The sequence below is a fragment of the Sycon ciliatum genome, chromosome 13 (assembly GCF_964019385.1).
Source record: "Sycon ciliatum chromosome 13, ocSycCili1.1, whole genome shotgun sequence".
NCBI classification, from domain to species: Eukaryota; Metazoa; Porifera; class Calcarea; order Leucosolenida; family Sycettidae; genus Sycon; species Sycon ciliatum.
In genome coordinates, this window is record NC_088655.1 from 25,318,213 (window position 1) to 25,390,301 (window position 72,089).

A 72,089-nucleotide genomic window follows, 5' to 3' on the forward strand; every position below is an offset into this window, starting at 1 on the left:
TTGCACTAAATTCCCATGCACAGAAAAGAGCAAGTGCACATAAACACGTACAGACAGATTTGAGCGAGAAGGAGGCAGATATGTGGATAAAGCATTGGGTGTGTAGGCACGCATATGTATAACAATTACATTATCCTAGTTCCGTTGTGCGAGCGTGGATTTATTTAAAAAAAACAGTGAAGAGAACCGCTCAGGCCCACACGTGCACGCAAACACATACACGCACATGCCTATGCACACATACCCGCGCATTTTTTTTTTTTTTTTTTTTTTTTTTTTTTTTTTTTTACTAAGGCCACAGCTTCCAATCATGACATGCAAAGCAGCGGTGCAGCATCGCAGGCATGAATCGTGGACGTGGTGACGGGGTCTGATGTGCTCCACCGACCTAGGGTCTCGGCTTCACTGCACAGCAAACGCGTCGAAAGAAAACGGGGGCTAATAATTATCGGGAGATGGGGGGGGGGGAGAAGAAGAGAAGAAAGAGAAGAGAGAGAGAGAGAGAGAGAGAGAGAGAGAGAGAGAGAGAGAGAGAGAGAGAGAGAGAGAGAGAGACGAGAGAGAGCGAGAGAGCGCGAGAGAGAGAGCGCGCGCGCGCGCGCGAGAGAGAGAGAGAGAGAGAGAGAGAGAGAGAGAGAGAGAGAGAGAGAGAGAGAGAGAGAGAGAGAGAGAGAGAGAGAGAGAGAGAGAGAGAGAGAAGAGAGAGAGCGAGAGAGAGTGAGAGAGAGCGAGAGAGAGCGAGAGAGAGCGAGAGCGAGAGCGAGAGAGAGAGAGAGAGAGAGAGAGAGAGAGAGAGAGAGAGAGAGAGAGAGAGAGAGAGAGAGAGAGAGAGAGAGAGAGAGAGAGAGAGAGAGAGAGAGAGAGAGAGAGAGAGAGAGAAGAGAGAGAGAGAGAGAGAGAGAGAGAGAGAGAGAGAGAGAGAGAGAGAGAGAGAGAGAGAGAGAGAGAGAGAGAGAGAGAGAGAGAGAGAGAGAGAGAGAGAGAGAGAGAGAGAGAGAGAGAGAGAGAGAGAGAGAGAGAGAGAGAGAGAGAGAGAGAGAGAGAGAGAGAGAGAGAGAGAGAGAGAGAGAGAGAGAGAGAGAGAGAGAGAGAGAGAGAGAGAGAGAGAGAGAGAGAGAGAGAGAGAGAGAGAGAGAGAGAGAGAGAGAGAGAGAGAGAGAGAGAGAGAGAGAGAGAGAGAGAGAGAGAGAGAGAGAGAGAGAGATAGAGAGAGCTGGGAGATAGAAGAGCACAGTGCTCTTGGTGATGGGGGCTGCGAAGGATAGCAGGTTCTGGGATATGTGCATGAGAATCAGAATATTGGTGATGATGGCAGCAGGGTTATAAGGTAAGCAGCTGAACACTCATAAGAACAGGGAAAGCGTTGGCGAGCAGATTCAAAGTGCATCAGTAGCAGAGAGCCAGTCCTGAGCAAGAAGGTGACGGTACACCTTTTTCTTAAAGCTTTGCATGTGGGGCTGGGCGGGTGGGTGGTGGAACAGGTCTGGTGGCAGGGCATTCCATGTTGCAACGGTGCAAGCAGGGAATCCTTGGAGACAGCTATTCCGGGTGTTGGCAGGCAGGCCAGTTGTCATCTGGTATGGATGGGAATCCTGCAGCTGGAGAGACTGACGGGTAGGTCTTGTCTCGGGGGCACGGTGAGTGGCTGGTTTAGGCAGCATCTGCTTCAGAGGGCTGGACGCATCTAGATAGCAGAGCTTGTAGGTATAGGCAAGTGCAGCTACCAGGCGACGGAGTGCCAGGCTAGGGAGCCAGGTACCTGCTCCGATGATGTGGAGGGCCCTTCGCTGGATCTGGTCCAGCTTCTTAAGATGGGACGAGGGTGAGCCCATCCACACTAAGGGGCAATACTCGAGTGTGGGTCGCACAAAGCCGTTGTAGACGCGTTGGCGGCTCTCGGCGTCCAGAATGGGAGACGCTCGCTTCAGGAAGCCAATCCGCTGGTTAGCACGGGAAGCTAGGGAGCGGAGGTGGAAGGAGTAGCTCAGGGTGTCGTCAAAGGTGACTCCCAGGAGTTTCAGCCGACTCTCTTCACTGACCGGTGTGCCGTCAAATGTTGCTCGAGGGAGCTCCCAGGGCTGGCGATGGTGGCCTATAGACATAGCCTGCGTCTTGGAGGGCTCAAATTTGATCCTCCACTTATGTCCCCAACGGGAAAACGCATCAATGCCCTGCTGGAGGAGCTCGGAGCCACAGTCAATGTCAGCTCTTGATGTGAGGCAGTGGAAGAGAGTGGTGTCGTCAGCGTAGGCTGCTAGCTCCATACCTGGTGGGAGGTGGTCCTCGCCATCATTGGTGTAGAGGATGAACAGGGTGGGACCAAGGATACTGCCCTGCGGCACGCCAGCTTTGGTCGGGTACGGACTGGAAAGTTCACCTCCAACTGCAACCCTCAAGTGACGATCAGTCAGGTAATCCCTCAGCCAAGCGAGAAGTGGACCAGTTACACCATAGCATTGTGCCTTGTGCAAAACGCCTACATGAGAGACGCGGTCGAATGCGCCAGCCACATCAACTGCAATGACTCGAACCACACCACCTCTGGCTGCAACGCGACTCCATTGGTAGTTGAGTAGCGTGAGTATGTCCTGGGTGCCGAGTTGGCTGCGGAAGCCATACTGACTTTTCGATAGGATGTTGTGTGCCTCCAGGAACTGTCGGATTGAGTGGTTAATAATGGCCTCCATGACTTTCGACAGAATAGAGAGGAGGGAGATCGGGCGGTAGTTCTTAACATCAGACTTGGATTTTTTCTTGTGCACCGGCACAACCATTGCCGTCTTCCACATTGTAGGTTGCCGACCTTGGTGGAAGGCCTGCGAAAAGAGCCGCGACACGGGTGCAGCCAGCTCTTTGCTGCATTGCCGGAGTACACGCCCGGGGATGCCGTCTGGACCCGTGGCTTTGGCGGGGTGGAGTTGCCTCAGCTTCCGCTCAACCGTGTTTGGCCGAAAGTGGACATTGCGGAGTTGAGCTTGAGATCGGGGGCGGACTGGAGGGAGGCTGTTGGCTTGCAAGTCGTTGTCACCAAGACTGCACTTTGCGGAGAAATACTGCCCGAATGCTTCGGCCTTTTCGCTGCAGGTGGTGTGCTCAGTTCCGTTCGACGCACGCAGAACAGGTATGTCTGCAGAGCGGTGTCCTTGCCCACCTGCTCGCTTGACGGTTGTCCACCATTGTCGGCTGGAAAGGGCACCTTCTCTTATCTTTCGGCGGATACTGGTAGTGTGCGCTTGCTTGGCTCTGTGCAGACAGTTTGTTGCTTCACCTGTTGCCATAGAGTAGGCCAGCCGCAGGTGTGCATTGTTGGGCGAAGATCGGTGACGTCGCCAGGCCCGTTGCTTCCTGTCAACAGCTTCCTGGCACTCAGGTGACCACCAGGCTGGGTCTCCCTGGCGTAGCTTCAGGGTTTTGGATGGAATGAACATCTGCATGCCCTCTTTGATCTTCTGTGTGAGTTTCACACAAGATACGTCAATGCTGTTGTCATCAGTCAACACCCAGTTTGTGGACCGAAAGAAAGCCCGTAGCCGAGGCCAGTCAGCATGCTGGTAGCGCCACACGGTTCGCTTACTGGGACGGTCACAGGAGGGGGCAACTTCAAAGTCAGTTATCACAATTGCGTGGTCAGATTTCCCTAGAGGTGGATGGAGAGTTGAGATGACGCTTCCAGGGATATCTGACATTATGAGGTCGAGGATATTATTGCCACGTGTTGGCTCATGGACATGCTGATCGAGGCAATGGTGGTAACACAGATCTTCAGCAGCTTCACCAGCAGGGGAAGTTCTACTGCTGCCTAGCCATTCCCGGTTGTGAACATTTAGGTCACCTGCAACGATGATATTCTGGCAGCATTGCCTAGCATCATCTATGCCAGAGCTGATGCTGTTTAGGGCAGAGATGTCCCCATCAGCGGATGAACCTGAGCGATACACAGCACATACTCCAATGGATGGGCCAGCTGCTGTCTTGAGGCGAACCCACAGGATTTCATTTCCACCAGTATCAATACATTCTAGTTCTGTGAAAGCCAGGTCGGCCCGAATCCAGATAGCAACACCGCCCCCCTGGGCCGTACGGTCCCTTCGAACTGGTGGGAAGTATCCAGGGAATGTGAGGTCAGCAGGCGTGGCCTTGTCCTCCGTGACTTTTGTCTCCGTGACGATGACAATGTCAGGGTGGTGGGCATTGAGAGAAGCTTGGAACTCCCCAAGTTTTGACAAGATACCGAAAGCATTTGTCAGCATGAGGCGGAGCATTCTAGGTGGTTGCCGTGCACGTGTTGGAGCCATCATTGTGAGGATTGGTTATCCTGCCGGGGTGGCTGCGCACCAGGCTGGGCAGAACGCTTCGCATCGTGCGACAGCGAATCAGGTGACCGCTCGGCAGAAGAACGTTTGTGGCTGCAGAAGAACGTTTGTGGCATGCATGCTCGCGCGCACACACACACACACACACACACACACACACACGCACACAGACATCAGAATAAACAATAACAAAACAGCAAGGAGAGTAGGGGGTGCAAAGCAAGCCTGTGCTGGTGAGGCAAGCGAACAACACTGACCTATGGTTAAAGTAGCTTACCCGATTCAAGTTCACACACAACCTTGTGCTTGGGTGCTGGGTCAGATGTTAGATCATAAAGTTTTTCGTCACTCGCATACTGTAAATGGCCGTGTTGGCTGGCCAACCAGGCAAAGCTGCCCCTGGGACGCAGGAAGTCCTGCACGCACGAGGTCTTAGATGCGATCTTTGCATTGAACGTCTTGCAATGTAAGGTTGCTTTGGCAAATGTCATATCCACGGGGAAATACTTGATGATAGTCGATGGGTGGTAGGGACATCTGATTCCGGCTGTCCAGTTTGAAAAAGAGCACGCACACGCACACGCACGCACGCACACCTGCCCTGTCCTGTCCTGTAGAGCCACTGCCACAGGGGTCACGTGGGCCCCGGAGGGGCATCAGAGAGGAAGATGGAGCACGCAGCCTGATGACGCCGTAGATGGTGGGGCAAACGGAACCGGCGAGAACACACGCATACATGGCTGAACGAATTACGCTGCTGGGCAGTCGGGCGCGGGCCAGTCCTCGAGCACCGGTGACGACCGCGGCCTTGCACAGACCGAAAGCAGCGGGCACACACGCACACACACACACACACACACACACACACACACACACACACACACACACACACACACACACAAGCATGCCTCAGACCTTAGACATGCCCATCGCGGAAGCAATGATAGCGAACAGCTATGACACACACACAAGCACACACACACACATACACACACACACGCACATCCATGTTGAATACCTACGGTAGAATATTTTTCGGAAATCAGCTTTATTGTTTTACCAACAAACAAGTCGAGGTCAATATCCTATTTATCACGATTCGGTCCTTCGGCCCTTTCTATTTTCTATAAATTTTCATGATTGCCATATCCCCTAAATTTGATTCTTGGGAGCTATTATAGCCATTTTAGTATAGCTTTGTACCATAGTGTACACAGGATGTTGCATAATTTAGGTTCAAGACTGTAAGAACAACATAGTTCAGCATCTGCGGCACAGTGGCTGGGTGGTATATGCGGTTGCTTAAGATAGATACTTTTGTGGGTTCGAATTCTGCTTGTTCTCTTCCTTTGTCTTCTTTCTTTCAAATTTTCTTGCTGAAGTGGAGAGAAATTTTTTAAGTCCCTACAAAGTCGAAGGATTTCAATGCCTGAGTGGTCGATATAAACAGTCGATACAAGCGGTCGATATTACGGCAATATGGGTAATATAGGACCAGCCAAGGATCACACGAATTAAGGTCGATTCATACGTCATTTCGAGTACCGGAAAAGCGTTGCAAATAAAGTTGATCTGAGCTCAACTATTTCCTGTACGCGAAATGAAGTATGAATCGGCCTTAAAGGGGAAGTTAAGGCAAAAATTAAAATTTCACCAGTTGTAGTCTTCGGGGTGCTGAGTCGAATGGTCTTGGTCCGAGAAAGCTGAGACCTTCCGTTCCTACTTGAATCCCAATCGAACTCGCGCACTTCCACCGAAACTGGGTGACTGCGCCCTACTAGATGGGGATTTGTATGCAAAATGTCACTAAAAGCGCCATTTCGTTCTTATAAAAGCACGCATGACCACGATTGGCCCATATGTTGTAGTCTTTTGGACGCTGAGTCGACTGGTTTTGGTCCGAAAAGGCTGCGATGCAGCGTTCCTCCTTTATTCCCAATTGAACATGGTTGAACAAGCGGTCACGTGCTCCTGGGTGCCCAAATCACCTGGTCACCACGCTAGCGGGCGACAACTTTCACACCAAGATTCAACTCGAGTTCAACTCGAGTGACAGGACTGCAGTCAAAAAAGGTCAAACAGGCTAGTAAGTTGTACCCTGCAGGCACGGTGACCAGGTGACTGGTGTACGCAGGAGCACGTGACCACTTGTTCGACCATGTTCGATTGGGAATAAAGGAGGAACGCTGCATCGCAGCCTTTTCGGACCAAAACCAGTCGACTCAGCATCCAAAAGACTACAACATATGGGCCAATCGCGGTCATCCGTGCTTTTATAAGAACGAAAGGGCGCTTTTAGTGACATTTTGCATACAAATCCCCATCTAGCAGGGCGCAGTCACCCAGTTTCGGTGGAAGTGCGCGAGTTCGATTGGGATTCAAGTAGGAAGGGAGCGTCTCAGCTTCCTCGGACCAAGACCATTCGACTCAGCACCCCGAAGACTACAACTGGTGAAATTTTAATTTTTGCCTTAACTTCCCCTTTAAGGCTTTGTTTACATAAGGTGTTTCAATCAGGGTTGAGTTCGGGCCAAGTTTCAACCCGGGTTGAGTCGGGCCAAGTTACAACCTGCCATGAACACCGATTGACTGCCATGTTTACATGACGCCCTGCGCTTGACCCGAGTTGAATATTTGCCCCGGGCTGATTCCAACCCTCCCCCAAGGAGAGGACTGAAATCAACCCGGGCAAGAAATCGTACTAAGGGGAGGGTTGAAATCAACCCCGAGTCAGAAATCGCACTAACGTACTTCTTTGTGTGTCTCGTGCCAGGTTTGAATCACTGCACATGCAAATTTCGCGCGAAAGGATTCAAGTGACCATACAGGACTCTAGAAGTGGACTTTTGGCAGCAAATCAGTAATTTACCTGGGTCAACTGTCTTCATGCAAACACACACCTATTTTTCCATCATAAAGACTTTCAACCCGCGCTGAACTCGACCCGGGTTCAAAATTCTCATGTAAATGCAGCCTTAGTGGATGGCAATATAGAAGAGTGATGAACCCGATGCGCTAAGGTTTATATTTCACGTAAAAGCGTACTAGTGGAATGTATTCTACTTATGCTGACCGTCTTACAAACTGACAGTCAACTCCTCTTAGGCCAGCTTTAACCCCGGGGCAACGGTATATATGGGGTTTATACGAGGTTTATATTGAGCTGGGGTTTATATGCCCAATATAAATCAGGAGCATGATGGAGAAGTTGCCTGGACGTTTGTATGAAAGGTCAATAAAACGACTCCCACAAGCAGCATACCGTCTAACACATCTAGAGAAGAATACAATCTACAGCTCTGGGTGGAATGAATAGAACGTATCAACCAAAAGAGGAAGTTTCTACCAAGATCTGATAGGTCAAAAGCAGACGTCACCCTGCTTTTCCCTGTGAAACAACTGGCCAAAACTCGGCACCGGGAAAAAAACAATACCAAACCCAAAGCCCACGTAAAAGTGGAAAAAAACTGTGGCAATAGGGGTGGGGTGGAATTCTATCGTTGTCATACTATTGTCATACTTACGTATAGTTGGCGAGGCATCAAAGAACGAGGCTGTACATACAGGAGAGCAGAAAATGAGCTTTACTATTATTATTGTAGAAAGGAAAAGGACATATGGATACGAGTTAAGAGTAACTCTCCATCACTGTATCTCTCCATCACTGTGCCTAGTTATTGTACTTTCTGACTGTATATAGTATCATGTTACAGTGATGGAGAGTTACTCTTAACTCGTATCCATAATGTCCTTTTCCTTTCCACATTTATTTATGGCTCAACATCCGAGTTTCAAATTGCACACTATTATTATTATTATTATTATTATTATTATATCTCCACCAAGCTCTCGCAGCCTTATCCCCTCGTGATGGGAAAGCTGCGGACGGACCTGGCTTTCAGCCTTGTCCGCGACTCCGTCCTGATGGTTCGTGGGAGTCGCCGTGCATTCCGTGCACCTGGTCTGGCGGCGGATGTGGATGCTGTTTCTGTGGAGGCCCGCATTCCCGCCACTACGTGACGCTAAGTCCTCCTGGGGTTTGCCGCTCTCCGGTCCTCTTTCATCCCGTTCTCCCCTCTTTTTTGGGGATTCTTTGTACTTCGTCTTTCTTGTTTTCCTTGTTCCTTTGTTTTTTGTAGGACAGATTTTTGGTGTACTGATTTCGGTCGTTGTTGTGTCTGACTCTATTCCCAATATCTAATTCTGTGGTTGGTTTTCCAACTCATTGGGTTGTAGTTTCCATCATGAGTTTGATTCCATCGTGAGTTTGATTCCATCGTGAGTTTTGATTCTATTTGCTATTTTTCGTTCCATTTTTGAGCTCATATTTTATTTTCCTGATTTCTTCTCCAGTGTATGTTGTATTGCATTTTAATACATTGTGTTAATTTTTGCCCGTAAAAGAGGCTTGCACCATTATTATTATTATTATTATTATTATACTCATAAAAAGGACACACTTCAGGCTCATTACAAACATCTTGAAAGTTTTTGTCTTCACAAGTATACTTTCAAGCCTTCTCATCAGGTGAAATACAGGCAAGGGAAAAGGAACAGGAACAGTGGATTAAATACAGTCAGAAGGTGGTAAAACAGCGCAAAAAGAAAGAAAGAAAGAAAGAAGATAGCTAAAGTAAACAGCGAAAATTGCAATAATGACACAAAGGTGCAAATGCGAGAAAACTCAATAAGCGCGACATGTAGTGCGACAACAAGAGACAACCACTGGACCGTTAGTTACATGTATGTCCAGTGGTTGTCTCTTGTTGTCGCACTACATGTCGCGCTTATTGAGTTTTCTCGCATTTGCACCTTTGTGTCATTATTGCAATTTTCGCTGTTTACTTTAGCTATCTTCTTTCTTTCTTTCTTTCTTTCTTTTTGCGCTGTTTTACCACCTTCTTACTGTATTTAATCCACTGTTCCTGTTCCTTTTCCCTTGCCTGTATTTCACCTGATGAGAAGGCTTGAAAGTATACTTGTGAAGACAAAAACTTTCAAGATGTTTGTAATGAGCCTGAAGTGTGTCCTTTTTATGAGTATTATCGCATTTTTGTCTCAGAGGAAACTGTATTATTATTATTATTATTATTATTATTTTACAAGAAGTCGGAGGCGGATAATACTTTAGTAACGAACGTACGTGTTGGGTCGTAAGTATCCACGCAAACACACATCCAGTCAAAATAAGGCACTTGTCAAAGTATCCGAACGTTTTCGGTCCCTTCTCATCAAGGATTATACAGGGAATGGCTCAAGTTGGAAAGACTAAAACTTATATAGCGTAAAGATATGAGATAACAACACTCGTGACAAGGTGGAAAAAGTATCAAGTTCAGTACGACACAAAAACTCGAAGGAAATAATAATAGCGACAAGAACATAGTGAGCAAATTAAGTTACATTGTTAACACCTCGACGAGGAGTAACACCAAACAATTGTAGCGACAACACATTTTCTTTCTGTACGCAAAGTTCAGGATCTAACTTACGGATATACAAAGCTTCTAACACAGCCAGATGCAACGCACATCTACCACGTGACAATATTGAGAACACATTATCACTGTACAACTCACGACAATTGGTACGGGCTGACAGATGTTGCTTAATGGACGAAGTGCGATTCTTAGCTCCGTTGGGTGTAGTCTCCTCCAATGTCCCGTCATCTCGCCTCTTCGCGGCATCACCACTATCCGCCTCTTTGCTTTTCCGCGGCCTTCCACGTTTTCTGACACCAGCCGTTGTGTGCGCTATGCCCAGTGTCCTTTCAGCTACGTCTCCTCCATTGCGGATTTCTATTGATCTTCTTACTCCAACTTGTCCGGTGCTCGATATTGAGGTTCGTTTTCGCGGTCTACCACGTTTTCGAATATTGACTGTTGTTGTCACTTCCGTTGTCGTTGTACGTGCGCCCTCACCAGTCCGTATTTTTACTTGGCTTCGCGTAACCCTTCCCGACGCAGACAGATCCTTTGTCAATTTCGGTGGTTTACGTGTCGGTCTTTCACCATCTTTCACGCTGTTCTCAGCTGGACCCTGCGCTATACACGCGGAGGAGGACGGGCATGCAGTGATATCTTCACAGGAAGAGGAAGATCCACCGATGGACTGGACAGCACATTTTGGAGGACGACCACGGCGAGGACGACACTCACGCGCATCAAGCGGAACAAAACTTAACGGCACATGTTGACGAATGCGCGCGCCCAGGGGCTGAAGGGTTCTACCTACATACCGATCTTCACATTGTCGGCATTGAAAGAAATAGATAAGGTTACTTTTACTAAGGGTAGGTAGAACATCCTTCTTCACACTGAACGCACGCACTGTCCCAAATATGACGTACAGCTTGACGCACGGATAAGATGGACATACGATACCACGAACATCCTTCTCCACGCGCGCAGAACCGGCGCCAACCCAGGGTAAACGGAGCACCACTGGGCAAAGGTCAGGTCCAAATTGGATCGGCTTGTCTGTCGCCGGTTTTTCGTTGATAAGCTTGGCCAGAAATTCCTTTGGATAGCCGTTGTTCGTAAATATTGACGTCAGTCTGTCTAATTCGTCCTGCAATAGATGAGGGGAACATATTCTATGCGCACGATAAACTAGCGCTTTCACAAGATGTTTCTTCGATTTCGTTGGAGTATAGCGAAGGATGTTCTACCTACCCTTAGTAAAAGTAACCTTATCTATTTCTTTCAATGCCGACAATGTGAAGATCGGTATGTAGGTAGAACCCTTCAGCACCTGGGCGCGCGCATTCGTCAACATGTGCCGTTAAGTTTTGTTCCGCTTTTGCGCGTGAGTGTCGTCCTCGCCGTGGTCGTCCTCCAAAATGTGCTGTCCAGTCCATCGGTGGATCTTCCTCTTCCTGTGAAGATATCACTGCATGCCCGTCCTCCTCCGCGTGTATAGCGCAGGGTCCAGCTGAGAACAGCGTGAAAGATGGTGAAAGACCGACACGTAAACCACCGAAATTGACAAAGGATCTGTCTGCGTCGGGAAGGGTTACGCGAAGCCAAGTAAAAATACGGACTGGTGAGGACGCACGTACAACGACAACGGAAGTGACAACAACAGTCAATATTCGAAAACGTGGTAGACCGCGAAAACGAACCTCAATATCGAGCACCGGACAAGTTGGAGTAAGAAGATCAATAGAAATCCGCAATGGAGGAGACGTAGCTGAAAGGACACTGGGCATAGCGCACACAACGGCTGGTGTCAGAAAACGTGGAAGGCCGCGGAAAAGCAAAGAGGCGGATAGTGGTGATGCCGCGAAGAGGCGAGATGACGGGACATTGGAGGAGACTACACCCAACGGAGCTAAGAATCGCACTTCGTCCATTAAGCAACATCTGTCAGCCCGTACCAATTGTCGTGAGTTGTACAGTGATAATGTGTTCTCAATATTGTCACGTGGTAGATGTGCGTTGCATCTGGCTGTGTTAGAAGCTTTGTATATCCGTAAGTTAGATCCTGAACTTTGCGTACAGAAAGAAAATGTGTTGTCGCTACAATTGTTTGGTGTTACTCCTCGTCGAGGTGTTAACAATGTAACTTAATTTGCTCACTATGTTCTTGTCGCTATTATTATTTCCTTCGAGTTTTTGTGTCGTGCTGAACTTGATACTTTTTCCACCTTGTCACGAGTGTTGTTATCTCATATCTTTACGCTATATAAGTTTTAGTCTTTCCAACTTGAGCCATTCCCTGTATAATCCTTGATGAGAAGGGACCGAAAACGTTCGGATACTTTGACAAGTGCCTTATTTTGACTGGATGTGTGTTTGCGTGGATACTTACGACCCAACACGTACCTTCGTTACTAAATTATTATTATTATTATTATTCAAAGGATCAGTCGGGGAAGTGAACTGCCTGAAAAGAGAAAAGAACGCCAGACCCACCAGGACTCGAACCTGGGACCCTGCTTGTCATGAGCAATGCTCTAACCACTGAGCTATGGGACCAGGCTGAACCTAGAAGGCGCTGACAAGTTTTTCACTCCAAAGGCAGCTCACAACACGTGCCACACATACTGATGGCACTTGGGTCTTTTTCCCTCCCCCAGGGGACCAACCACGGTCAGTTTCTGGAAACTACCAGAGGTGAAAGAAAGTGATTAAATTTGGAAAGGATGGGAGAACTTCAAATTCAAAGGATCAGTCGGGGAAGTGAACTGCCTGAAAAGAGAAAAAAACGCCAGACCCACCAGGACTCGAACCTGGGACCCTGCTTGTCATGAGCAATGCTCTAACCACTGAGCTATGGGACCAGGCTGAACCTAGAAGGCGCTGACAAGTTTTTCACTCCAAAGGCAGCTCACAACACGTGCCACACATACTGATGGCACTTGGGTCTTTTTCCCTCCCCCAGGGGACCAACTACGGTCAGTTTCTGGAAACTACCAGAGGTGAAAGAAAGTGATTAAATTTGGAAAGGATGGGAGAACTTCAAATTCAAAGGATCAGTCGGGGAAGTGAACTGCCTGAAAAGAGAAAAAAACGCCAGACCCACCAGGACTCGAACCTGGGACCCTGCTTGTCATGAGCAATGCTCTAACCACTGAGCTATGGGACCAGGCTGAACCTAGAAGGCGCTGACAAGTTTTTCACTCCAAAGGCAGCTCACAACACGTGCCACACATACTGATGGCACTTGGGTCTTTTTCCCTCCCCCAGGGGACCAACCACGGTCAGTTTCTGGAAACTACCAGAGGTGAAAGAAAGTGATTAAATTTGGAAAGGATGGGAGAACTTCAAATTCAAAGGATCAGTCGGGGAAGTGAACTGCCTGAAAAGAGAAAAAAACGCCAGACCCACCAGGACTCGAACCTGGGACCCTGCTTGTCATGAGCAATGCTCTAACCACTGAGCTATGGGACCAGGCTGAACCTAGAAGGCGCTGACAAGTTTTTCACTCCAAAGGCAGCTCACAACACGTGCCACACATACTGATGGCACTTGGGTCTTTTTCCCTCCCCCAGGGGACCAACCACGGTCAGTTTCTGGAAACTACCAGAGGTGAAAGAAAGTGATTAAATTTGGAAAGGATGGGAGAACTTCAAATTCAAAGGATCAGTCGGGGAAGTGAACTGCCTGAAAAGAGAAAAAAACGCCAGACCCACCAGGACTCGAACCTGGGACCCTGCTTGTCATGAGCAATGCTCTAACCACTGAGCTATGGGACCAGGCTGAACCTAGAAGGCGCTGACAAGTTTTCTACTTGTCAGCGCCTTCTAGGTTCAGTTGGGTCCCATAGCTCAGTGGTTAGAGCATTGCTCATGACAAGCAGGGTCCCAGGTTCGAGTCTTGGTGGGTCTGGCGTTTTTTTCTCTTTTCAGGCAGTTCACTTCCCCGACTGATCCTTTGAATTTGAAGTTCTCCCATCCTTTCCAAATTATTATTATTATTATTTGAAACTTTGACAAGTGCCTTATTTTGACTGGATGTGTGTTTGCGTGGATACTTACGACCCAACACGTACCTTCGTTATTAAATTATTATTATTATTATTATTAGCATCGCTGGCTTCAAGCGAAGGTCCCTGGTTCGAGTCCTGGTGGTGACAGTCAATTTTTTCTTCAGACTTTTCCCGTTTGTCTCTTCCCCTCAAACCAGTTAATATTTTTTGACTTGGGGCTCCCCGCGTGCTAGTTTGTACGTGAAGTGTGGGGGGTTACAGTGAGGGCTGCGTCCCATCCGCCTGTGTGGATTCACAGGAAGTGTGAGTTACAAAGTCTGAAGAAAATGTTGAACGGCACGAAGGTTCTCACATCGTACAAACTTAGTAGCATTCTGCCATACGATTTTCTTTCCTTGGCTGTAAATCAAGGTGGGGCGCTCTCGCGAGACGGGGCGCTCTGGCGGTACTTTACGGTAGTTCCAACAAATCTACGAAGCATTAACCTACACCCCTCCAACTTGAAAGACTCAGGTGCGGAAAGTTCCAATGAGGGGAATGGATGTGCCACGAAAATGTGCACGGGCTACGTGCCTCGGCGACAAAGAATTTCGAACGTTACGGGATGATGATGGCGAGACTAGTAACACCATTGGACAAACTGATCTAACGAGAACTCGAAAACGCAAGGCAACTTGGGAGGCACAAAGGTATGTACAAATACGTCAACAGGGGAAGGTAAGCGAAGACAAACTGTCACAAACCGAAAGTACGTCGTGCGAAACCACTTGCTCATGTACAAAACTTGTCCATCATCGTTACATCAACATGGAGCTTAGTGATTAATTCGGGGTGTCCATACCAACTTTAGCATTACTGCACTGTGTAGGATAAAGTCATCCAAAATCACCAAAAAATGGGAGCTAACCAGAGCCATACATGATCGTTTTTGTATGAATGGAATGCTGTACTCGATCTGATGTGCTGTCATTGTGCAGAACACCCTTGTCAGGGAGACGTGAAACTCTATTACCTGGCTAATTCTCCCTCGTCAGAAGGTCGCACTATGAAGGAGGCTCAGGATGCATGTCAGGAGAGGGCAACTGACGTGCCAGGACCACTACTTAAGCCCTGCATGCAAGAGTTCCTCCAACTCATCGTTGTTGATAAAGCTCAGTGCGAACAGCCCGATTCTTCCCCTTACGAATACGCCACGTGCGTGATCAAGGCGTTCAGAAGTGGAATTGCCTGGTTTGGATTCACCCGTTCCGGATACGACCAGACGGCCCTTGCCACAGATGGGGTATCATACCCTACTGACACGCTGCTTCCAAAAACCATCTGTACATCGGGCTGAGTGGAAACCGCGATTGTTTGCATGGAGTTCCGCATGTAGTTCACGGAACTCAGTCCACCACATCCGCATGTTTTCCTTTGTGCACTAATGTTAAGTCAATATGCTGCTTACTAGTACATAAATTCTCTTTGCTAATTATACGTACAGCTGTTGTCGGTTGCTAATGAAGCTGATGTTGTATTGCAATCTTACCTGATCATACCTGATCAACTCACATTGAACAGGCGATGAGATCGCTCACTGACCTACATTGTATGTATCTATTATTGCAATAATAATGAACGAATAAAAGACCTCGGCGAAGCCGAGGTCTTTTATGAGGTCTGGTACTCCGCTTAGTTGATTATTGTTATTGCCGCTCCGGTGTCTATCTCAAACACAACAGGATTGCCAGCAAGACTCACACTCCACCTATAAGGATCCACGTTGGAACGCACATGACCCGAGCAACTGGTGTGGTGCAGCTCAACGCTGTATTCCGCCGTCTGGTCAGGTGATGCGAACTCAGAGGCTCTCTGCTCAGAAAACTGACGCACAGCCTTCGTCCGGCATACCTTTGCGAAATGATTCGACCTGCTGCAGGACTTGCACGTCTTGCCCCATGCTGGGCAATCCGAGCGGTTGTCGTGCCATTTCCCCCCGCATCCGCTACATTTGCGAACGGTCTTACTGGAAGGACTGGGCTGGTCACGACTTGATGGGTGTCGCCTCTCCACCTTATTGACTTGGGGATGTTCAGGCTTGCTGAAGCTGCTGGCCCCGGCCATGGCTGCCACAGACGACATTGTGACTTCCACTGACTGTGCATAAGTAAGGAGGTCTGCCAATGACATGCTGCTCTCCCTGAAAGCCTTTTCACGTACCTTCGACGACACACAGTGCTGTACGACCTGAGACTTTAGCTCTGTGTCCATATCTGCAAACTGACAGTGCTTGCCCAAACGCCTAAGACGAGTTACGTAGCTATCAAGGGTCTCCGACTGAGATTGTTTCTCACGGCGGAACAAGGAGATCTCGTATTCCCTATTGCGCTTCGGACTGAAGTGAGCCGTCAGAGCATCCTTCAAGTCGTCGTAACTTGTAATACTACTGCTGTCAAAGGTGAGGTAGACATCAAACACCTCCTCACCGCCACCGTGCAAGAGCTGGGCTCTCTGCCGCTGGTCTTCCGTGATGTTTGCAGCAATCAAATAATTATCGAAACGAGCCAGCCATTTCTCCCAACGAGGGCCAACTGACTCAGGCGGTTCCAAATCAAACGGGTTCAATGATTTTACTGTGCTCATCATGGCAGCTGAATCAAGAACTTCGTCGCCAAATATTATGATCACACCAGAGCAGTTCAGGACAAGGCAAAAGGGAACTGTTGACTTTAACATCAAAGCTAGAACGCCGAACTAGAACGACAGGGAAGCTCAGCAGCACAACGGAAATGCATGCGCGGCTGATACAAACTTAGAGTAGAGGAGTAGAAAGATAATGATCTATCACTTGAGGTAGCTCACTAGTAAGGATATCACACAATGTATGTGATGACATGCGCTAGCCAAACGTGCCTGCCGGTGAGCTGTGTACCTTGTAAAAATACCCCAAAAAACAGCTTTGTGAAGAAGCATTGAACAGAATGCTTTTGAAAAAGGCGCAACTTTCCTCAAGAGCCCTATACTTGCTCAAGTGGAGTCGGTTAACGTATGCACACAAATGGTGTTGCTATATATGGCCTCAGTGTAGCGACTTGTCTTTACGATCTTCCTATAACCTACGTTTTAAAAGTCGATATCCAGGAGGACTGAGGAGCTGGGGAGCTCAAAATCCCATTTTAGAGTAAAATTCTGAGATGGTTTCCCTTCATAGGGGCACTAAAACAAGAAATTGTTCTTTGCTGCCATACTGTACAAGTACAAATTTGCGTTCACGAAATCGTTCGTTATATCACTCCACCAGGAGATTTATTACGTACTAAATTCCGTTTTTGGTCGAGGTCTGTCACCCCGAACGTTCAGAAAAAAACTTCAGTTTGGCACAAACTTTAGTGAGTTCATGCCTCCTAATGAATATAGCGAAAGATAATTCCAAACGAAATTTTGTACTTATCCAGTAGTCAATAGGTCAGTTAAATCATGGTAGTACACTCAGATGTCTCTTATCCGGGCACCTTGGGACCGGGCACTGCCCGTATCTCAGATTTGCCCGTATCTCAGATTTGCCCGTATCTCAGATTTGCCCGTATCTCAGATTTGCCCGTATCTCAGATTTGCCCGTATCTCAGATTTGCCCGTATCTCAGATTTGCCCGTATCTCAGATTTGCCCGTATCTCAGATTTGCCTGTATCTCAGATTTGCCCGTATCTCAGGATAACTCATCTACCATGTACTTTATCATAATAATAATTATTATGTGGAAGAGAAAAAGACATATGGATACGAGTTAAGAGTAACTCTCCATCACTGTAACATGATACTATATACAGTCAGAAAGTGCAATAACTAGGCACAAAACTGACAGAGTACTGAAACATTCGACGTCCTGACACCTAGCTTCAACACATCTCCGTAGCGCTAACCGACAGCCTTCCAACTTGGAAGGTTCAAGGTTATGGAAAAGACCAAAGAGGGGAAGGCAAGCGCAACGAAAACGAGCAAAAGCTACAGTCCCAACGGAACAAAGAATGTCGATTGTTACTGGACGATGACGAGACCAGTACGATATTTGACAAAGCGGTCTAACTACAATTCGAAGCAGCAAAGCAGCACACCACCCAACTTGGGTGTCGGTTAGCGCTACGGAGATGTGTTGAAGCTAGGTGTCAGGACGTCGAATGTTTCAGTACTCTGTCAGTTTTGTGCCTAGTTATTGCACTTTCTGACTGTATATAGTATCATGTTACAGTGATGGAGAGTTACTCTTAACTCGTATCCATATGTCTTTTTCTCTTCCACATTTATTTATGGCTCAACATCCGAGTTTCAAATAATTATTATTATTATCATTTTTTAAAGAAATTTATTTGGCAGGCATTGCACATGTTCAGGTTACAGGAAGAATCCATTGATAAAAATGGGTGGATTTCACAGGTTGGTAGTGACAAAAAAAGCACTTGCGCATACGAAAAAAGTTCAAATCCCCCAAATTCCAAGCTTTTTTGCCATAGGAACTCGAGCTGAAGGTGCCCGGTAGAGAGACGTGCCCGTATCTGAGGCGTCCGGATAAGAGACATTCGGGTGTACTAGGTTCTTCATTTGACCAGGCGAGAGTCTTTTCAGGAGTACTGTGAAAGCCATTATTCTAACCAGGCGCATATATAACGATTTCCCAAAATCGACTAGTTCACGTGTACCAAAGGTAACGATTTTCACTCATTCTCAACGCTCAATAGGACAGTATATGTATCGATTTCTGTATAACGATGTCTATTTACACGACAGATTTCTCCTCGTTAACTCGTTAGAGTTAGCACTTCGTCATATATATGGCTTTTACAGTAACATTTCCTGCTATCGTGGAGTGTGGCAGGTGAACTGTTCATGCAGTCGTCGGCAAGCGTCATGTGGTCCCGTCTCGTCAAATACAAACAAATCTACAACTGCTAAAACGAGAAATTCTGATGAACACATGTGGTTGACTTACTCAGATTGAAAGCACATGCCACAGTGTGCATTTGTCGTGCGACATGCCACTTCGCTCTCTCCTTGCTGTCAACTGCTAAAACGAGAAATTCTGATGAACACATGTGGTTGACTTACTCAGATTGAAAGCACATGCCACAGTGTGCATTTGTCGTGCGACATGCCACTTCGCTCTCTCCTTGCTGTCATGCAAAGTGTAGCTGGGTGATGCCACATTGAGTGGTTGTTCATCATATTTCTCTACCCATGGCTTGTTTCCCTTGGCTGGAGAACCTCCCCTCATTGTAGTCAAAGCGTGATTTAGGCAGTCGACCTCATCACCTCCAGCGGGTAACCGTCCGCCTAGGCGCCTGCACTGCTCCTTCGCCTGTGACAAAGTTGCCGTATTGGCATACACAGCAATGTGAGCTCTGCTTTTCTCACACATGTAGCTACTCTCTATGCACAGAAAACAGCCCGTACACATATACACATACAGACAGATTTGAGCGAGAAGGAGGGAGATATGTACTTCCTCCAGAAACAAAAACTTTGTTACTTTCTTGCACTAAATTCCCATGCACAGAAAAGAGCAAGTGCACATAAACACGTACAGACAGATTTGAGCGAGAAGGAGACAGATATGTGGATAAAGCATTGGGTGTGTAGGCACGCATATGTATAACAATTACATTATCCTAGTTCCGTTGTGCGAGCGTGGATTTATTTAACCCTTTATGTACCAGCCATCTAATGTATGTAAGGGGCTATCGCAGCCAAAGAAGCAACCATGGTATGAAATCTAGACGACTTTTGTATATGCAAGTTGTGTTTTCCTGACTCCATATGTATCACTGCACCCAGGTAAGCATGGATATTGGTACAGTATGCAGTAGTATATGAAGGTCATAGGTGGAATACCAAAGATACACGCCAATTGTGCATATTTCTGACCAACCAGGGTATCACAAAAAAATAGACTGAGAATTAGCTTGTGCTCATGTACTGGGAACATAGGGACAAAACAACCTCAAAAGCGTTGTCTCAGTGCATGAAGAGCAACAACATACCAGGGATATGGTCATATTGTCACACATTTGAGGTAAAACAATTGGTTCAAAATTGCAAATTTTGAATTCTTGTGTCAGATACGAAATCTATGTTTTTCTTCATCTACTTACATCCAGCGTAAGGTAAGTGAAAGAGAAGACAAGAAGCAGTCGCTGGCTGGTGAATTACGCCTGCCTTGACGATTTTAGGCCATCGCTGCCCTCCCTCTCGCTCCTGTTTTGAGAGCGAATACTGCGATGAGATCAGCGATACAAATTTTCAATTTTGAGTTGCATTCCGCGATGATATCGCCACAGCCGATCTCTCCAATCGTCCACCACATGTAGAAGACGTCGACATGACCTAGAACAAGCTACATCTTTGCTACAAGCAGAGAAACTGAGCGAGAACACGATCGAAACAGCGACAATTGTTTGCGCTGAAAAGCATATTTTTGAACGCGTTCGTTCTCCATACTTTCAAATGGCAACCTGCCAATATCATACATCAAAATTTTCAGTGGGATCCCAGCTGTCGAGCGCAAAAAACCGCGGCTCGATAGGAGCTACGGCGGCGGGGAACGGCGCGCTTGATTGGAGTGCAGCGAACCGTACCATATGGTACGGTTCGAGATGGGGCTGGTACACAAAGGGTTAAAAAAAACAGTGAAGAGAACCGCTCAGGCCCACACGTGCACGCAAACACATACACGCACATGCCTATGCACACATACGCGCGCATGCATGCATGCTCGCGCGCACACACACACACACACACACACACACACACACGCACACAGACATCAGAATAAACAATAACAAAACAGCAAGGAGAGTAGGGGGTGCAAAGCAAGCCTGTGCTGGTGAGGCAAGCGAACAACACTGACCTATGGTTAAAGTAGCTTACCCGATTCAAGTTCACACACAACCTTGTGCTTGGGTGCTGGGTCAGATGTTAGATCATAAAGTTTTTCGTCACTCGCATACTGTAAATGGCCGTGTTGGGTGGCCAACCAGGCAAAGCTGCCCCTGGGACGCAGGAAGTCCTGCACGCACGAGGTCTTAGATGCGATCTTTGCATTGAACGTCTTGCAATGTAAGGTTGCTTTGGCAAATGTCATATCCACGGGGAAGTACTTGATGATAGTCGATGGGTGGTAGGGACATCTGATTCCGGCTGTCCAGTTTGAAAAAGAGCACGCACACGCACACGCACGCACGCACGCACGCATGCACGCACACCTGCCCTGTCCTGTCCTGTAGAGCCACTGCCACAGGGGTCACGTGGGCCCCGGAGGGGCATCAGAGAGGAAGATGGAGCACGCAGCCTGATGACGCCGTAGATGGTGGGGCAAACGGAACCGGCGAGAACACACGCATACATGGCTGAACGAATTACGCTGCTGGGCAGTCGGGCGCGGGCCAGTCCTCGAGCACCGGTGACGACCGCGGCCTTGCACAGACCGAAAGCAGCGGGCACACACGCACACACACACACACACACACACACACACACACACACACACACACAAGCATGCCTCAGACCTTAGACATGCCCATCGCGGAAGCAATGATAGCGAACAGCTATGACACACACACAAGCACACACACACACATACACACACACACGCACATCCATGTTGAATACCTACGGTAGAATATTTGTCGGAAATCAGCTTTATTGTTTTACCAACAAACAAGTCGAGGTCAATATCCTATTTATCACGATTCGGTCCTTCGGCCCTTTCTATTTTCTATAAATTTTCATGATTGCCATATCCCCTAAATTTGATTCTTGGGAGCTATTATAGCCATTTTAGTATAGCTTTGTACCATAGTGTACACAGGATGTTGCATAATTTAGGTTCAAGACTGTAAGAACAACATAGTTCAGCATCTGCGGCACAGTGGCTGGGTGGTATATGCGGTTGCTTGAGATAGATACTTTTGTGGGTTCGAATTCTGCTTGTTCTCTTCCTTTGTCTTCTTTCTTTCAAATTTTCTTGCTGAAGTGGAGAGAAAAATTTTAAGTCCCTACAAAGTCGAAGGATTTCAATGCCTGAGTGGTCGATATAAACAGTCGATACAAGCGGTCGATATTACGGCAATATGGGTAATATAGGACCAGCCAAGGATCACACGAATTAAGGTCGATTCATACGTCATTTCGAGTACCGGAAAAGCGTTGCAAAAAAAGTTGATCTGAACTCAACTATTTCCTGTACGCGAAATGAAGTATGAATCGGCCTTAAAGGGGAAGTTAAGGCAAAAATTAAAATTTCACCAGTTGTAGTCTTCGGGGTGCTGAGTCGAATGGTCTTGGTCCGAGAAAGCTGAGACCTTCCGTTCCTACTTGAATCCTAATCGAACTCGCGCACTTCCACCGAAACTGGGTGACTGCGCCCTACTAGATGGGGATTTGTATGCAAAATGTCACTAAAAGCGCCATTTCGTTCTTATAAAAGCACGGATGACCACGATTGGCCCATATGTTGTAGTCTTTTGGACGCTGAGTCGACTGGTTTTGGTCCGAAAAGGCTGCGATGCAGCGTTCCTCCTTTATTCCCAATTGAACATGGTTGAACAAGCGGTCACGTGCTCCTGGGTGCCCAAATCACCTGGTCACCACGCCAGCAGGCGACAACTTTCACACCAAGGTTCAACTCGAGTTCAACTCGAGTGACAGGACTGCACCCAAAAAAGGTCAAACAGGCTAGTAAGTTGTACCCTGCAGGCACGGTGACCAGGTGACTGGTGTACGCAGGAGCACGTGACCACTTGTTCGACCATGTTCGATTGGGAATAAAGGAGGAACGCTGCATCGCAGCCTTTTCGGACCAAAACCAGTCGACTCAGCATCCAAAAGACTACAACATATGGGCCAATCGCGGTCATCCGTGCTTTTATAAGAACGAAAGGGCGCTTTTAGTGACATTTTGCATACAAATCCCCATCTAGCAGGGCGCAGTCACCCAGTTTCGGTGGAAGTGCGCGAGTTCGATTGGGATTCAAGTAGGAAGGGAGCGTCTCAGCTTCCTCGGACCAAGACCATTCGACTCAGCACCCCGAAGATTACAACTGGTGAAATTTTAATTTTTGCCTTAACTTCCCCTTTAAGGCTTTGTTTACATAAGGCGTTTCAATCAGGGTTGAGTTCGGGCCAAGTTTCAACCCGGGTTGAGTCGGGCCAAGTTACAACCTGCCATGAACACCGATTGACTGCCATGTTTACATGACGCACTGCGCTTGACCCGGGTTGAAATTTTGCCCCGGGCTGATTCCAACCCTCCCCCAAGGAGAGGACTGAAATCAACCCGGGCAAGAAATCGTACTAAGGGGAGGGTTGAAATCAACCCCGAGTCAGAAATCGCACTAACGTACTTCTTTGTGTGTCTCGTTCCAGGTTTGAATCACTGCACATGCAAATTTCGCGCGAAAGGATTCAAGTGACCATACAGGACTCTAGAAGTGGACTTTTGGCAGCAAATCAGTAATTTACCTGGGTCAACTATCCTCATGCAAACACACACCTATTTTTCCATCATAAAGACTTTCAACCCGGGCTGAACTCGACCCGGGTTCAAAATTCTCATGTAAATGCAGCCTTAGTGGATGGCAATATAGAAGAGTGATGAAACCGATGCGCTAAGGTTTATATTTCACGTAAAAGCGTACTAGTGGAATGTATTCTACTTATGCTGACCGTCTTACAAACTGACAGTCAACTCCTCTTAGGCCAGCTTTAACCCCGGGGCAACGGTATATATGGGGTTTATACGAGGTTTATATTGAGCTGGGGTTTATATGCCCAATATAAATCAGGAGCACGATGGAGAAGTTGCCTGGACGTTTGTATGAAAGGTCAATAAAACGACTCCCACAAGCAGCATACCGTCTAACACATCTAGAGAAGAATACAATCTACAGCTCTGGGTGGAATGAATAGAACGTATCAACCAAAAGAGGAAGTTTCTACCAAGATCTGATAGGTCAAAAGCAGACGTCACCCTGCTTTTCCCTGTGAAACAACTGGCCAAAACTCGGCACCGGGAAAAAAACAATACCAAACCCAAAGCCCACGTAAAAGTGGAAAAAAACTGTGGCAATAGGGGTGGGGTGGAATTCTATCGTTGTCATACTATTGTCATACTTACGTATAGTTGGCGAGGCATCAAAGAACGAGGCTGTACATACAGGAGAGCAGAAAATGAGCTTTACTATTATTATTGTAGAAAGGAAAAGGACATATGGATACGAGTTAAGAGTAACTCTCCATCACTGTATCTCTCCATCACTGTGCCTAGTTATTGTACTTTCTGACTGTATATAGTATCATGTTACAGTGATGGAGAGTTACTCTTAACTCGTATCCATAATGTCCTTTTCCTTTCCACATTTATTTATGGCTCAACATCCGAGTTTCAAATTGCACACTATTAATATTTCTCCTTTATTCACTTCTTTCGAAGGCGATAAGCCAGACCCACCGGGAAATATTTCCATGGGTGGGACAGCAAAAAGAAAGTGAAAAAACAAAAACAAAAATAAATAAATAAATAAAACCTAAAAACCAAAGGGACAAGAACTAGTTGAAGGAAGAGGAAGAAAGGAAAGAAACTCAATCCGAACTCCAACATCAAAACAACAATAAAGTATTTGCAGCGACAGGCAAAATACATCAACCAATGAAGGGAGTAGTAACAAAGGAAATATCAGTCTTTATCAGTCGTTATTCAAGTCTCTTAGCTATTGAACATGCAAACGCAGCAGAGGTGCATCTACATGTTAAGGATAGTTCTCAGTATTTTAATCGAACCTTGTATAGCCTCCTGTTGCACAATAGCCAGGTCTCCTCCCTGCACAGTCCGAAGGCATTGAGGAGTCTCGCCCACCAAGCCTCCCAGGGCACCGACAACCACAGGGACCACGTCAACCTGGTTGAGGGACCAAATCCTCGAAATCTCCCGCTTCAAATCATAATATTTCGAGCGCTTTTCAGCCATTTTCTTATTGATGTTGTTCTCACCAGGAACGCTGATGTCTATAATGTAGGCGATGCGCTCCTTGTCATCAACAAGGAGCAGATCGGGCCTGTTTGCTGATAGTTTCAGGTCAGTTGGGACCGAATACTCCCAATAGAGGCGATACTGATTACTCTTGACCAATGCCTTGAGCTGGTGGTCGAATCGTGAAGCACCAGTAGGTAGATCTCGTGCTTTACACATTTCGAAGTGCACATACTTTACTATCCGGTTATGTCGTTCAATGTAACTGGTCCGAGCCAGAACTGGGCAGGCACTGACAATGTGGTCAATTGTTTCTAAGCTGCCCTTGCAAAGCCTGCAATTGGCATCAGTTCGAGGAATTGACTTCATTATGGCGTATTGGTAATTTTTCGTTTTGAGGGATTGGTCTTGTGCTGCCATAATCATGCCTTCAGTTGAAGGTTTCAGTGCCCTTGATTTCAACCACATGAAGGTAAGCTCCTTATCTAGGCGATTCTCCTCCAATCGGCTCCAATACCTCCCATGCAGCGGCATAGTGGAAAGTGTTTTGGATTTTCGCTCAGCGCACGCTTGTTTAATGGTATGCTTATTGGGTAAAGCTGGTCCAGCTGCTGGCAGATCCAAACTCGACAGGAACTTAGCGGCCTTTGCAGTTATTGAGTGGCTTTTTGTTGTAGGTTTTTGTTGATGATACTGATAAAGCAGGCTTATTCTGTCTATTGGGCTGGTACTCATGTAGCGGGCCAGGCCACACATGCTCCGGCCGTGCATATCCTCACAAGAGACCAAGCCCCGGCCTCCATCTCCCCTCTTCATGTAGAGCCTGTTGACTGAGGCTTTGGGGTGGTGAAATCCAGACGCAGTCAAGGCTGATCTTGTCACTCGATCTGTGGTCTTGATTTCAGCCTCGGTCCAATTTACGATTCCATAACTATATGTCATAACCGGCAGAGCATACGTATTGATGGCCTTGATCATGTTTCGCGCATTCAATCCACTGTTAAGAAGCAAATACAATCTCTTTTTGTATTCTGCAGTGAGTTGCGTCTTGAGCTTCGGGTGAGGTATCATGGCTGCTTGCACTACTCCAAGGTACTTGTATGTTTCATTGAGTCGTAGCGACTCTGCAATGGTCTCATCGCCAACCTGGATAGAGCATCCTTCATCTGGTTTTCCTCTCCTGACGTGCAGCACGGCACACTTGGCCGGGTTGAGATTCATGCCGATGTCATCACCAACGCCACACACGGTAGACACGAGGGTAGTCACATCCTTTGTAGTTTTCCCATAGAGTTTAATGTCGTCCATGTACCAAGAGTGATTGATAGACAACTCGGCGTCTCTGCAGCTGACTCTGTATCCCAAAGGCAATCGGTTGAGCTCAAAACTGATTGGGTTTAGCGCCAGGATTTTATTATTATTATTATTATTATTATTATTACTAGTGAAGATTTTATGACTTGGGGCTCCCCGCGTGCTAGAGTGTACGTGAAGTGTGTGGGTACAGTGAGGGCTGCGTCCCACCCGCCTGTGTGGATTCAAAGGAAGTGTGAGTTATGAAGTCTGAAGAAAATGTTGAACAGTCTCTGCTGGGATGACGACTACACCATAGCTCAGTGGTTAGAGCATCGCTGGCTACAAGCGAGGGTCCCTGGTTCGAGTCCTGGTGGTGACAGTCAATTTTTTTCTTCAGACTTTTCCCGTTTGTCTCTTTCCCTCAAACTAGTGAAGATTTTATGACTTGGGGCTCCCCGCGTGCTAGAGTGTACGTGAAGTGTGTGGGTACAGTGAGGGCTGCGTCCCACCCGCCTGTGTGGATTCAAAGGAAGTGTGAGTTATGAAGTCTGAAGAAAATGTTGAACAGTCTCTGCTGGGATGACGACTACACCATAGCTCAGTGGTTAGAGCATCGCTGGCTACAAGCGAGGGTCCCTGGTTCGAGTCCTGGTGGTGACAGTCAATTTTTTTCTTCAGACTTTTCCCGTTTGTCTCTTTCCCTCAAACTAGTGAAGATTTTATGACTTGGGGCTCCCCGCGTGCTAGAGTGTACGTGAAGTGTGTGGGTACAGTGAGGGCTGCGTCCCACCCGCCTGTGTGGATTCAAAGGAAGTGTGAGTTATGAAGTCTGAAGAAAATGTTGAACAGTCTCTGCTGGGATGACGACTACACCATAGCTCAGTGGTTAGAGCATTGCTGGCAACAAGCGAGGGTCCCTGGTTCGAGTCCTGGTGGTGACAGTCAATTTTTTTCTTCAGACTTTTCCCGTTTGTCTCTTTCCCTCAAACTAGTGAAGATTATTATTATTATTATTATTATTATTTGAAACTTTGACAAGTGCCTTATTTTGACTGGATGTGTGTTTGCGTGGATACTTACGACCCAACACGTACCTTCGTTATTAAATTATTATTATTATTATTATTAGCATCGCTGGCTTCAAGCGAAGGTCCCTGGTTCGAGTCCTGGTGGTGACAGTCAATTTTTTCTTCAGACTTTTCCCGTTTGTCTCTTCCCCTCAAACCAGTTAATATTTTATGACTTGGGGCTCCCCGCGTGCTAGTTTGTACGTGAAGTGTGGGGGTTACAGTGAGGGCTGCGTCCCACCCGCCTGTGTGGATTCACAGGAAGTGTGAGTTACAAAGTCTGAAGAAAATGTTGAACGGCCTCTGCTGGGGTGACGACTACACCATAGCTCAGTGGTTAGAGCATCGCTGGCTTCAAGCGAAGGTCCCTGGTTCGAGTCCTGGTGGTGACAGTCAATTTTTTCTTCAGACTTTTCCCGTTTGTCTCTTCCCCTCAAACCAGTTAATATTATTATTATTATTATTATTCAAATGATCAGTCGGGGAAGTGAACTGCCTGAAAAGAGAAAAAAACGCCAGACCCACCAGGACACGAACCTGGGACACTGCTTGTCATGAGCAATGCTCTAACCACTGAGCTATGGGACCAGGCTGAACCTAGAAGGCGCTGACAAGTTTTTCACTCCAAAGGCAGCTCACAACACGTGCCACACATACTGATGGCACTTGGGTCTTTTTCCCTCCCCCAGGGGACCAACCACGGTCAGTTTCTGGAAACTACCAGAGGTGAAAGAAAGTGATTAAATTTGGAAAGGATTGGGAGAACTTCAAATTCAAATGATCAGTCGGGGAAGTGAACTGCCTGAAAAGAGAAAAAAAACGCCAGACCCACCATGTTTTTTTTCTCTTTTCAGGCAGTTCACTTCCCCGACTGATCATTTGAATTTGAAGTTCTCCCAATCCTTTCCAAATTATTATTATTATTATTATTATACAGTGTAATAATAATAATAACTAGTGAAAATTCTTCGTCTCCGTCTCGTCTCCGTCTCCGTCGCCATCGGGACGTGGAGAGTCGACGCCAGGAGGGTCGCTGCCCTCCTCGGGACGTGGAGAGTCGACGCCAGAGGGGTCTCTGCCCTCCTCGGGGGTGTCCTCCCCGTCGGCGCTGGCTGCGGCGACACGAGCACGATAATAATAATATTATAGCTATGCCGCCATGCTGCACGTGCGGAAAGGCCTCGACCTGTTCAGGCTGTAAATGCGCCAAAGCTGGACGTCAATGTACTAACTGCTCCGCCAATCGCCATGGAACGTGTCGTAACTCCTGTTGCTTAGCGTCGTCACAGACAGCCGGCAGCGCTGCTGCCGCCTCTCATCTGGCTTTCTCTTCATCGTGCCCAGTACCCTCCGCCGTTAATACTCGAAATTCAAGAACTCGAAATTCGAATGTTCAAGGAGTATCTCAAATATCGGCCTCCTCTTCCTGCCACGATGGTCGCGGAAACCCTTCTACCACGTCCTCACAACCCAGCGGTGCTGCCGCGGAGACGTCTGTTTCATCCTCATGCCCCGCTGCGGCTTCTGGCTCAGGCACTCAAACTCCCCAGGTTCGAAACTCCCAAGAGAATTCTCAGCCGCCTTCCGGTACGCACAGCACTGGGGATGCGCACGCCCTGGACTACTCTGCCATTTCATCCCAGGACATTGACCTGCTTGCGAACTTGGACGCCTCTCAGCCACCTGAGCGACTCCCCGACGCTGCACCAGCCCTAAACTGCCAGCCGTTCACCTGGGCTTCCGTCCCATCATCGCAGTTTGAGCAAGCCCTGGAGCACGCGAGAGAAGTTGTCGTCAACTGGCGCCGCAACATTTTTGCAATACCATCTGGAAAAGCAGGCTGTGCGTTCGTGGAGGAGCAGGCTCGTCTCCTGCAACTCCTGTCCCTGACACACCTCAGGAACGCATTGCTCTGAAAGCTGCTATGGTGTTTCCGCCGCTTCTCCTGCAGAAACCTTTCCGGACATCAAAGGCTGCTGATCATGTCCGCTGCTTGCAGCGTCGACTCCAACTATGGAAAGATGGTGATATCACTTCCCTGCTCCACGAGGGTCGGCAGATCCAAGACCAACTACCATCTGGTCCTCTCCAGCGGTCTGATGACGCAGCGGTGAAAGGCTTTACCCGTCTCATGCTCACGGGCAAAGTGAAAGCAGCAATTCGTTGCCTGCACACCTCAGGCAAGGGGGGCGTCCTTCCCTTGCAGGCTGACTGCGGTGGTGGCCAGTCCACCATAGATATTCTGAAAGCCAAACACCCATCACCGGACTTGGATGGCCCTCATCCGATGTACTGCTACAGGGTCCGTGCCGCCCAACGCATCCCGTGCTGTTCGAACCGGTGAATGCTGCATTTGTCCGGGCTACCTCTCTTTCCCTGTCTGGTGCGGCAGGGGAGTCTGGGCTGGATGCAGATGCCTGGCGGAGGATGTGTTGTTCATTTGGAAGATCTTCCACGGGCATATGCAACGCTGTAGCAATGCTGACGAAGCGCCTCGCCACCTCTCCTGTCGACTCGGGTGCTTTGGCGCCGCTGCTGGCTGGAAGGCTTGTGCCCCTGGATAAGAATCCTGGTGTGCGCCCGATCGGCATTGGGGAGACCCTCCGTCACCTCATTGCCAAGGTGGTCCTCCGCATCACGCGTCAGGACATTGTTGAGGCCGCGGGGGCACTTCAAACCTGTGCTGGGCAGGAGGGTGGGGCGGAGGCCGCTGCACATGCCCTGTGTCGCCACTTTGACAGCAGCAACACAGAGGGAGCACTCCTGGTCGATGCTACCAACGCGTTCAACTCCCTGAACCGTGCAGCTATGCTCCACAACATCCACCTACTATGTCCATCAATAGCAACAATTTCGAAAAACTTTTACCGCAGCACAGTACCTCTCCACGTCAGCGGTACGGTCATCTGGTCTGCTGAAGGCACCACGCAAGGCTGCCCACTAGCCATGCCCCTCTACGCTATTGCCATTACGCCACTTGTCACTAATCTCGCCACCGCTGCCAAGACTTGGCTGGTTGTCAAGCCCGAGCATCTCGATGCTGCCAACGCTGCATTCGCCGACACCGATGTCCACATCACCACTGAGGGCCGCCCCTACCTGGGTGCTCCTCTGGGCTCGGAAGCCTTCAAGACAACATTTTGCAATGCTCGAGTGGAGGCTTGGGCATCTGAGATGCGTGAGCTGGCGAACGTGGCCGAGGCCGAGCCCCAAGCCGTGTATGCCGCACTGGTCTTTGGGTACCGTCACCGCTGGACATTCCTGATGCGCGTGTCGAGCTGTGCACCAGACGTCTTCGAGCCTCTCGAGTCCTCTCTTCGCTCCGTCTTGTTTCCAGCTCTATTGGGTGTGCCAGTCGTCCCTGCCAATCTACGCAACCTTCTTGCTCTGCCTGTGCGTCATTGTGGCCTTGCAGTGCTCAATCCAGTTGAGGCTACCCCGCAACAGCGGACAGCATCACGATCAGTCTCCAGCAACTTATCGCGGACCAGTCCTCCCTCTACAGCGTAGACCCAGCAGCCATTTGCGCCGCCAAGGCTGCTGCCAAGCAAGCCCAGTCTGTGACTACCAAGACCGTCCTGCAGACAGCTGGCCCAGAGGCCCTACCACCAATGGTTCTGGAGCACCTCGAGGCCAAGGGAACAGGTGCATGGCTGACCTGTCTTCCTGTTCGCGAGCATGGATACTCCCTCGACCGGCGGTCCTTCGTTGATGCCCTATGCATTCGGTATGGCCTCACCATCCACGGTTCACCTACCGAGTGTCCATGCGGCCGGCCGTTCACCATCGACCACGCAATGATCTGCAAGTTGGGCGGCTATCCCATCCACCGGCACAACCATGTCCGTAACTACCTGAGCCAACTTCTTTCTCAAGTGTCTGAGGATGTGCAGCTGGAGCCACCGCTGCAACCTCTACCGACGGTCCGCACGTTTGACCATGGTCCTGCCCTGCTCACTGCGGACGACGCCGGACCGGACATCAAGGCCAGGGGTTTTTGGTCGGTACAGACTGATGCATTTTTTGATGTAAGGGTGTTCTATCCCAACGCACAGTCGTACCGATCTCGCCCGCTGGCTGAGGTGTTCCAATGGCACGAGCGTCAGAAGCAGTCGGCATACGGTGCCCGGATCCGGGAAGTTGATCACGCGTCGTTCACCCCGATCGTCCTGTCTTCTGCTGGTGCCCTGGCGAAGGAGGCCACCCGGTTCCTGAAGCTGCTCGGAACGAAGCTCTCCACCAAGCTCTCGCAGCCTTATCCCCTCGTGATGGGAAAGCTGCGGACGGACCTGGCTTTCAGCCTTGTCCGCGACTCCGTCCTGATGGTTCGTGGGAGTCGCCGTGCATTCCGTGCACCTGGTCTGGCGGCGGATGTGGATGCTGTTTCTGTGGAGGCCCGCATTCCCGCCACTACGTGACGCTAAGTCCTCCTGGGGTTTGCCGCTCTCCAGTCCTCTTTCATCCCGTTCTCCCCTCTTTTTTGGGGATTCTTTGTACTTCGTCTTTCTTGTTTTTCTTGTTCCTTTGTTTTTTGTAGGACAGATTTTTGGTGACATGATTTCGGTCGTTGTTGTGTCTGACTCTATTCCCAATATCTAATTCTGTGGTTGGTTTTCCAACTCATTGGGTTGTAGTTTCCATCATGAGTTTGATTCCATCGTGAGTTTGATTCCATCGTGAGTTTTGATTCTATTTGCTATTTTTCGTTCCATTTTTGAGCTCATATTTTATTTTCCTGATTTCTTCAGTGTACACGGCTGTTATGCATGCATAATCCAGCGACATTATGTACGGTACGACATTTTCCCGTCGCCCCAGTGATCCATGATGCTGTCGTACGCGACCTTGCTGCCTTTTTCAAATCTCTGGAAATATTCGGCAAGGTTTCGCCTATGTTTCTGTCGATTCCAGCCGTTTTCTACGCTGGATTCGCGAAGTCTAAGCGAATTCACCTTCCTGCTTTCAAGCTGCGCATGCAGATATTTTGATCGTCAAAATGCGCAATGGGAAAGTGAAGTTACGATCTTTTTCGTTTCGTTCTTCCTCGTCGTGCCGGCCATTGGTGTTTATCAGAATTGGCTCGCATTCGAGGCTTCCTCCTAAGGGGTGCAGAATTTTTGGCAGCCTTCACGCCAATTTTCATTGAAAGGTTTGTCCTTTTCCTACGTCGTAGTTATATTTTCATTGCCGCCCAGATTATCGTTTTCGTGCCCAAGTCGATTTGCGTGGCGTACTTGGACGTCAATTGCAAGTGTTTGCTGATATATGCAGGACGAGTGGAGGTGTGTTCTCCTGCCTCAATGTCTAACGAAGACCCCGGTTTCGTCCGCCATAGGAGGGATCCGTGCATGCTTCGTTCTGGATGTTAGCAAGTACAAATCAGACATGCATCCAATGAACATTTTTTGAAATTCATGCTTTCGAAATGTATGTAGAAACAGGACATTGTGTGGAGATTTTAAATGTCAGAGATGCAAGATTCCCCATCTGTCTGAGGCCTTACGTGTAGACACATAGGCATGGGCGTTTTGTATTACTAGTGTTACTGCAGATTTAGGCCACGCACACTGATGTAGTCTTTCGACGATCCTGCTGAAAAGCACACACTTGCATGCGTAAAGACCATACTGAAATACTTCAAGTAATTGAACAACAACAAACGACAACCATGATGCAGCTTATATATCTTGCACTACATCAGCACCAAGCACAGCATGGCACCCAGGACAGGGCCGCAGCCGCTGGTGATGGCCGTACCCGGTTTTACCACTCTCGGCGTTCATGATAATTACATGTAACATGTTCAATATGCAAATGATTATGTAGAACACTAATAGGCTATCCTCGTACACTCCTCACTAGAGTCCCTCCTAAACTGCTTTCTTCTTTAGTGAGGACTACTGTACAAGCTGCATTATGCAGAGTATCTGTTGCTACCGGAGTGTGTAGCCGAAACAACCAGGTTATTATTCTGATGCGAATAAGATACACAGCATCACGCATCTTCATGACCGTGCCATTCCTATGGAGCTGACTCAGGGCTTGATGGCAATGCAGTTCACCTGCTGAATTGACAGATGTCCATGAATTCATTTTAAAATAACAAGTCGGTCAAGTGAGAATTCAAGTCGGCAGGAATAGCGCAAGCTTCGACGTAGGGAGCAACACACAATTCCCCAAGTATCGCCGAAGTCGCATCAACCTCTTCTTCACATTAATTACAATACGGCGAATTAAATCAAAGCTGTAAGAAGCTAAATAATTCTGTGACTTGAAACAAGCATTGATAGAAGAATAACACCTATAGCAGGTCCATGTGCTTTAAAAGTTGGAGACTAGAAGATATCCTCTATTTGTACACTAACGACACCAACATGGAAGCGTTGCGGGCAACCAACTCCGCCATGCTATGACTTTTGATGATGTATTGTGGTACTTTGCTTATCACTGCAAGCCCACTGGTTGACTTGATCATCATCCATTGCTTCTTTCATGACGAAGATCAGCAGTGCAACTGTGGCAATAAATATTACCGCCTCCAATGCCGCACTTATTGGAGGAGCACATTCTACTGGAAATGAAACACTTCAATGTTCAGTTAGTGCTGATCTGGAATAATATGGAGAGTAGGGTGGTGAAGGTTTACACGCAAATTCAACATCCTTGCCGATGAGCACTGTGGAGCATGTGCAATGCAGAAACTGCTGTCCAATAGTACACAGAATCTGATTTCCAGCAATCCTAAAATCCTCACATTGATCCCAAGGTGAAGAGCACACGCATGAAGAGACGTACATGTAGCTGCTATGTCATCAACTTTGCGTTGAGAGAGTAGCAGACGATCGAATTCTATCCTTCTCCTTCTCCAAGATGAATTGCAATCAGTGTAACGATTTATTTGTGCTCTTTTCTTATGCACGGAAATCTGGCTGTAAGCTGTCCTCAGGGGAGAACATGTTCTAGAATAAGAGCAGTGGGTTTCCATCTGTTCACGTCATGATGGTAGTGAGTCAAGCAAACGTGCCCCCCTTCTTGTTCCGAAGTTTCAAACACAACTAATTCCATGATGCACTACATTACTAGAATTTATTACACTGCATCGTCTTGAAAACAATTCCTGTATTGACTGTATTGACTCCAGGACATACTAACTTCAGTACTTTGCCGAAGGGAGGCTTCCAGGTCTTGGTAGACTTATTCTCCTCCAGCATGGCCTCATACGAGCTCTCCAAAGCACGAATCCATCGCCCCAAAAACAAAAACTTTCTTCGATAAATTTGAAAAATGTGCGGAAAGACTGCAAGCGTCGGCACGCTGTGCGTACGCGAGCTGTTGCGATGCGGGTTGCTACGGTACGCCGCCATATTGATAAATGTCGCACTCGGAACAGCCGTGTGTATGTTGTATTGCATTTTAATACATTGTGTTAATTTTTGCCCGTAAAAGAGGCTTGCACCCCCCAAAAAAAAAAAATATATATATATATATATACTCAATCTGCGGACAGCATGCTGTTTCGTTCTTTTTGAACTCATCAGCGCAGCACAGAGAAAATGAGGCCGAACCTGATAGCAATGAAAATAAAAATTTCCAATCAGGCCCGAACGTAACTTGCCAGAGTGCTCAAACTGACAAGTCAGTGAGCTCTGCATAACGCAAACAGCAAAGGCACTACCCCACGCAAGAGTGCTCAACTGCTACAAGAGCTACAAGAGAGATATATATACAGGGGGAAGTGGTCCCGTCCACCGCAAAGAGGGCTCAACAGCGCTGGGGTGCACTGGAGCTAGTACACAATGGAAGCGGTCCTCACCAAGAAAACACAATCCGTTGCTACTCCGAGTTTCTTGAGTTTTTCAATCGTCAGGCAACTTTTCTAACTAAAACAGGGCTGTCAGGTCCACTAAAGAAATACACAACCACACAGCAAGGCGCACAAAAAAGAAAGCGTGAAGTGTGAAGAGTGAAGAGTTACCGCTAGGTGCAGGCAGTGTAAAATATTGATATCAATTGTCCATTACTGTAACAAGCGCTGAATGGAGCATGTAAATCTGGAGTTAACTAGCGCATGTCTGGCGTCAGGGGTGTAAGGCCATTACGATGCTATATTTGGCGTTAATCATAACAATAATGGTGCAGTGTGTCTGGTTTCATTGGGCATCAGGTTGCTCTGCCCATGTCCGGTTTTACGTGATTCCGTTATACTTAGCGAGCCGGTATTTGTTTGCATGACGACATTTGGCGATGATTTCACTTCGCTTGTTGAGGCTTTTGGTCTTGTCAGCAGTGAGTATACGCACCTTCTCCGTGGTGCAAAGGCAACATCTCTTCGTTGCGGGGTTGTAGGAGCTGGCCTTGTCCTTGATTCTCCAGGACAGGTGATACTCTTTGTCGTCGTTTTTCTTTTTCCAGAGGTGTTTGGAGAGCTCCGTGTTAGTGCGGTACTTTTCGTGGCGGAAGGACATCGTGTGGTTGTTGTATCTTGTTTTGAACGTTGTCTCTGCTGAGCCGATGTATGTCCTGAGCTCATCCTGGCTGGTGACGTGTGCTTCATAGATGATGTGAGAGGCCTGGCAACGTCCTTCCATGGGGCATTCCTGCTTTTTTCTACAATTGCAAGGCTTTTCAGGAGGTTCTTGTATCAGTTGCCGCTTGTTGTGCCCACTGATAATCGCTGCGATGTTGGGCATACATGAATAGCTAACCTTCACGTTATGTCGGTTGAAGATCTTTTTCAGGGGGGTGTTTTTGAAATGCCGGTCGATCATTGTGAGGAAGGCAGCAGCGACGTTTGTTCTCACGCTACGGCTGAAAGGAGGGTTGAACCATGTTATTTTTCTTTTTCGGTTTCGCTTTCTGTTTTTCTTTGCTGGTTGCCCCATGTACTCGATACCTTCCGCGTATCCACTGGCCAATAATGCGTTGTTGTACATAGGCGCAGCTTCGTTAAATGCTTCCTCACTTGATGAGTTGGTTGACACGCGTCGGCTTATTCCTGCTGGCAGTTGCTTTATTATGGACGGTGGGTGGTTTGAGTGAGTGTTGATGTACTGCGGTGTGTCGCCTGGCTTTCGGTGTGGCATGTATCCTCCAGTTGACAGGTTGAACGTCACGTCGAGGAAATTTACGACTTTTAGGTTGGTGTCAATCGTTACCTTTAGTCCATGCCCTGCAAACACCGCCGTCAAACTCTTCCGTATGCGCTCTGCCGCGCTGCCGGTGGTGTTTCTCAGCACAGCCAAGCCGTCGTCCCTGTACAGGCCAATCTGCGCTCTGCCGACGTGGGCTGTTAGTTCGTGGAGCATATATACGCCAACCAGCTCACACACTTCCGCGCCATCGAACGAGCCCATGGTGACATCGAACGTGCTGGCGTTGTTCTTCTTCACCCAAGGTTCGCCGTCTTTGAACAACACTGATTTTCGTGCGTGCATGACAATCTCCCTTTCCCCGTCCTCGATGTTAGTGTACGTGGACGCAAAATCCAGGGCCTTCGCGAGGAGTGCTTCTGTGATGGAGGGATAATACTCTACAACGTCAAAGCATATGAATGTGTGCTGTTGCTTGTCCTGGATGTTTTCGTACCACTCGATGACTGTGACTGTGTGAAGGCTCTCTTTTATAGATTGAGCACTCTTTCTCAGATACCGCAGCTATGGACCCACCAAGACGGACGGACCTCGGCTATTCCCTCGGCAATATACCCATCCCATCAGCAGACTCCTACCGAAAGCGTCTGGTGGAGAAAGTGGAGAGTGTAATACGCCGGATGAGGTGGAAGGCGTTCTTCTTTCTCAACGGCGAGACCAGAGCGCAGGAGACCGAGACATATGGTTTCCCAAGCCAGAAGACGCCACCGCTAGTGCCGCAGCTAAAGGCATTCGAAGACGAACTTTTGAACCTGGTAGCGAACCTGGAATTCAGAAATGTGTCGGATCCATTCCAGCGGCAATTGAAGGAGGACGTCAAAGCGCTAACAGACACGGACGACATCATAGTGAAAGCCGACAAAACAAAAAACCTATACAAAGTAAACAAGCGTCAATACGAGAAACTGCTGAGAGACAACGTCACGGCCAATTATAGACAAGCACCGGACACAACATACACCGACATTAATCAAGAAGCACAGCAGTTGGCGGAGCGCCTGAATATCAGCGACCGGGTCGACGCAATGGCAAAGTCAGAGGCATTTGTGAGTTTGAAGGACCACAAGGATCGCTTCGCCAACAACCTCCCGTGCAGGCTTATCAACCCCGCAAAGTCTGAACTTGGAGTCGTGAGTAAATCCATACTGGACAGAATTGTGAGAGCCGTCAGGTCGGCAACGGACGTCAACCTTTGGAGGAGAACGGCATCAGTCATCGAGTGGTACGAAAACATCCAGGACAAGCAACAGCACACATTCATATGCTTTGACGTTGTAGAGTATTATCCCTCCATCACAGAAGCACTCCTCGCGAAGGCCCTGGATTTTGCGTCCACGTACACTAACATCGAGGACGGGGAAAGGGAGATTGTCATGCACGCACGAAAATCAGTGTTGTTCAAAGACGGCGAACCTTGGGTGAAGAAGAACAACGCCAGCACGTTCGATGTCACCATGGGCTCGTTCGATGGCGCGGAAGTGTGTGAGCTGGTTGGCGTATATATGCTCCACGAACTAACAGCCCACGTCGGCAGAGCGCAGATTGGCCTGTACAGGGACGACGGCTTGGCTGTGCTGAGAAACACCACCGGCAGCGCGGCAGAGCGCATACGGAAGAGTTTGACGGCGGTGTTTGCAGGGCATGGACTAAAGGTAACGATTGACACCAACCTAAAAGTCGTAAATTTCCTCGACGTGACGTTCAACCTGTCAACTGGAGGATACATGCCACACCGAAAGCCAGGCGACACACCGCAGTACATCAACACTCACTCAAACCACCCACCGTCCATAATAAAGCAACTGCCAGCAGGAATAAGCCGACGCGTGTCAACCAACTCATCAAGTGAGGAAGCATTTAACGAAGCTGCGCCTATGTACAACAACGCATTATTGGCCAGTGGATACGCGGAAGGTATCGAGTACATGGGGCAACCAGCAAAGAAAAACAGAAAGCGAAACCGAAAAAGAAAAATAACATGGTTCAACCCTCCTTTCAGCCGTAGCGTGAGAACAAACGTCGCTGCTGCCTTCCTCACAATGATCGACCGGCATTTCAAAAACACCCCCCTGAAAAAGATCTTCAACCGACATAACGTGAAGGTTAGCTATTCATGTATGCCCAACATCGCAGCGATTATCAGTGGGCACAACAAGCGGCAACTGATACAAGAACCTCCTGAAAAGCCTTGCAATTGTAGAAAAAAGCAGGAATGCCCCATGGAAGGACGTTGCCAGGCCTCTCACATCATCTATGAAGCACACGTCACCAGCCAGGATGAGCTCAGGACATACATCGGCTCAGCAGAGACAACGTTCAAAACAAGATACAACAACCACACGATGTCCTTCCGCCACGAAAAGTACCGCACTAACACGGAGCTCTCCAAACACCTCTGGAAAAAGAAAAACGACGACAAAGAGTATCACCTGTCCTGGAGAATCAAGGACAAGGCCAGCTCCTACAACCCCGCAACGAAGAGATGTTGCCTTTGCACCACGGAGAAGGTGCGTATACTCACTGCTGACAAGACCAAAAGCCTCAACAAGCGAAGTGAAATCATCGCCAAATGTCGTCATGCAAACAAATACCGGCTCGCTAAGTATAACGGAATCACGTAAAACCGGACATGGGCAGAGCAACCTGATGCCCAATGAAACCAGACACACTGCACCATTATTGTTATGATTAACGCCAAATATAGCACCGTAATGGCCTTACACCCCTGACGCCAGACATGCGCTAGTTAACTCCAGATTTACATGCTCCATTCAGCGCTTGTTACAGTAATGGACAATTGATATCAATATTTTACACTGCCTGCACCTAGCGGTAACTCTTCACTCTTCACACTTCACGCTTTCTTTTTTGTGCGCCTTGCTGTGTGGTTGTGTATTTCTTTAGTGGACCTGACAGCCCTGTTTTAGTTAGAAAAGTTGCCTGACGATTGAAAAACTCAAGAAACTCGGAGTAGCAACGGATTGTGTTTTCTTGGTGAGGACCGCTTCCATTGTATACTTGTCAGTTTGAGCACTCTGGCAAGGTACGTTCGGGCCTGATTGGAAATTTTTATTTCCATTGCTATCAGGTTCGGCCTCATTTTCTCTGTGCTGCGCTGATGAGTTCAAAAAGAACGAAACAGCATGCTGTCCGCAGATTGAGTATTTCGCTCCTGCTCTTGTAGCAGTTGAGCACTCTTGCGTGGGGTAGTGCCTTTGCTGTTTGCGTTATGCAGAGCTCACTGACTTGTCAGTTTGAGCACTCTGGCAAGGTACGTTCGGGCCTGATTGGAAATTTTTATTTCCATTGTTATCAGGTTCGGCCTCATTTTCTCTGTGCTGCGCTGATGAGTTCAAAAAGAACGAAACAGCATGCTGTCCGCAGATTGAGTATTTCGCTCCTGCTCTTGTAGCAGTTGAGCACTCTTGCGTGGGGTAGTGCCTTTGCTGTTTGCGTTATGCAGAGCTCACTGACTTGTCAGTTTGAGCACTATGGCAAGGTACGTTCGGGCCTGATTGGAAATTTTTATTTCCATTGCTATCAGGTTCGGCCTCATTTTCTCTGTGCTGCGCTGATGAGTTCAAAAAGAACGAAACAGCATGCTGTCCGCAGATTGAGTATATATATATATATATTATTGTAGAAGAGAAAAGGACATATGGATACGAGTTAAGAGTAACTCTCCATCACTGTAACATGATACTATATACAGTCAGAAAGTGCAATAACTAGGCACAAAACTGACAGAGTACTGAGACATTCGACGTCCTGACACCTAGCTTCAACACATCTCCGTAGCGCTAACCGACAGCCTTCCAACTTGGAAGGTTCAAGGTTATGGAAAGACCAAAGAGGGTACTCTGTCAGTTTGGAAGATCACATTGTCTCCACAGTTTTACAATACATGAATACAGTGTACACAAATGTCGATCCAGCTTGTATTACTGATTGCGGTTATCAAATTGTTGTCTCCTCGCCGTTTGTTCAAATTATTATTATGATTATGATTATTCAACGCAATAAATAGAGTAAGCTGCGCACTCAGTACAAACACCATAAGCAAAACTTGTTTTCATGTAAATAAAGAAGCTTGTTCCTATTATTTGAAACTACTTATTATTATTATTATTATTATCATTATTATTAACTGGTTTGAGGGAAAGAGAGTATCATTATTATTATGAAATGACCCAAAGGCAATATGCCTATCGAGGGGTTCATTTGATTGAAAGAACATTACTACTAGTAGTATGTACAAAGACAAGTAGGGATTGATAAGGAGAGAAACGGTTTTAATGAATGATGGGTGTGAGGCTGACTCTATCAGGGAGTGGTGCAAAAAGAAAGCAGTTGACGTCCTCAGTTGCTCAATTTCAGAGTCCAAGTACTTTGGTATTGCTTATGCTCACCTTGTTGTTCCGGCTGAGCATACTGACCAGGTTCTCGAAGAAGATTTCTGGCCAAGCAAAGTTTCCATCAGGGAATGGAGATTTGCATCTGACAGCACAACCTTGGATCAGTCTGCTAGTAACTAAACCATGCAATTGGACCCACACCCACCTTCCTCACTGAACCCACACGCACACCCATTCTTTCCTACCAGACACTCCCTTCCCACTCACCAGCATTCTACACCACCCCAGCTCACACTCCTATCAACAAACTGTCGTTCTGTAGTGAATAAGTGTACAGAGCTTACTATTGTTGCTGAAGAGTGGCAGCCTGACATAATCTGCCTAACTGAAACCTGGCTCGACCCGAATATTGCACCTAATATTACGCGTTATGACACCTTCCGGAGGGACAGGCCCCCTGCAGAGAATAAGTCCGGGACAAGTGCAAGAGGTTATGGTGGTGTCGCTATCCTTGTTCGACAGAATAAGTTTAAGTCTGTTGCCATGCGTCCCGATCTAGCTCGCGATGGGTGCGAAGCCGTTTGGGTTCAACTCCAGCCGTATCCGGCTGCAGCTGAGCCGATCCTCCTCTGCTGCAGTTATCGTCCACCTTCTGCTAAGCCAACAGATATAGCAAGGTACTGCCAGACTCTCGAAGACGTACTCATTACTCTTCGTCTTTCATCTTCTCACGTTATCTTGACAGGTGATTTTAACAGCAAGCACACGTCATGGTGTTCGACAGATTCCACCAATACTGCCGGTGCTGAATTGTATCGCACGCTCAGTCCATTTGGTCTTCACCAACTCGTCAACACATGTACATACACGTCACCCTCTGGTGTCCAAGCCTGCTTGGATTTGGTATTTAGTAACCGTGCCAATCTCTCGTCTTGCGTTGAAACTGACTGCCCTCTGGGCGCCTCAGACCATGCCATTGTGTACTGCCAGTTCGACATCCCCCTGCCTCAGTTTCCCCGCGAAATAACGTCTCAAGCTCAGGAGCCTAACCCTATGTCTTTCGATCTCCGACACGTCACACCTGCTGTGTGGGAGGCGGTCAATGCAGACTTAGACTCAGTACCTTGGAACTCATTAATATCCTCAGACGTGGACAGTGCACTTAGTAACCTGCACAGTGTCCTGCAGACTGTGCTGTCCAAGTATGTTCCCCTTCATAGCTCCCGCAAACCAAATCGAACTCCCTCAACCCCAGGGTCTACACGCAAATATCATCCATGGGTTTCCACTGAACTACGCAAGGCTATCAAGTTGAAGCGTGACCTATTCAGCCTCTCCAAGAAATTCCCTACGGGCTACAACCTATCAGCATATAAGGCACAGCGGAACCAGGTGAGACATCTCTCCCGCTGGTGCCACCGCCAGTACATTCGTTCAATCAAAACAACACTTACCTCAGGCAGCACTTCGCTTCACCATTTTGTCCGCAGTCAGCGATCGCACAAAGTAAAACCTGGCATCCCTGACATTGCAAGCCCTGATGGGCTGCTGGTGTCCGACAGCTTCCAAAAAGCAACCATCCTCAACAAGCAGTTTACCTCTGTCGCGGTGCCTGATGACCCACGTTTAGTAATACCCCCTCTCCAATATGACACTCGTCTTACTCGCCAATTCACCCGCGTTCATATCACTACAGCAGATGTTCGTAAAGCCATCTCAAACCTGAAATCTGGGAAAGCGCCAGGGCGAGACGGTATCACGAACAATATGATAAAGAAGCTAGCTCCTGCGATTTCTTTTCCACTTAGCCGCCTATTTAACCTCTCCTTTACCACAGGCAAGTTCCCTACTGACTGGAAACTGGCTAAAATTGTGCCTATTTACAAGTGCAAAGGCAGCAAATCTCAAGCTAGTAACTATCGCCCAATTTCCCAGCTGTCCTGTATTTCCAAACTTTGCGAACGGCTCTTCTTCAATCAATTGTATAATCATATTTCTCCTGCTCTGGATCCCGCGCAATCTGGGTTTCGTCGTGGTGACTCGACCGCTCTACAGCTCACCAAGCTGATCCAAAACATTGCCGACCATCGTCATATGGGGCGGAAAGTTGCCATGTGCTTTTTCGACCTCGAGAAAGCTTTCGACACCGTGTGGCACCGTGCGTTACTTGCTAAACTTTCCAAAGTTTTCGGTGTGTGTGACTCAGCGCTGGAGTGGATTACAGACTACCTATCCAACAGAACGCAAGTTGTCTTTGTAGGTGGAACTCTCTCAGATGCTTCATCTGTTCTGTCCGGAGTGCCCCAGTGATCCATCCTAGGGCCCCTCCTTTTCCTAGTGTATATAAATGATCTTCCCAGTCATGTTGAAGGTGTGTCCTTATTTGCTGACGATACTGCACTGCTCCGGTTCAATGAGTGTCTAGACAGGCTGCGAGACAGTCTCCAGCGCGGTATCAACGAAGTCCATCAGTGGATGACTACCTGGAGACTAAGACCTAATATCGCCAAGACTGAGATATTATTCCTGCCGAACTCAGAACCAACCTATGCATTCACTCTTCCCGGATCCCTCACAGACCTCACAGTGGTAAAACAACACAAACCTCTTGGTTTGGTCATTGACTCAGACTTATCGTTTAGTAGACATGTCGACTATATCTGTAGCAAAGTCAGTAAAGCTGTTGGCTACCTCGTGTCTCACTGCTCCCACCTACCGCTTGAATGCATTCGCCTTTTTTTATCATTGCTATATTCTCCCCATTTTTCTCTATTGCTCAACCGCCTGGTCATCCCTACTTAGTAAATCGTTAATGAGTACCCTGGAAGTCCACAATAAGAGGATACTCAAAGTCCTTTTCCGCAAACCATCATACTTTCCTTCTGCCGAGCTGTATGATATGTTTAACACCTTCCCTATCTCTAGTCAAGCGGATCGAAAACTGTGTATTGTTGTTCATTCTATTCGTCTCGACAAAGCCCCGCCACACTTGCGTAAATATAACTGGTTTCTTCCCACTCGTCCTACGCGCAATCCCTGCACTTTACCTAAAGCCCGAACCTCAGCTTATACCAGATCTCCGTTTTTTGCTGCCTATTCTCTCTGGCTGGCCCTGCCTCTATCAGTAAAATCGTCTTGTACGCTAAAGGATTTCAAGGCCAACATGAAGCTCGTGTTCTAATAACTGCTAGTTCTTCATCCACATTTGTTTCTCTTTGCCTCCAGTAATGTGTAATATTTATTTATTTTTGCTTTGTTTTTGTTTACTGCCATGGCTGGCTACCGCCCCCTTCCCTCCACATTGGCCTATATTCTCTGGCCACGGGAAGGTGAAATAAATAAATAAATAAAAATAAATGATGAGTTTGTATAGAAGGGTGGCATGATCCATTATAGGCCGCATCCCAATTTCCAGGTCTAAGCCATGAGCAATCATAAGTACAGTTGCACTGGTGTCTTCAACTTCATTCTCCCCGAGCCGTGGTTGTTTCAAAAAATGTTGACATCAGTAGGAAGTCACACTTGGCTGTAAGTCAGACCGGATTTTTTGCTCTTCAAATTCCCTCTAAAAATATGTGACTTATATCATGGCAAATACTGTATTTCCCCGATTATAAGTTGCACTTGATTAAAGTCCAAAAAAAGGAGAAGGACAAAGTGTAACGAGTTGTGACGACCTGTCCACCAATGTAAACAGATCTACAGTCAGCGAGTGCAACACAATGTCACAAAACTGACAAGGAGTACTGAGACATTCAGCGACCTGAAACCTAGCTCGTAGCACCTAGAACGCAACATTTTGTCCTTCTCCTTTTTTTACCATAATTAAATTGCCTCACCATCCGAGTTCAACTTTGATTAATGATAGCTTGCATAGACCTCGGTCCTACCGGTAGGTCCTACCGGTAGGACCGAGGTCTAAACATTGACCTAAAACTTGACCCTAAACTGTTGCTCAGGGGCTAATGAAGGAGTCCACAAATTTTAGACGTGATCGCACAAGGCATACTACGAAATTCCATGGTAACAGCCCATGGTAACCATGGAAACGGTGTATGGAAATATGCATTCCACCGCCTTGGCAGACTAATAAAACATTAGTACCTCACCACGATTGATGTGCCATGGTCAAATTCACTTTGGACAGAGTTGCTAGCGCCCCGACAGGAGTATGTGCGGCCATTTTGACAACTGAGAAAATTGCGCGTATGCAATGCACTGGACATAGCCTTGCATTTTGCGCCATTACTTTGCCTGACAAAGACCTCATCTCAACAATTGTTTCAAGAAATTTCTTAACCAAAAGCACTTTTGCAGCGCGATTTCTTGGGTCCTACCGGTAGGACCCGACCCGTGGTCCTACCGGCAGGACGGCATGCAAGCTAGCATTAAAGTCGCACCCCTACTTCCAGGTTTGAGCAATACTTTTCTCTAATTGTCCGCAAACTCAAACACAGCCACTTTCACTTTTAGGAAATTTCTCTTCTCAACTCCAAACTCCAAAACGGTCTCTTCACTGTGATTAACCCTTTATTGGCTGGCCCATACATTGATCGAACACCGATGTTCGATGGGGTAGGCATTTTGAAATTATCGTAACTTGGTCAAATCTCGGTCAAACATGTAGGTCGAAGAGAAAACTCTCAGCTGTCGCCTCAAACAATTTTAAAAGTCATACAGTCAAATCTGTCGTAAGCGACCGCCCCTTGATGCAAGAAAAAGCGGTCTCTTACGGCAGATGGTCTCTTACAGCAGATGTATGGTAAATCCGGTATACCGGGCATGCATATATGCTTCCATGTACTCAAATCAACGAGAATAATGTGATCTTTAATATCATTTTATTGGATATTCAATAGAATATAGGGGGCACATACCAGAGCTAATCTTTTACATGTTCAGCTAGCTGTCAAGGCTTCTCTGTTCGAGTTCAGACTTGTGAAGCATCTCCTCCTTGTAAAATTTAATATCAGTCGCCTGTGTGACCAGATCCAGTATGATGACAAGGCTACAGCGCAGCCTCAGTACAGGCCAGGGCCAGTCGATCGCACTTGCAAGACAGCGCATTTTCACACCTTGCAGTTGACAGCGCACTGGCAAGTACAGTTTTGCACCTGACTGAACCTGGGTCGCGGTCGCTTACAGCAGATTTGTATGCAGCCACTGGGCATGAAATCGCGGTCGCTGGCCGCGCACAGCAGACGGTCGCTCTGGACAGATCAGTTTGTATGTGAAACCGTCGGTGCATGGAAAAATGGTCGCTAACGGTAGATGGTCGCCTACAGCAGAGGTCGCTAACGGCAGATTTGACTGTACAAAGAGCGGTTCTTGAGTTATAGCACTCGTAATGTTGGTTCCGGAACATTTGCGCTCAGAGCGCGATGTGTGGGTCAATGACCGGGATTTTCCCTGCTTACGTCACCTGTTGACAAGGCTACACCAGTTCAACTTCCAAAGCAGGTTCCTGGGAGTCTGTACGAAAAGTTTGAGTTTGAAACGGGCAACAGGAGTGAGGTGGTGGATAGAGATAGATCTCGAGCGTGAGCCCAGCGCTGGTGGGCCTTCCCTGGCTTGCAGCGCTGGGCCAGTGCATCCTGTGGAGTCCGAGTGTGTACGCTCATTGCGCTCCTCTCGCCAAGGCCTGTCCAGGATGCCCAAGATCGCGGAATTTGTCCAGTGCAAACCAAAGTTACGTCCAATTTAGGTACAGGTTTGGCGATTTCGTGGGCTTGGTTATATTTTAATCGGCCAATAAAGGGTTAAAATTAAAATTAAAAAAAATTGGAATCGCAGCGAAGAGACCGTTTTTGGAGTTTGGAGTTGAGAAGCGAAGTTTCCTAAATTGTGCAATACTGCTTGATATACTCACTTCAGTAGTAAGTCATGCTCCATTGTAAGTCTCACCCCTTTTTTACCCCTGATTTATTGCGTAGGTAGGCGCGACTTATATCCGGGAAATACGGCATTGGAAGCAAGGCCATGGAATGCAGGGCATCTTCTACTTTCAATCGGGGAGACATTCATGAACATTCTTGAACATTCATGACAGTCATGAAAATCAAAAAAAATCATACTTGCATGCTAGCGCGTCGCGACTCTGCACACAATGCAGAAACGTTTGGTCGGAAATGTTTTATACGGAAAAAAATGTTTAGAGGCGATGTCGCCGATTGTTGGAGATGATTTAGCTCTTTCGCTCCTACACGTTCATTTGCTTCGCCTGGTGCGGCTCATCACGAGCCAGTTGCGGCTCTTCACGAGCTAGTTGTTGCCAATTGCATTGCCTTTGCTTTGCAACCCTGTTGTGGCACAATGTGGGTTTATCCCGGCTCCTCGCGAGCCAGTTGCCGCCAGTGGCCTGGCATTGCTTTCCAGTTCTTTGAGCTTTTGCACTACAACACAAGTTGCTCGAAGCATCACACTATCCCCAAAAATATTCCTTGTTGCTTTGGGCTGAGTATGAGTATGTGAGGAATATGGCGCTAACCAAGTATTGGAACAAATTTCCCTGCAACTACATAAACCCACCAGCACTTTGAGAGGCAATGAACACCAGGAAATTGAGGAAGACTAGTCCAAGTTGGCGCGCCATGTCGCTGTACAACCTGCAAATCAAAGGACAACAACACACAACGCATTTGCACCGGTGGATTCTCACGAATACAAACAATAACAACCAGCAAGAGATGTGACAATATGACAATGTGTGTAGTGTGACGATACAATGTGTGTGTAGACAAACATTACGATTATGTATTTGTTGTGGTGACATCTGTCATCAGTGTGTCATGCCTGTTACCTCATTGTAGCTTCATCCGTGGCCTGCTTCCATTGTCCTCGTTCTATACTCTATTCTATTTCTTCTAGTGCTTGTCGTTTCACTTCTTTGTCTATTTTGCTCATGCACATCATCCACCACTGCACACACAACGAAATGCGGGGTGTGCAGGCTTACTGCACAAGAAGAAAAATAGTCGCTATGCCTTTGCTTGCTGTGTGTAATCGCGTAGCTGGTCTTGTTGTTTCCTTTGCTTCGTTTGAGTTGCTGTTTGCTCGACTTCGTTTTCAGATCTATTTTCTGCACTCAATGGTGGCCGTGGTGGCTGTCGCTGCAATAGCAGCTTCAGCCATGACGGGCCCCTATCGGTTGCTATGCCGTCATTTTGGATGCCATGTTAGACGTGTCTTTTCCTGGCCAAAGTGTTCGTGATTTTGTGTTCTTGTTGTTCTTTTCTTGTTCTCTCTCCATTTCCTACTTGCAATTTTCGTGATTCATACATTTCCACCAAGAGGCCGCCGTTTGCGCTGGTGTGTTGTGTTGGGCGAAGAGAGGTGATAGAGAGACTAGATAGCTCCATTTCTCATAACTTTGTGGTGCCGAAACCCGGGAAAAAGTCGGGAAAGTGTTTTCGGAGTACGAGTGTCGTAGTGATTTATTTATTTTGTGAGACGTGAGTTCTTACTGTGAGTTCCTACTGTGTGTTCGTGGAATACTCGAGGGAATCAAATCATGTCTACCAAGTATCTTGTCCAGCCGTTTGCTGGCAAGGATGGTGAAGACCTTGTTGTGTAACGCACGCACGACAATTATTCACCACTACTACTCCGCACATGCACACAGCACTCACAACACTAAATTCTGACAGTAGTGTAAATAAAAGGACTGACACTTGGAAATGAATTAGTTAAGTAAGGATATCAATAAACTGTTGAACGGTACCTTTCGGCTGTTGATTAATACAAGAAACTAACGGGTCACGGGTAAAACATTTCCATAATAATTACACCGTATAAAATCAGCATGCCATGTCAATTACAATATCAGTATCACCTTCTCTGACGAGCCTTTGATAAACGAAACAGCTGTCAGAAGGAAATGTTTTACCCGTGACCCCTTCGTTGTTTGAAGTTATTGGTGTGAGTAATGGCTACCGAGGGTAGCAATGGTCGGCTTTAGAGTGCATGGAGGAGGAGAGTTAGTTTCTTGTAGGGAAGGATAGAGAAAACGACAACTCAATCTTGGGAGAGCAAATGAACAAGGAGAAATAAAACCAGAACTTCACGGAACCGGCAGGGGCGGGGCAAGGCGACGTGGTCAATTGGGCTTCGGCCAGCAAGCGTGGGGACGCTAACCAGTGCAGCAAGCGCAGCATGCAAATAAGGCAGGAGGCAAAAGCAATGCGCATGCTCGCAATAATGACGCGTAGCTGATAGGGCATGACGTCAACACCCCTCGTGAAAATGCCTACGCAAAAATGTGTTCGAAAAGTAACCATGAGCTACGATGCAGGAAACGATCTCTGCGATCTGGCTGACAAAGAAAAAAATTTGAAACTAGACAAATTGACAGTCAGTGAGTCAGAGAAAAAGGTAACATGATAATAGCAAGAGAAGAAAGGAACAGAGCAGGCGCAGAGAATGCAGAGAATGGCTAGAAGAACAGAACGGTAAGCAAAGTCTCAAACAAAGAACACGACATACAAATTCAAATCTATAACTCGAAGTTATAAATAGTCGTGCAGTATGGTATCAAATACTTGTGGAGAAAGAGGCGAACTATTCTACTTCACCCTAGAGGAGTTCTGGGCAAATTGTTTAGTTTTGGCAATTGGCAAGGAATGGTCCGACGAAGATGCACGCATGCAACATCTACCTTTATATTTGCAGGGCGATGCATTTCGAGAGTTTGTTCGTATGGCAGAGAGTGACAAAAGCAAACAAGCAGAGGTCAAGAAAGTTGTAGTGAGTGGGTTCAGTGTGACGTCTCTCCACCCCCGAAGATTGTGAGTGCTATTGTGTTACAGGATATTCTTGATGCGCAGAAGTCTGATCCTGTTGTTGTTAGTGTGATTGAGTTTGTGTGTCATGGTCGTGAGATTTCCGACCCGGTATTTAAGAAATTGAAGTCTCAATTGTCTGTATCTGATGATGGTTACTTGTATCGTAGTGTGAAGGTACCGCCGAATGATGTGCGTGTTGTACCAGTTGTGTCTCAGTCATTGCAGCAGCGAGTGGTGTGTCGTGCCCATGCTGTGAGCGGTCATTCCAGTTGGGAGACCGCATGGAAGCTGTTGCGTGCGAGTTTTTATTTTGCGAATATGGCCGTTGGTTGTCAGTCCTTGATTCAGTCGTGTGATGTGTGTGATGCTGCTAATTCGAAGCGTGGGCCTGTTGCTGAGCCAACACGTCCGGTTATTCCGTCTGGTCCGTGGAATGTAGTACAGCTCGATACCCTTGAGTTGGGCCCGAATAGAAGCCGCCGGTATCATTGTGTTCTTGTCTGTACTGATATGTTTACTAAGTGGGTCGAGGTTGTCCCATTGGTTCGCCATGATGGTCCGTCTGTAGCAGCTGCGTTTGTGGATGTATGTTGCCGCTGGGGTGCCCCAGCAGTTGTACGTTGTGACAATGGCACAGAATTTGTCAATCAGGTAGTTACGTCTTTGTATGGTGCATTTGGTGTTGAAGTGCGACATGGTGCAGTGCGTCATCCACAAAGTCAAGGTGGTATCGAGCGTTTTAACCGGACTTTGCTGAATTTGATTCGCAAGACTCTGCAAGAATCTCACGATTGGGTGTCTGCTTTGAATGTATTGTTGTATTATTATCGTATTCGTCCCCATTCTGCGCTTGGTGTTTCTCCTTGTGAAGCCATGTGTGGCTGGGTTCCTCATGGCTTGATTGTGGACGATGAACGTTGTGACATGTCCCCCAGTGCATGGGCCGATAGCTTGTGTAGTAAAGCGGCTGTCGTGCGAGACTACGTGGAAAGTGAGTTGTCCTCTGCTGATTTTGTTCAGCCTGTTGAGTGTGTTAACCCTATGTTGTACATGTGGCTGCCCTTGTGTCTCTTTGTTGTACATGTGGTTGCACGTGTAGCTCTTTGTCGTACATGCTGCTGCTTTAAGCCTAGTTCACATTCGACGCAACGTCGACGGTACGGGACGTAAGGGCTTGTCGGGAGGGCTGGGGTGAGCTGTAAAATCCTGTACAACTCGTACGACACTACATGCAGCAGTCGTTGCGACGTTCAACGTCGAACGGCGCGAGTCATAAGGCACGGTCCGTGACGGGGTGACTTTCGGACCTAATTTCTCGTTTTCGGGACTTCTTTTCAATTATTTCTCCTTGAAAGAAGCGGAATTAAGTTCACAATACCAGTTTTTCATGAAGTTCAAAACATTTGCCCTGAAAGTTGTGGCATTCAAATAATAGCCCCAGGAAATGATAGAATAGTTCATCTGTCACGCTTCTGAACTATCCCTAAATACAATAAGTGACATGAGATCTTATGTTGCTAAAATTCAACTCAAGTCGTGCTAGCCATTCTGTGAGTTATCATGGGAAGCGCAGTGTTTGAAATGCTAAAAATATCCAAGTACGAATCGGGAGTATTCGGCGCACGACGCCGTCTCCTGTTCACACTCGAATTGCAGCCGTTTTGTACGCTTGCGTCCCCGTCTATGCCCGTCTACGGTATGAAAAGTTGGATCGATCCTACTCTTCTCATCGCTTCCCGATCTGTACGGTACTACAGTTGCGTTCCCGTTCCTGGTGTTTACATTGGACGCCGTCAGACCTGTAGCGACCTGACTCACTACTGTCATTACGTCATTTCTACATAAGCATGCGCAGGAAATAAAAACATTCTCTTTGGTCTCAACTTCTTTGTTGTCCGGTTGGCCAAAGTAGCCGTCGTCTAGGGCCCGACGTAAAACCCTATATTGGTGACCCCGATGTGATATTTTTTCTCTTTCGTTCTCTGCGCTCCGCTTGTTCTCTGGTGGGGGAGTACTGTAGCGACCTGGCTGCATGACGTCAGCTCCCTCACCAGATAAACGCATGCGCATGAAACATTTCTTCCTCTTTGCTCTAAATAAAACAACAACAATTAGACAAAGTTGCCCTCTCTTCGGAGTTGTAATTTATTAGGCCCCAGGGTGGTTTGTCCCGGGACTCATCTGTCTCCCCTGTGAGCAGATACGACCTCTGCCATCTTGGGTGCCTAAAGACCGTCCCGTCGCTTCCCGTCGATCCTTACGTCGCGTTCCGTCACGCCCTGTCGAATGTGAACTACAGTCCATTCATAAAAAGATGATATCCTAGCTTTTGGCCATAAACGGATCAAATTTTAAGTTTTTGTCACAATTTTTTTGGCAATCCCCCATGGAATGCTCTTCCAATTGTGTTTTTGAAGTCTATTTCTCCAAAAAGCAAGCCATAACAAGAATAGGATTTCGGCCAGGTTTTGCCCCCAAAGCACTGAATTGGGTAAAGACCATGAAAATCCAGGCCGTTCACTCCACTTGCATAACAGTGCATTTGCGGTTCGAACCCCAGTTGAGGTGCCTTTTTGGACCCTTTTTCAAGTTTCGAATCGAGCGGCACTGCACCGTGTACCACAAAATCGCCAAACACGGGAGCTCTCCAGAGCCAGTGCTCATCTTTTTCTGAATGGACTGTAGGCTTTAGTGTCTCTTCGTTCATGGATGTACATGCTGCTGAACCGTGGTACACACTGCTAGCTGCTGCGCTGGTTTTACTCCTGCTATGCGTACACGCGGCTGCATCGTCTTCTGTCCCCGTTGTGTACTCGTACACACTTGCTCGTCTTGTCCCCATTGCACGCCTTCACTAGATTCCGTTGTCTCGTCTTGTCTGAGTGTCAGTCGTTCGTTGTCAGTGAGTTGTTAGTTATGAGTTCTCCAGTCGCCGCGTGAAGCCAAGACTAAGAAAAAGCTCTTCCTCAATTTGCACTAGTCCTTTGTTGTGTGGCGTGGCGAAGAGAGTAGAGGCAGTTCATTCCCGGTTCTCAAACCCGAGACGACATTTGGCGCCCAACTAATCGATCCACGACGCTGAGTTTGTCTGCGTATCCGCTGTGTTTCGTTTTCCTCTTCGCGTTCTCACCATGGCTACTCGTTCGAATCTGGAACTTGTGTTTGCATGCTCGTCGTGACTTCAGCATGGGTAGCTTTGCTCTCGTCTTGTGTTGTGCACTTGTGCTTGTCACGGAGTTGCCGTCGGACTGCTCTGATATTGCGACTGTGTCGCGTGATTTGTTTAGATGTCCCCCTGAACGTTCTCGAGGTGCTGCCTCGTATGTAGTCGATCCATATGGTTTTGTTTCGTGTTTCTACCGTTTTACTAGTACTCGTACCGAAAATCCCGCCAGAGCGCCCCTACCTCCTCGACGCTTCCGGTGGGGAGGGGCGGATGGGCGAGTCCTACTTGCCGCATTCAGAGCTACATGAAAAATTACTCACCCTACGAAAACTGTTCGTGCATCTCGTACACCGACCAAAGGTCAAGAGCCACGAGTCGTACAGACCCGTCAAAACTCAGGGTTTGTGCGATCCCTGGTCAAGAGGGTGCACCGGTGGGCACTGTTGCGTACATTTCCAACGGGGTCGAGCACGCGTCTGCAGTACAGTACGGCATCACAGACTGCGACAGAGATACGAGAAATCACGTTCCTGACAAGAAGTCAGGGAGGGGCGGATAGGAGAGACTGGGTGCTCTGGCAGGATTTTACGGTAGTAGTTTCTCCATGTTCCGTGCAGAGCGTTGTCAGTGTTTGTTCCACCGTGATGTTGCGGCAGGGAGATCGCCCCCAGAAGCGAACAGCGCCGTATGAGGCCAGATGGACAGTTTACAGTGTTGTGTCTCCATAAACTGGTGTAATTGTACGAGACACTAACGGTCGACATTCTGTGAAGTCTGTCAATATTGATCTAATTAAGCCGTCAGGCGTGAGTGTGCCTGAGTATGATGATGTATGTACTTCAAGTACTAGTGATTCTGATTCTGGTGTACCAGCCAAACCACTTCAAGTTGGTGGTCATCGTCTTCAACAACAACATCAACAAGAATTACTTTTATTCTACTTTCAGGTACACACCTGAGATATAATTATTAGTGAAAGAAGAAGCGGCAAAATAAATAACTTTCTCTTCGGTGCTCACCTAGAGGTTGACTCCTTCTTCTTCGAGTTAGCTTTCATTGCTATCTAATCTAATCTAATCTAATCTAATTAAAACAGAAAAACGCAGCTGCTTTTATGCAGCAGGCGCCGTACGCTTATATGCGGAGATACAACATAAGGTCGTTCCGTATTAGTTCCGTACTGCTTCCGTATTGGTCGGGCAGGGATACTACAGTAACCGTGCTGGTCTCGTTCCTCCTGTTCGTTGCCGTAGTTAACTGTTGACGTGATGTCACCAGGGGGAGGTGTGACAATATGACAAGGTGTGTAGTGTGACGATACAATGTGTGTGTAGACAAACATTACGATTATGTGTTTGTTGTGGTGACATCTGTCATCAGTGTGTCATGCCTCTTACCTCATTGTAGCTTCATCTGTGGTCAGCTTCCATTGTCCTTGTTCTATACTCTATTCTATTTCTTCCAGTGCTAGTCGTTTCACTTCTCATCTTTCCTTGAAGTAGTTTATTTGAATTGTAATTGTTTTCCTGCAACGATCGCTCGTTGTGTTATTTATTTGCGTCTTGACTTCATTATTTATTTCGCCAGCGCCTGCAACTGAGGCTGCATGCGCATGCTAGATTATGTGTTCACGCATGACTGATGATGTCGTCGCTATGACTTTGCTTGCTGCGCGTAGTCGCGTAGCTGGTCTTGTTGTTTCCTTTGCTTTGTTTGAGTTGCTGTTTGCTCGACTTCGTTTTCAGATCTATTTCTGCACTCAATGGTGGCCGTGGTGGCTGTCGCTGCAATACCAGCTTCAGCCACGATGGGCCCCCATCGGTTGCTCTGCCGCCATTTTGGATGCCATGTTAGACGTGTCTTTTCCTGGCCAAAGTGCTCGTGATGTTGTGTTCTTGTTCTTTTCTTGTTCTCTTCATTTCCTACTTGCATTTTTCGTGATTCATACATTTCCACCAAAAGGCTGCCGTTTGCGCTGGTGTGTTGTGTTGGGGGAAGAGGGGTGATAGAGAGACTAGAGAGAGCACCCAACGAGCCAGAGAAAAATCAGCTAGTTTAACTATTGGCATACACTCATGTACTGACATTCAGTGACTGGGGGCGTTGACGGTTCTTACACCATGATACGGGTGGATACTGCCACCAGACTTTCCAGCGGAACCGAATTTTTGACGTTTTTAGTGCTTTAGTGGAGCAGAAGTATAGCGGGTTTCTCCTGGCACACTAAAGACCATGAATGATTAAATTGTCTTGGACACGCAGCGACACGACGTAACTATGGCGCAAGCTCATCCTCAGGTGCCTAGGCAACGGCGGATACTGCTAGCATAATAACTAGCATAATGACCCATGTGGGGAGGACCGGTACTGCCCTAACATAAAGTACAGTAAAAGCTGTCAAGGCGACCACTCGGATAAGGCGACCACCTGTCTTAGAAGACCAATGCAACCAGGACCAAGGGATGCTATTTCCAGCCAAATTACCCTGGATAAGGAGACCACCTGGTAACAGAGACCACATTTTCAAGGTCCCTTGATCGGTCGTCTTAGACAGGTTTTACTGTATCCGAATGTGACCTTGCCTAGCACAATCAATGCGTCCAATTAGCCAGAGATTTCCAGTCTGTTGGCACCACTGTGAAAGTAGTGCTATTTTTAGAGCTCAGAGAGAAACACTGCTGCTCCCCGTGATGCTGACAGCCCTCTGTACTGATGTAATGACTGTGTCAGCATTTTGTTTTGGTGTTCGCCCTGTGATACTGCCATTTTCCGAGTGACTCCAGAGGGATGTCATTATTTGCCACCGCGAGGATTGCCATTTCTGTAGCACTATCAGCACTGCTAGCATTATAACTAGCTCAATCGCTTCAAATAACTAGCAGTGCTAGTAGCACAATTTCCACATAGACCGTATTGTCTTTTATCACTCCCTTAGTATTGACTCCCATTGATTTTCGCTATACCTAAGCAGTCAAATATTCCTGCATATTTCACTCCTTAGGCCTATATTTGAGTGCTTAGGGGTTGCGCAGTTGAACGGTGGCTAGTGCAGCATTGTCACTGCATGAGTAGGTGGTGGTGCAACGGTTGTGCAATCATAAAACCGGGATTCATGAGGTTATCGTCCTGGAATATGAAATACGGACTGTTTGTCGTGATAAATCTAATATTGACTTCGTACTTGGTCAGTATAGGAAATAAAACCTCGTAAAGACCTCGGCTTCGCCTCGGTCTTTTACTCGGCTTTTATTTCCTATATTGACCTCGTACTCAGTCAATATTAGATACGTATTAAAATAATTAAAGCCTATCTCAAATAGAAGCCTATTTTGAAAATAAGCCTTATTTTTTCAAGATACACGGTCGGCACATAAGCCTGGTTTAGTGTTGACATACACAGAAATACCTGGTTTGAATGGAAGCCTGCTGTGAATAGAAGTCTGGCCCTTACATCGGCTTCTACAGGAATACGCCCGGCTTTAATACGCGACAATACGGTAACAAGCATTATCCACCGGTGCCTTCAGGTGCCCCTCGTGCCGCACACAGCACTGGTCTGGCAAACAGTACCAAATGAATCTACCCACAGTCCACAGGCAGTTAATACACATACGGCTGCGGGGATGTTAGATCCCTACTGGCAGTGTAATTTAATTGTCTTCACTTCCTGGCCATGGTCTGCATGTGTTTTAGTACACGTGTGACCTAGTCAAGGAGTTGCAGTCTAGTGAGTGCGTTCCATTACGGACTTGAAACGATTCATGAATCGATTCAAGTGCATTCAAGTCGTTCGACTTCCACGTCATGCATGAGCCCTGGAATCAATTCGGAATCCATTCACCCTGTTCACATGGGGTGATGTGAATAGCGCGAATCGATTCATGAGTGGATTCATGAATCGATTCACGGGCAAAATCGAACGCACTCCCTGAATACACAGCAGGGTCCAGTGTTAATGCTCTCAATAGAGGAATGGGGAGAGGTAATGTTTCAATCCGCGATCGTTTACTCGATCATGTATCAGCCTTGGAGGCTGACGTTTTTACATTTTGGTGAACGGTGGCAAATTCCTGCTAGCTGAGGCTGTCCTGTGAGTCAACTGTATCGCCAAAGTGGTCTATGGAGAGGACAGGCAAGATCACCCAGACGCCAAAATTACCTGTGTTGCCCGAGGGCGAAGTACGCAAGTGAACGCAAGCCCAAACCAGAGGCAGGATGAGCTCCAGAACGAAAACGAAATGCCAGTTGTGGCGGATGACAAGTTATAGTGAGGCATGCCACACACACCATGATCGCTCTGGAAGAAAAACATTGTGAACGGCCGCGTTCTATGCAACCACCATATCAAAGGAAAGGAGCTGTAACTCCCGGTGGCGAAAGGCGGGCCCACGCCCCTACATGGCTACTTCCCCTTGTCTAACGCTTAAGACGAAAAAGAAGTACAGTTGCCGACTGGTGGAAAATAAATAAAAAAGGGGGAAGGAGAAGAAAAATCTTTCCAATCCAGGAGGACATTATTACTCTAGCCGTGTGAGAGACCCGTCCGCCCTTTGCTTGCCTCACAGGCGCAGGAAAGATGCGAACATGATAATACAACATACATGCAGGATGGTGATTCAACGGAGAGCTATGGACTCACCTGCAAACGATGGCTCGTCCAATTCACGTATACCACTCCGAGTAACTCGTATATTGCCAGCAATCGTAGTTTAACCTTTCTCTAAAGACAACGATGAGCAAGTGAGCCTTCTGTCCAAAATGACTGCGTATATGTATGGGACGGGCACTGTGACTTCCTGCCGAACGGAGTGCAGGCAGCGCATGCGCACGGTCTCGCACGGGGACCGGCAAAATCGGGGAAGACTTCGAACGAAGCGTACTGTAAAACGGGTAACGTTTGCGACAATTATTAATGTTTGCGTTTTACAAATTGAGACTGGTTTGCGCTGTTTAATGTTTGTGAGTCGTTCTACAGTCGTTCTACACAGTCAAGTCAGTCCTTGCACTGAACCTTACATGGCGCGAGTTTGCGTTGTTCAAAGTTTGCGATTCGGGGCCTCTCGCAAAATTCGCAAACATGTTTACGTCGCACTAGTTACCCGGACCCGTTCTACAGTAGTCTATGATCTACGTGGCCTTAGTAGTCATGGTAGTAGCAAGAGTACATGTACTCTTGGTAGTAGTACAACGCCTATATTATAGGTGAGTGGGGTCAGTCAAATCATGTAAGGGCTCCGAACAGCTGCGCAGCGCAGTGTAAAAAGGTCACCTCCAAAATCTGTTTTTTGCCGCCAGATTCAAATTTTTTTTACCATAATTATAACCAAGCCTCTTGTACGGGCAAAATAAACACAATTAATTACGAGTGCAACCTCAATTCATCAACAGCACCGGAAGAAAAACGAGCAAAAATGGCTGTGAAAACAGTCGAGAGAGCAAAAATGGCTGTGAAGACAGTCGAGAGAGCAAAAATGGCTGTGAAAAGAGTCTAGTATGGAGCCTCAGGAGGGAGCTTTAACCGATGCTGCTCATGGCAACCGCAAATCGGGCCGAGTCGTTTGCATCTGAGGGCCCTCGGTGCCGATGGCCTCGCAGACTGGCAACAGCAGCACGGATGAGGGCTAAGCTGAGCTTACATCGGATTTAGGAGATTGTGGCAGAGTACGGCTCTTGCTTCTTGTCCGCGAGCATCGATGCCAGCCGAGCATCGATGCCAGCCGAGCATAGAGAGAGAGAGAGAGAAAAATATCGTGTTCCATGCGGAAACAAGCTGTTGTTCAGAAAGAAGTTTTTTGATTTCTCTGTGGCTCGCAGTTGTTCCAGGATGTAGTTCTACTCGTTGCAGTGTTTCTGTAGTCGTGGCAGTTTCTACGCTGGAAAGAATCACTGACCATGGATAATGCCAAACAAAGGCAGTTCCTACGCTGCTTGATTTTTTTCTGAAAACTTTGCTGAAGCGGTACGCGGTGGCCACGAAGAACAAAATATTACTGACGAAGAAGGGTGAGAAAAGCAGGCTGAAGTCAGTGAAGACATCGATGTCGAACGCGGTGATACTAGTACTGGTACTGGAATTTAGCATGAACTACCTGTGGAGCGTGAAGTGGCTGCCCACTCGCTGGTAATTGGACCCACTTGCAGCTCCAGTCGCACGAGTGCCGTTTGAAACTTTCTGTGGATCCTTGAGTATTCTGAACCTAGTGGACAAAGCATCTCAGAGCTGCTGAACTTGGGCAACTGTCCCTGTAGGAATGAGGTTCGTGTCAACCACTGTACTGTACTGATGGTGTCTGGAAAACGCTGGCCATGCGCCAGAAGCTTGTGTTCTGAACCAGGGACGAACTTCTAAATCCTGCTTTTGTACAAATGAGGATGCCACAACTAAGATGTGCACACTCAGGTGTGCATTGGGTACTGAATGTCTATGGCTGAATATTTTGAATCCTTTCCTATGCGCAAGCACATGCGTTTGTGTGTGTGTGTGTACGCGCGTATGTGTGTGCACACGCATGCGCACGTTTGTGTGTATACGCGCACGTGTGCGTGTGTGTGTGTGTGTGTGTGTGTGTGTGTGTGCAAGCTGTTGAAAGGTGTAATCCGAGCACAAGTTGCTATGTCTAACGTAGTTTTTTCTGCTATCCTCACTTCAGCGTTGGGCAGGTGTATGAGTGTGTGCGTGCGCGCGCGTGCGCGTGCCCGCATGTGTGAGTTCGCACACAATGTTGATCTAGGTTGTGCACATGTTCCCACGAGTGCACTGTGTGTATGTGCATGCAAATATCTGTGTATATGTATGTGTGTATGCACGTGCGTATGTGTGCACGCGCTCGTGAAAGACTAGGTGTGTATGGGGGGGGGGGGGGGGGGGGGGGGGCTCACGGTGCTGGTTCTGTATCTCTAGTGTCCACAAGCACAGTGTGGCAGTGGCTTTACAGTACAGGAGGTGCATGTGAATGCACATTTGTGAACCTCATTTGAGGCACAAAAAATAATTGCCAAGAGATCATGACAGCACATTATATCGTACGTGTGCACGCCAGCGTGCGTAGATGCATATCGCCCTTCATGCGTACGTTTTCTGGAGTCTGCTGCTATCAACGCAAGTGACAACCAGCAAATGCATGCCCAGTGCAGTGGCTGGTTTTCATGCTTATACTTACACTAAATCCTACTATGGACTACTTCCTCCGTTAACAAAAACTTCGTGATGGATTTTGAGGGATATGAAAACGCTTAGAACAGGTCAAGAACAGTTTGTATCGACTGCAAATTACTGGACGACGGTGATTCAGCCTATGTACAGCGCTTTTACAAGAGAAACTGTTGGCGGAATGAGCAGAGAGTTCAGTTTGCGTCGCTTTCGCTCGATTCATTTTTGACCTGCGTCGCTGTCGTCATCTGCTGCACGCGAGTCGTCATCTGCTGTACGCGAGTCGTCATCTCTCTCTCTGGAGTCGTTGTTCAGCTCGTTTCAGCCCTGCCTCAGCTTCTTTGATCACACTTCGCTTGATGTCGCCGCCGTTCAAGTAAGTTTGCTTTCAAGCTGCGTGATCCGAAGCGTTGGCGATTACTCGTTTCCACCAGGGAGTCGTGAAAATATTTTACGTCTCCCTGGTTTCATCTTCGCTCTCCAGAACTCCGCGAAATGAGGAGTAAAGGCACAGCTAAACTGATTCCATTTTCTCTAATGGATACCAGCACTGAACGGCAGCGGCTAGCAAGTCCAGTCGACTTTCTTCAGCCACGAGACTCGCATCTGACTCCAGACTTCTGAAAGAATGCATGGTCATCAGCATTCGAATCTGGGCTTTGCGCAGGTTGAACAAGAACTAACGTGTTACTTGAGTTCAGAATTATTTTCATTGAGCCGTGCGATCGGAGCAGCTCCTTGTTCACTCGCTCATTGTGTGGGTTCGCTGCTCCGTTTTATCGCTCTCTATCACTCTCCAACGTACTCAGTGCTAAAGTGGTAGAGAGGCCAAGCAGCGCAATAATATCCCCTCGGAGAAGTGGCATTTCAGTTTCGCTCGCCATGACTGTCATCACCTATGTTTCCACAGCGCAACCATCGATTCCGCTCGGCTTGTTGTGAAAGGTCGCTTTCTTTGCATCGTACCTCTGTCATGGCATGCCAGGGAAGGCCAAGAAAGTGATTGTGACTCATTTCACGGCAGTTTTTGCCCAAATCAGCCCCTGAAAATTCCATCACGAAGTTTTTGTTAACGGAGGAAGTAGTAGTGTTACTATGATGCGTGCATGTGGTTGGGTGTTTATGTGCGTGTGCACGCACGAGTGTGAGATTAGTGTGCCTGATTTTGAATGCCTGCTTTCACATTATCCATATGCCAGTTTCATGGTCGAGGTTGTTATGAAACCTCGCTGCCTGACATGTACATGTACACTACTCGTATATCAATGTGCTAGGACTGAAGACTACATGACATAATTATGCATGTACCTTTCCAAGCACAGACTATCTGGTATGTCCAAAGGAGGTTGCAGCATGAAAATAACTTCTTCTAAAATAATATTACCATCATGACTACCATATGTCATTGGTAGTGTTATTTAGTCAAGAAGGCAAGAATGATCAGATTTTCTGAAAATGCTGTTTTCGGAATTGGTCTAAAATACCATAATTTGATACATTATATTGTTTCGTAGGGGCCTAAAGTGCCTGGTGACACCATCAAAACTGTCCATTATCAGTTTGGTGTTGTCGGTTTTGTGATTCTTGGGGCTTAAGGATCAGAAAAAGCCACAAGAATCCATATGTCCATGGACAAAATGTAGCAGGCTGAACCATTTCACAATTCCGCACCTGATGGAAATTTCTGGTACCCGTAATTCGAAAAAAGTGGCTCACCAAGGGCAAAACCAAGACACAGTCTATCTTGTGTACACAAGATGCCTCCAAATTTTGTTCTTAAACATATGATGAAGAAAATGCTTAGTAATCTCCTTCCAGGAGGCTTCTTTGGGTCAAAAACCAAATTATTTTACCATTTATTTTCGAAAATCAAGAAATTGTACACTCATTAAATACACCAGAATACCTCTAATATGCCTGGTGATCCTACCTAAAAACTATACCAAATTGAAGAGGAGACATCACTCCACCATTCTATGCATAAAAAACAGGGTGTCCGTGGACCTTATATTTTTACTTCTTTAGGTGGGAGCCTCCTTACGAGAGAGCTGGAAGCTCAGGGCCCTACGCTATGCTTTTTTGCCTTGATGACCTAGACAAAAAAAAAGCATAGGGATGTTATAAATTCTTTAAAAAAATCCTTTTTCTTTAGACATAACCTGGGATTCGAACCCGCACTATCGCGCGCCCTGCATGCATCCCCCGATACACTTCGCATACATACTAATTCTTCCAAGTTGTTTCACATTGTGATCTTGCATTTGAAAGCCCTATTTGAATATGCAGTGTGGCCAGCCGTCTTTGATGGCACGGTACGGTAGGGGATAGGTACGGGACAGGTACGATCGAGGGTAATACGACACCGTCTCCCGTACCGTACCGTACCATCAAACACAGCTGGCCACATACAGCTGCCCGCAATATTCAAATAGGGCTTTCAAACGCAAGATAACGTGAAGCAACTTGGAAGAAGGTCGTTTGGAATTATTTACCAGACGACCTGAAGTCCTGCACTACTATCGCAGATTTCCGCGTCAAATTGGCTATTTGGCTAAAAGACAGCTTAACTCTTAATCATTGTTGTGATTTGCTTTCAAGCAATGTGCATAATCAGTAACTTGATGTTGCTGTTTTTTTTGTTTTTTTGTTTTTTTGGTTTCCCGTTCTCGGGGCCTTCTATTCGGTACTCTATGTAGTTGTACTTCTGTACTGTTGAGCTATCCGAATTCAAATAAACAAAAAAAAAAAAAAAAAAAAAAAATGGCAATAAATAAGATAAATTGTGCACTCATAACAACAGCAAAAATGAAGAAAGTCAAGTTCCATAACGTTTTCTTGTGACTGTCATCAGTGGAACGCCGTCACATAAAAATGTAATAACTAAAACACACACTTATATACATGTAGCTAATATGGTTTCAGGTAGAAATACAGCAGCTAACAAGTACAAAAAGCGAAGTTTGCACCTTTGCAATGTGTGAATATAGTGTGTGTGAGAAAGGTAGAGGCAGATGAATGTGATACTGTGTGAATGAATGTAATGGTGCGTGTGTATTACTTGAAGAGTGTGAGTGATACAACGTTTTCTTTCTGTTTACATAGCACAGGGTCACGAGTACGAATATACACAGCTTCCAACACCTGCAATTGCTTGAAGAAAGGTGCGCAACGAATAACACTAAACCAGGAATCGTCAAACACCTTACGACATTCTGGACTGGACACCAAATGCTTGTACACTGCAGACTTCCTCTTGTCAACATCAAACTCCTCCTCATCACTACTCTCATCCTCCACCTCCATTCCAATGCCGCCGTCCATCCCATCGCACTCGTATTCGTCGACATCAGTCTCCATCTCCTCGCGACACCGCTTCCCTCTCCTTGATTCCTCTCCTTGAAAGCGTGGGAGACCACGAAAACATCCGCTGCCTATTTCTACACCTAGCACGGTTCACAATTCGGAAACAGAAACACCGACTACTTCCATGGAGAACGAGCAGACTAATCTGGTTCCCCCTCGGAAACCGGACCACGGCAAGGGAGGCCGCCGGACGGTCGCTCCTCGACAAACCATGTTGCTACAACGGTAAGAGCGGAAGGGGAACAACTTGAAAACAGAGCAGAACCGAGGAGAAGCAAGAGACTAGCAGAGGCACGACTAAGACAAGTGGAGAACACAAGACAAGGAGACACAGGAGGAAGCACAGGCACGGCACAGAACGAATCAAGGAGAGGGAAGCGGTGTCGCGAGGAGATGGAGACTGATGACGACGAATACGAGTGCGATGGGATGGACGGCGGCATTGGAATGGAGGTGGAGGATGAGAGTAGTGATGAGGAGGAGTTTGATGTTGACAAGACGAAGTCTGCAGTGTACAAGCATTTGGTGTCCAGTCCAGAATGTCGTAAGGTGTTTGACGATTCCTGGTTTAGTGTTATTCGTTGCGCACCTTTCTTCAAGCAATTGCAGGTGTTGGAAGCTGTGTATATTCGTACTCGTGACCCTGTGCTATGTAAACAGAAAGAAAACGTATCACTCACACTCTTCAAGTAATACACACGCACCATTACATTCATTCACACAGTATCACATTCATCTGCCACTACCTTTCTCACACACACTATATTCACACATTGCAAAGGTGCAAACTTCGCTTTTTGTACTTGTTAGCTGCTGTATTTCTACCTGAAACCATATTAGCTACATGTATATAAGTGTGTGTTTTAGTTATTACATTTTTATGTGACGGCGTTCCACTGATGACAGTCACAAGAAAACGTTATGGAACTTGACTTTCTTCATTTTTGCTGTTGTTATGAGTGCACAGTTTATCTTATTTATTGCCATTTTACGACTATTGTCTCCTCGTCGATTGTACAAAAAAAAAAGAATGGGTATGAATGCGAAGTGTATGGGGGAATGCATGTAGGGCGATAGTGCGGGTTCGAATCCCAGGATATGCCTAAAAAAAAATAGAAGAATTGAAAAATTTATATCATCATATGCTTATTTGCCGTCAGATACGGATAGCGCCAGGCGTGACACAAACAAACAAACAAACACACAAACACACAAATACCAAATTAAAGCTGTGTGGACCCTGGCTAGCGCCAGACGTTACTGAAGTAACGTCTTCTGCATAGCTACGGGAATTAAAGCTGTGTTCACAACTGGCGCGTGGACGAGGTACGTTTGCGGTTCATGCGTGCCCATACGCGCGCTCAACCTTTCACAAAAAACAGCAATCCGAGTCGTATTTAGCGCATGCGACACCTTCGAGTACTAATTTTTTGACCCCGTCAGTCAAAGTGACTGGCATGTACGCTGGTACGCGCCTGATACGCGCTGAAAATTCCAACATGTTGGAAATTCCATTTCGGCGCGTTTCCGTACACATGGCGCCCCAAAGGCCAGCAAAAATACGCACAAACGCTTGGTTTCACGCGTGCACGCGCCAGTTGTGAACACATCTTAATGGAGGCTGACGTTTTTACATTTTGGTGAACGGTGGCAAATTCCTGTTAGCTGAGGCTGTCTTGTGAGTCAACTGTATCGCCAAAGTGGTCTATGGAGAGGACAGGCAAGATCGCCCGGACGCCAAAATTTCCTGAGTTGCACGAGGGCGAAGTACGCAAGTGAACGCAAGCCCAAACCAGAGGCAGGATGAGCTCCAGAACGAAAACGACATGCCAGTTGTGGCGGATGACAAGCTATAGTGAGGCATGCCACACACATCATGATCGCTCTGGAAGAAAAATCATTGTGAACGGCCGCGTTCTATGCAACCACCATATCAAAGGAAAGGAGCTGTAAGTCCCGGTGGCGAAAGGCGGGCCCATGCCCCTACAAGGCTACTTCCCCTTTAAATAAATCCAACCACCCAACCAACCCTTATCTAACCCCTAAAAAGAAAAAGAAGTACAGAAATTCTTTCCAATCCAGGGAGGACATTATTACTCTAGCCGGTTGAGAGACGCGTCCGCCCTTTGCTTTCCTCACAGGCGCAGGAAAGATGCGAACATGATAATACAACATACATGCAGGATGGTGATTCAACGGAGACCTATGGACTCACCTGCAAACGATGGCTCGTCCAATTCACGTATACCACTCCGAGTAACTCGTATATTGCCAGCAATCGTAGTTTAACCTTTCTCTTTTGCCTGGTTCACACTAGGACAACGATGAGGAAGTGAGCCTTCTGTCCAAAATGACTGCGTATATGTATGGGACGGGCACTGTGACTTCCTGCCGCACGGAGTGCAGGCAGCGCATGCGCACGGTCTCGCACGGGGACCGGCAAAATCGGGCAAGACTTCGAACGAAGTGTAGTCTATGTCTATGATCTACGTGGCCTAGTACAGTACACAGGTACAGGTGAGTAGGGCCAAAATCATGTAACGACGTTACGTCCTTTGACTCGTTTTCTTACATGACACGTGATCGTTTCCCGGGCCATGGCCAATAGCCGGTGTTCCTTCCGCGGGCATAATCAGCTCGGGATTTACTGCGTGAGGAACATCCGCATTAAGCCTGGTTCACACTAGGCCGATTTTCCGGCCGGTGCTCCGACACCGACTCCGACATGGAGTCTGCCGACTGTGTCGACTGAGTCGGACGGCCTGTTCACACACGGGGAACGACTCACTCGCAATAGAGTCGCATCGATTATCCATAAAAGCAAGAGTTCGTAGGGGTTATGAAATTTTGGTAGGACTTTACATTTCATCAAGAGTACAAAAGTACAAAAGTACAAGAGGTCATGAGCTCGACATCGACGCTCTTTGCTGTCATGGTGAAAAGCCTACCGTGATTGGTCCGAATCCCGCCCCATCACGTGCAAGCAGTAAAAATCGGCCGGCTTTTCGGCTAAATATCGACCAGTCGATACTTGGCCGAAAACTAGTGCGACAAGAAAATCGCCGCAGATTTGTCGGAACCCTGTACGACAACACAGTTCACACTACGCAATTTTCGCCCCGATCTTGAGGATTTTTCGCACGAGTCCATGTCGGCCGGAAAATCGGCCTAGTGTGAACCAGGCTTTAGTTCGTTGCGAGGCGCTTCCCGAATTTTATCTGCGGAATGCGCAACCTGCGCAGCATTTCATTGCGAGGCCACGGTTTCCCGAACGCACATAATCATTGCTTCGATCTTAACCGCAGGCGCTAGGCTAGGCGGAGCCTACGCATTAGTTCATTGCGAGGTGTTTCCCGAAAGCAAATTGAACCCGAGATCCGACTTCGCGGCGATCTGCGTAACCTGCGCTGGAGTGCATTGCGAGTCATTTCGCGAACGCAATTTGCACCGAGCTCGGGATTAACCGCGTGCGGAACATCCGCATTAGTTCGTTGCGAGGCGCTTCCCGAACGCATTTATCTGCGGAATGCGCATGTTGCGCAGCATTTCATTGTGATTAACCGCGTGCAGAACATCCGCATTCGTTCATTGCGAGGCGCTTCCCGAACACATTTACGAACACATTTATCGTCGGAATGCGCAACCTGCGCAGCATTTCATTGCGAGGTGTTTCCCGAACGCACATTAGGGAGGTTCTGCTGTACGTGAAACGTAGAGAAATCACTATATCATAGAAATCAGGTGTCTGGTTTAGAGTCTACGGCTTCGCGTGTTTTGGGTCCAGATCTGCTCTACGCGGAGATGAGGTTCTCTACGTTGTGGCACACGCAGAGAAATTGCGTACAGATCTGCTGGGCATCGATCAAGTGCAGGCAGAAAACTGCCAAATATGGAAGGGGAAAGTCCCACTACACATTCCACGTGATTTCTTTACGTGAATGTAGAGCAGAACAGATTTTCTTTACGTTACGGGAACGCGAAGAGATTTCCCGGCCCTATGTGATTTCTCTGCGTTTCACGTATAGCAGAACCTTCGACCCACGTGATTTGTGCTCATACGTGAACGTCAATTTTTACGTTGACGCGAGCTCAGAAAGAGCTTTCACTTAACGTTGCTTGTGAAGCTCGTCGTTTCGCTGACGACAGGAGCGAAAACTGGGACCGAAAACTTCAAAAAGTGAAAAAAAATGATTTTCTGGTGAGGACAAAGTCGCACAAATATTATTTTTAGCTAGTTTTAATAGGCAAAATCGAGTCAATAATCCCAACCTGATATCAAGGCTAAATTTGCAAAACTCGCGTTCACGTCGAACGTGAGTTGACCTCAGCTCACGTCATGAACGGGAGTTTCGACGCCAAAATTTGCCACACCGACGTGAAATTTCACGGTGTAGTGCAGAACAACGTGAAACGAAACCTCTCTATTGCTTCGATCCTAACCGCGTGCAGAGCCTACGCATTAGTTCATTGCGAGGTGTTTCCCGAACGCAAATTGAATCCGAGCTCCGACTTCACGGCGATCTGCATAACCTGCGCTGGAGTGCACTGCGAGTCACTTCCCGAACGCATTTTGCACCGAGCTCTGGATTAACCGCGTGCGGAACATCCGCATTAGTTCGTTGCGAGGCGCTTCCCGAACGCATTTATCTGCGGAATGCGCAAGCTGCGCAGCATTTCATTGTGAGGCCGCGGTTTCCCGAACGCACATTGCTTCGATCGCGTGCGGAGCCTACGCATTAGTTCATTGCGAGGTGTTTCCCGAACGCAAATTGAACCCGAGCTCCGACTTCGCGGCGATCTGCGTAACCTGCGCTGCAATGCATTGCGAGTCATTTCGCGAACGTAATTTGCACCGAGCTCGGGATTACCCGCGTGCGGAACATCCGCATTCGTTCATTGCGGGGCGCTTCCCGAACGCATTTATCTGCGGAATGCGCAACCTGCGCAGCTTTTTTATTGCGAGGCGTTTCCCGAACGCACATTAGGGAGGTTCTGCTATACGTGAAACGTAGTGAAATCACCTAGAGAGCCGGTGTCGGGGTTAGAGTCTACGGCTTCGCGTGTTTTGGGTCCAGATTTCTACGCAGAGATGAGGTTCTCTACGTTGTGGCACACGCAGAGAAATTGCGTACAGATCTGCTGGGCATCGATCAAGTGCAGGCAGAAAACTGCCAAATATGGAAGGGGAAAGTCCCAATACACATTCCACGTGATTTCTCTACGTTTGTTTAGAGCACAGGCAATTCTGCCTTCTCACCAGAGGAAAAACCTCCGGTTCCTGCTAAGAACGAATATAATATTATGAGAGAAGGAAATATTAAAAAGAATCATAACATGATAATTCCAAAGCACAAAGTTTGTATATAATTCAAATGGGTGTGTGTATGTGTAAGCATGCAGTGAAGAAAACACCGAGAAAACATGCAGTAATGTTTAGGGATGCCGAGCAAGGTGGTTACAAATTACAATTAATTCTGTTCAGAGCCAGTTTAAAGGCAGCTGCCGCGCTGTGGAGGCGAATATCGCTGGGAAGGGCATTCCAAAGAGTGCTTCCCACAAATGTCAATGACTGACGACCGGAAGGTCCAGGAAGGAAAGGCACTTGCAGTAGCCGCTGCTCCTGTCCTCGAGTAATTCGGCGGTCATCCCGGGATGCTTGGCCTGTGTTAGCCATCAACTGAAAGTAGGTGCAAAAAAGAGGACTTGCAAGATCATGTAGGCAACGGAAAACAAAAAACAAAACCTTGTAGTTAAAAATGTGAGTTAGGGATCGAATAGATAAGCGCACGAGGAGGGGGGCTGTGGATGCACGGCTGGAGAGTCGGAAAATTGCACGAATTCCGGATTTGCTGGATTTGATTAAACGACTCTGCAGCTGCTGTGTCAGCGACGGGAAGAATGCATTGGACGCGTACGTTAGTCGTGCTTGTAACAGATTCACTGTTACTACTAACACTAGGAATAGGATACACTTATCACGCTGCTGCTGTTAGGTGTTATGTCCATCATTGCTTGTTCATGTATATAAGAATGCATTATGGCAAGGATCATTGCTTATTCCAAGAATGACTACTGAAGTTAGTTGGACTGTTACACTGGTAGCAAGAGGATGGTTTTTCTTTTCGTCATGTTCGGGCTATGCGCAGTGGCCGCATTAGTCGCCTACGGTATATTCGAGATTCAGAAGCGTCTGAATCACCTTATCGCACTCGGTCAGTGCGATGGATCAGATCAAACGCCAAGGCGTGCTCAAGCTCCCAGCGGAGAGAGGCCACGCATGCGCCATGTTAAGTCTCCGCCTGTGTTTCGTGGAGATACAAGAGAGTTCAAGGAGTGGGCCTTCGCCATCGAACTCGCCATGAAGTCCCTGCAGCTGGACAACGCGGAGGAGCGCTTGAGCTACGCGGCGAGTTTTCTGGAGGGCAACGCTCGTTTTCCGACTGGCCAGACCTGAAAAGCAAGCTGGGAGAAGTGTACGGCCCGGTTTATGACAGGGAACAGGCGCGCATCGACTTATTCGCTCTTCACCAAGATGAGACTCTTGACGAATACATCAACAAATTTTCGCGGCTTAGCTTACAAGTTCCCGAGCTTGATGACCACTCCAGAGCTATCTTGTTCACGCGTGGGCTGGCTCAGGGCCTAAGCGGTGAGGTACTTAGGGAGTATCCGCAACATTTGGCCCAAGCCATACGAGCTGCGGTCTCAGCAGACCAGTCGATGCGGCTAGCCCAAGCAAGCTACGCCAATGCAGTGCGCGCACCAGGGCATCAGAGGCGCCAGCCTGGACCCTGGTCAAGCCAACCAACACCATCCGGTGGGAGAGAAACCAGGGAGCCAGAGGGTCGTTCAAGGCTGTGTTTCACCTGCAGGAAACCCGGCCATATTGCCAGATTCTGTCCAGAAGGAGGGAGGAACGCCACAAGCAAGCCTTCTTTAAACGATGGACGCCAGTAAGGAAGGGAGTGCGACTACTGGCGAACACGAGAGCACCCAGGAATAGGCCACGAATCAAAGTTCAGAACAAATTCAGCCCCTTAGCAAATGAGGAACCACGCCTCGAGGAGACCGAAATTCAAGCCTCGCCTGTCAAGCATTCGTCACCTGATACTGTTGGCCGGCCTAATGAAGTAACCGCCAGCACAGGGAGCATTTCCGCCGACAACGAACACGACCTAATGCGCGTCCAGGGCAAGATAAATGGACGTCGCGTTACCATGCTACTGGATTCTGGGTCAACCCACGACTTCATTTCAACTGACCTTGTCAAGAAGCACAACATCTCCACAACAACCGGTAGCGACGTCCTGAACGTCACACTTGCTGATGGATCGGTCCGCTCACAGCCTATTACGAAAACGGACAGCTTGAAGACCGTAGTCGGCGACTTTAGCGAGCACCAACAGTTCCTAGTATTCCCTATGACGCGGTATGACGTGATCCTCGGCAAACCATGGCTGACCCGGACGAACCCACAGATCAATTTTCGTACCAATGAAATCAAGCTGGAGGGTGGATCCATCATCTGTCAACCGAGTGAAAGTGATGGCACGGACAAATCCAACCCACCGATCGAGACGTTCCTCATCTCAGGGAAGCAGGCTAGGCATGCAATGAGAGGTGGCGCAATAGGAATCCTAGCGTATGTGACAGCAGATCCGGACGAGCCACAGACGGTGGATAGTCCGGGTAGGGAGGATCAGAAGGATATCAAGGACCTGCTGAAGGAGTTCGGGGACATCTTTCCCGATGAGCTTCCAAACAAGCTGCCACCCAGAAGAGGCGCAGATCACGAGATAAAAACGGAAGAAGGAGCTAAACCGCCATCTCGTGCAGCATATCGTTTACCAAAACCAGAGATGGGTGAGCTTCAAGCTCAGCTCACCGAGCTGCTCCGTAGAGGATTCATCCAGCCCAGCAAATCCCCATCCGGAGCCCCTGTGTTCTTCGTAAAGAAAGCGGATGGAACACTTCGAATGGTATGCGACTGGCGTGAGCTAAACCGCATAACCATTAAGAACAAGGCATGCCTACCGAATATTGACGACCTCTTTGATACCGTCCAAGGCAGTGCGTATTTCACCAAGCTAGATCTGAGGTCCGGTTACAATCAGATTCGAATAGAAGAAACAGATATTCCGAAGACAGCAATAAATACCCCATTCGGTCACTTTCAGTTCACAGTGATGGGTTTCGGCCTAACAAATGCCCCGGCAACATTCCAAACCTTGATGAACAGTGTCCTCCAGCCATACCTGCGTAAATTCGTTGTGGTGTTTCTAGACGATATCCTCATATTCAGCAAATCATGGGAGGAGCACCTCGATCATGTCAGAACCATCTTAAACGCCCTCAGGAGGAATGAGCTATATTGCAAACCGTCTAAATGTGAATTCGGCCGGACAGACGTTCTATTTCTTGGGCACCGGATAGACGGCCAATGCATTTCTCCAGATCCAGAGAAGATCAAGGCCGTGCATAACTGGCCTGTCCCGACGACGGTCACGCACGTAAGACAGTTTCTGGGATTCGCTAATTACTTTCGAAGGTTCATTAACCATTTCTCGGCCATCTCCAAACCCCTGGAGGAACTGACAGGGAAACATGTGCGCTTCCAGTGGAATCAGACTCGACAGGAGGCATTTGAGCGATTGAAGTCTGCTCTGCTGGATGCACCAGTGTTGCGACTAGCAAACGTCAGTCAGGATTTCCGCGTTGAGACTGACGCAAGTGACTTTGCTGTGGCAGGAGTCTTGACGCAGCAAGCAGAGGACCAGTCCTGGCATCCTGTGGCTTACGTGAGCCGAAAGCTGTCTTCTGCCGAACGGAATTACACGGCCGCCGAGCGAGAAACTGTGGCTGTAGTGTACGCCCTGCAGTGCTGGCGAGTCTACCTATTTCGCCACTTTCAACTCTACACCGACAACATGGGAGTTGTCTACCTCAGGACCAAACCAAACTTAACCAAGAGAGAGGCTCGATGGATTGAATTCCTGGCCGACTATGACTACACGGTACATC

The 72,089-nt window shown here is 47.6% G+C and overlaps 1 protein-coding gene and 1 long non-coding RNA gene across 3 annotated transcripts; both read right to left on the reverse strand.

Annotated features, from left to right (window-relative positions):
* Nucleotides 1-4,519: 4,519 nt before the first annotated feature.
* LOC135829585 (uncharacterized) lies at nt 4,520-19,141 on the reverse strand. The gene is made up of 3 exons (XR_010555864.1): nt 18,826-19,141; nt 7,838-7,867; nt 4,520-4,860 (listed from the first exon to the last, which is right to left on the reverse strand). It is a non-coding gene; the product is annotated as an uncharacterized LOC135829585 (long non-coding RNA).
* Nucleotides 19,142-20,566: 1,425 nt separating this feature from the next.
* On the reverse strand, nt 20,567-57,457 carry LOC135829799 (uncharacterized). 2 transcript variants are annotated; one of them, XM_065342184.1, is made up of 4 exons: nt 57,195-57,457; nt 47,138-47,214; nt 23,891-23,920; nt 20,567-20,913 (listed from the first exon to the last, which is right to left on the reverse strand). In XM_065342184.1, the coding sequence occupies exons 2-4, from the start codon at nt 47,199-47,201 to the stop codon at nt 20,630-20,632; spliced, it is 378 nt and encodes a 125-aa protein (XP_065198256.1). In that variant the 5' UTR covers nt 47,202-47,214; nt 57,195-57,457; the 3' UTR covers nt 20,567-20,629. The 2 variants fall into 2 exon arrangements, with proteins under 2 accessions (XP_065198256.1, XP_065198255.1); XM_065342183.1 differs by lacking the exon at nt 57,195-57,457 and having other exon boundaries at nt 47,138-47,224.
* Between the last annotated feature and the right edge of the window lie 14,632 nt (nt 57,458-72,089).

What these genes read in the sequence shown, in the direction of transcription:
- LOC135829799 (XM_065342184.1), bottom strand. Translation starts at nt 47,201, where the DNA reads ATGGCGCGCCAACTTGGACTAGTCTTCCTCAATTTCCTGGTGTTCATT. An exon ending in CATTGCCTCTCAAAGTGCTG is followed by an intron (nt 23,921 to 47,137) that starts GTGGGTTTATGT and finishes CTGTATGTACAG; the next exon opens with CCTCGTTCTTTGATGCCTCG. An exon ending in TGATGCCTCGCCAACTATAC is followed by an intron (nt 20,914 to 23,890) that starts GTAAGTATGACA and finishes CAAACTGGACAG; the next exon opens with CCGGAATCAGATGTCCCTAC.